The 71,356-nt window shown below is 33.8% G+C and overlaps 2 protein-coding genes across 2 annotated transcripts; both read right to left on the reverse strand.

The window, feature by feature from the left end:
- Nucleotides 1–36,538: 36,538 nt before the first annotated feature.
- LOC124357478 (lysoplasmalogenase-like protein TMEM86A) lies at nt 36,539–53,336 on the reverse strand. Its single transcript, XM_046809313.1, has 7 exons — nt 53,133–53,336; nt 42,563–42,732; nt 41,604–41,797; nt 40,034–40,149; nt 38,661–38,771; nt 37,220–37,391; nt 36,539–36,929 (listed from the first exon to the last, which is right to left on the reverse strand). The coding sequence occupies exons 1-6, from the start codon at nt 53,151–53,153 to the stop codon at nt 37,230–37,232; spliced, it is 774 nt and encodes a 257-aa protein (XP_046665269.1). The 5' UTR covers nt 53,154–53,336; the 3' UTR covers nt 36,539–36,929; nt 37,220–37,229.
- Nucleotides 53,337–63,310: 9,974 nt separating this feature from the next.
- LOC124358721 lies at nt 63,311–67,957 on the reverse strand. Its single transcript, XM_046811019.1, has 4 exons — nt 67,634–67,957; nt 66,664–66,827; nt 64,659–64,757; nt 63,311–63,438 (listed from the first exon to the last, which is right to left on the reverse strand). The coding sequence occupies exons 1-4, from the start codon at nt 67,645–67,647 to the stop codon at nt 63,353–63,355; spliced, it is 363 nt and encodes a 120-aa protein (XP_046666975.1). The 5' UTR covers nt 67,648–67,957; the 3' UTR covers nt 63,311–63,352.
- Between the last annotated feature and the right edge of the window lie 3,399 nt (nt 67,958–71,356).

Genomic DNA, 71,356 nt, shown 5'->3' on the forward strand with positions numbered 1-71,356 from the left:
ACGGTCAGTTTTAAGTGCACCAGGCTAGGAAAAATATATTCAGAGAGAAAAAAAGTATTGTTTCATAATTGGAACTCTCGATGCCCTCATTACATAGGCTACTTTCTTCAGCACCTCGCCCAATGGCGAGCTTCACTTTGTTGGCTCTGTGACAGGGTTAATTACCCCTTACATAACCTCAAAAACGAAATCTATTAGTCAGGAGCTGAGAACCAATTAGAATTGTGTAAGCACATAACCGGATTTTTTTGAAATCTAAATTCTTGGTTTCCTCTGCTCTACAAGAGAGCCGCGCTAGTTTTGGAGCAGGATAAAACGGGAGGGTATCAAAAGGGTTAAAAATAGGAAATAATAATTAATTCTCAGATTGTATATTTCTTAGTCCAAACACCTAAACTAGACCGTCAACAATTAAATAAATGTCAAATGTCAGTTAATCATATACAGACATGTAATAAAGCGACGACTTTGTCTGCTTGTATAGTTTCAAACTGTCCCTAATTATGTGCCTGACGGGTAGGTTATAAATAAGTGTATCAAACTAAATAAAGTATAATTATAGAGAAACACTTTCTTTCCATATTTTACCAGTTTTTATACCCTCCCACATTTCAACCTTCACCAATACTAACGAGGCTGACAATCGATTTCTTTTTGGCAACAATTGCTCTATGGGTTAGAAAAGCGTGTTGTGTGCTTACACAGTGAGTTTGCTCTGGGCTCCTGGACTATGACCTTTAGACTGGGTGTAAGAATGTGCAGCTGAGTACTCATAAGATTGTGTTTGCTCCTAAAAATAGATTTACAAAACTGGAATATGTAAAGATTGACTTGCACAAACCGAAGAAATCGCATTATTCGTGGAGCCTCTCTCCGTATATAGCACAGCGACAAGTATAAGTTGCCTCAGCTCGAGTTCAGCTGTCGGAATAGTTACCGGTTATAGACATCCCTCACGGATTCAGAGGTTTCTGACAACATCAAGTTGTTGATTTCAATCAAAGAAACTGATGTAAGGTTAGGTTAAAAGGTTTTCAGTTTGCGTGTCTATTCGAGAAATGGTAAATTATACATACGATAGTTATATAATTTCTTGTTTGTAGTAGGTCACCAACTAGTTTGTAACGTCCAACAATAACAAAAAACTAAGTTGTAATTTATGTTATTCCCTTATTACCAAACTAGTCAATTGCCCGTCTCGTTACTTAACAACCACATTTTTCAAATAATGTTGCTTTACACTCGCAATGTACATAATTGACTTCTCTTTCTCAGGGATACGATTAATTAAAATTTAATTTTCAAATGCAATTGGTTAGTATAGTTATTTTCTTTTAAAAATTGCTTTATATTGGAATAAAAGAGGAATATTCGGTTTAAACAAAATCCTAGTCACTGTTCAAACGTGCTTGAAAGAAAAATAAAAATATTAGCTGTTACGTATATATTTTGTTGTATCTACCTTAAAGCTGTAGAACTCCCTAGTCCTTTTATCGTTATATAGAATACCTAAAACATGCAGAAATGTCAACTATTGACAATTCTAAATCTTTTGAATCGTGTTATATCAGTATGTCGAATATTTTCAAATCAACCACAAATTTAAAGTTGTAAATACCTGCCTAAGTTATAACTCAAGTTTAGTCGAACTAACTATATAGTTGTGATTAAAAATAAATTTCTTATGAGCTGTATGATAAAGGGTGCTATTAGGCTTATCTCAGATTGTTCAGACAAATAAATGCGCATTTTTCTGCCTATGTTGTAGTTAAAAAATCTTTGCACTTGCCCAATTTCCAACGGCAAGTTAGTTATGAACTAGACCATCTCGCAAGAGAGAGAGAGAGAGTTTTTAAAGATCACCAATACATTTCACTAGCTCCATTATTCCCTAAAATCTGTTAAAGAAGTTTCTTTCTTAGCTGGTAGTTTTCACTAAGTAAATCAATATAATCACCTATTCTGCGTAATTTTACGAAAGTTAAATCCATTCATTCATACGTTTCTTTCCTTTGTAATTCATTCCATAAATTTAGTACTTCCGGATTTCGAATTGTTCTTTGATTTAATTTAAACTTTCGACATAATTAAGGACATTCTTTTATGTAAGTTATATAGTTACAGTACTTAAGATTCAATGCTGTGGTGGTCATGGTCATCGCCATTATCGACTTTGATGGGAGTATCTCAGGGATCAGTTCTGAATCAAATTATGTTTTTGCAATTTATTACTGAAAGTGTAATAAGGGAAATATTTGTATTCCACAGATTTGTGTACTGTTTTTTTCGTATATGTTGCCAATAAATCTGACCTCTATGTAGTATAATAATAATTGCGTTATATCAAAATCTTTTGGCTAGAGATAATACAGTTTCTTATGGTTAAAAATAATGAACTGTAATTTGCACGATGATGTTACATATTTAATTGGAAACAAAGAAACCATTCCTTCGAAGTAATTATTTGCAGAATGGGTTTTACCAGCCATATAAACTAATATTTGACTTGAATGTTAGAGAAAGCAGTGGAACTCTTAACATTCTGGCTGCACTTGAAAGTTTATATGTCCTTAATATGGAATAAAATTCAATAAACAACCAATTTTAACTTATGCAGATAGTGTTTAGGATCACGAATGTGTAATTTCATATTTATGGAAGATTACAATTCGTCCAATGTTACAGAGTAGTGTAGGCCTCTTTTTCAACAGCTTGATATCTTAATCTTTTCATTAATCGATATACATCATTTACTCATATTTTTAAATGTATTCCTCCAGTGGCCTAAAGTTACAGCGTCAAAGAAATAATATCATTGTTACAATTCATAAATCTAATACCTATTTTGAGAATATTCTGCTATTTAACAGAGTCAGAGTGTACACGCACTGTCGTTTACTAAGCGAGAAACAGATATAAATTATTTGGGGAATTAAGTAGAAAAGCACCTTTAGATGCGGCGCGTTGCCATTACAGCGTCGGGGAATTTCTGTCACGAATTACACATTCTTGGTAGTTCCTCGGCATATTGAAAATCATTTAAGACGCCCTTGTTATGTTATCGATTTGTGTGATCATATGTGTGATTGTATTTACAGAAAGCTTTGTTCGTGTATTTAACAGTATTGTGGAGCAGTTGTGTTGTAAAGTATTATTCGTATTATAGTCCTCATTAACATTTTCAACCTTCACGTTATATATCTCAGTTGTCAAAACTGAGAGTGTCACAGATGCACTGTTCGTAGCACTCCTAAACCTGTCATAATATCACAATGAGCCAAGCAGTGTAAATTGTAAGGTTATTATACCAGTATACTGATAGCGTGGTCTGAACTACGATTTATTCGCATATCAACCGAATTTCAGGTGGTAAATAGAAGTGATTATGTTTATTTGTCAGGTGGTTGGTTACGCCTTGTGTTGAGCCTCGATATTGCGAGTGTAAGATGGCGTCCAGAGGTCAGAAGATAAGCGTTATCACATGAACTGTGACGAGGCGAGGCCGAGCTGCAGTAAGACCGTGTTTGTCGCGCTCACGCCTCACCAAACACAATTTCTTCTTCACAACAAATAACACAATTAGACGGATTTAATCGACCCCAGGTTGTACCTTGTCGTTAAAGATGACATTATTTTCTGTATTTGTGTACGTCTACAGAATATGATCAGCTGATGATGAATATTTTGACTTTTGACGTCACTCAGGCATGTAGTCGTAGTCGAGAGAAAGTGAGGCACCGTCTTTCTGTATTGTCTGAACCGTATTTACATGCCGTGCTCCGCTCCGCACCAGCTTGCTCCCAGCAATTAGGCGTACCTTACGTAACTGTTACGTGGGGCGCGGGTGGCGGGAACAGATTCTGGTCTAGTTTTTGATGTTTTCCCCATCAGCTGTTTCTGACCCGAGTTCCCACCGAAGTACTCGGTATGCATTATGCGACCTGGCATCGTTTTGTAACCGTGCCCCGCGCTGCGTTTGGTTCAAACTTGAGCAATGCGTGTGGCTTTTGGTCGCATGTTTGTCTGAAGCATTTTGTGTTTCTCACCTGATTTAGTTGTGATTACGTACGCTGTGGCATTGCGAAAATAATTGTGAACACAATAATTGCCGTGATTACTAGCCAATTGTTATAAACTAAACCTGTTATTGAGATAGTACTCACACAGTTTGGAAGAGTTCATTAGCCAGTTTCAACCAATAAAAAGGTCAAAGGTGGTGGCGGTTCGAATTTTTGCAAAAGTTTTGTCTTGACTATTTTCAAACCTAAACCAAAACACGTGTTTTCGCAACAACTAGGAATTTCAAAAAACTGTTAGGACTTCATGTCGAAATTTGTCAAGGTTTTAAGATTGTGGTTGTTTATATCTGAGTTATTAGCCATCGTAGAATAAAACGTGAAAGGGTTTTAGAATACACACGTCTTTTATAACAGTGTTTGTATTTTATGATTTTATAAGCTTTCGAGTAAAGGTTGTACAAAGCTTTTAATAGTGTACTACAACATGAAATCATGAAATGAATATGTTTACAAACATATTTATGTCTAAATGATTGCAACTAATATTTGAGTTGACTTAGTAGCCAACGTTTTTAATAAATAAATTTATTTGTATATTGCGATATTTAAGTTATTCGTATGACTCCAAGATGGATTTATTTTTTAATTAACATACCAACATTTAGAGTTGTCATACCATGAGTGTTGTACAAAGTAACCCCCTACACTAATAAAGCATCTCCAGTTTGATATTTCGAGATGACAGCAACACTGAACTCTACCCTTTGTCCTTACTTGAAGAGATATTTTTATTCGCAATACATGTGCTTTCGTTTCCATGTTTCCTATATCAGTACCAGCTGTGTAGGTCGTCAAATGTTGTACGCCTTCATTTTCTTTCATAAAAATCAAATATAAGAACATTTGCTTAATTTTCTTATCTTATTTTTTATCACAATTTATAACGCTAGGTAATTAAATTCATTAAGTACGATATGTAGCTTATATTTTGTAAAGCCCTTTTTAATGTGTAAGTTATAACCACAGCTTTGTGTACTAGTGTAGAAACCTACATGCGAGTTGTTTTTCTGGCCATACCAATGAAATGTTTTCCATAAATGTGTTTGGTTTATCTTTATCTTATCGACTTGCAGATAATCGTCTGTTATCGCCTAGGAGAGAGCGCTGTGGCCGCGTCAGTCTCCGATCTGCAGACTAAAATATTTACAAGACTTATTATCAGACATTGAATATATATTAGTCATGTGTTCTCAACTTTCTAAATTGAACACACTTAATTAAGAACATCAATTGAGCTGTGGTGGTGGAACAATAATTTAGAGCAACTACTGTATTTTCTTTTTACTTGAATTAGGCGTGCATATTTGAATGTAATTGTGTGTTGACCATAAGGATATATTCGTATGTATTTCATAAATAACTTTTTTATAAATTATAAATCATCTATTCTCGTGACAACTACTCCACTGTATACGAAGTTACGTTGTACGGCACTCAAGTCCTTTCCGTACAATTTCAGACGAGTTAGTTCTTATAGGTAACTAAACGTAACATTACCAGATGCTTCGCAGTGTTTTATTCATTGAGTATGGATTCTTCACTATTTTATATTGTGAGTATTTACTGTCAAAACTTAACCTGCTGCTGGTCCGACATCTTAGCAGTTCGGCTGCTAACGAGCTCTGGACTACTCTGTGACGATATTCAGATGGTGAAAGGCAGTCAGACAAAACCGCAGGCATTTCCGTCGCTTTCGGCTTTGCTGCTGGCTGGCTGATTTAGCCTTGAAGTTGAACTCCGTCTCAATCGTTGGGGAGATAATGAAGCTGTTTTGTAAAGGTCAGCTCTATTATTTGCTTGGATTGAGTTAAATTTCTGTATCTTACTTCATGACAATTGTCTACCTAAATTCAGCAGCCAGTCTGATCTCTTTATGTTCACTCCAACATTGAGTTAAAGTTTCCGTACTTTATTTCATGACAATTATCTACCTAAATTCAGCAGCCAGTCTGATCTCTTTATGTTCACTCCAACATTGAGTTAAAGTTTCCGTACTTTATTTCATGACAATTATCTACCTAAATTCAGCAACCAGTCTGATCTCTTTATGTTCACTCCAACATTGAGTTAAAGTTTCCGTACTTTATTTCATGACAATTATCTACCTAAATTCAGCAGCCAGTCTGATCTCTTTATGTTCATTCCAACATTGAGTTAAAATATCCGTATTTTACTTCATGACAATTATCTACCTTAATTCAGCAGCCAGTCTGATCTCTTTATGTTCACTCCAACATTGAGTTAAAATATCCGTATTTTACTTCATGACAATTATCTACCTAAATTCAGCAGCCAGTCTGATCTCTTTATGTTCACTCCAACATTGAGTTGGACCACTCCATACGATACCGAGCGTAATGTTTATTCCATCCTGAACGTTCTCCAAGGCGCGCATCAATTATAAAAGGTGTTCAAACTAAAAATTCAAGATATTTTACACCATCCTTTCATTCTTGCTCAACCCATTAAAGGATCAGGCGACCTTTTTGACATACAGTGCATAGAATCTCAATCACTCCAAAAGTATACCCACAACTTATAATTTAATAGTTATACCATATATTGATTGGCCATTTTTTATTTTAAGTTACCTTATACTGGAATGCATACTTCTACTACATTAATTAAGGAAGTGTAATCGGGTTTACATGTTTGTTGTGATTTTGAAAGCCGAGCTCCCCCCGACGGCACCATGTCGAAACAGGAAATGTTGATGAGAAATCCCATCTAAAAATCTTGAAACTCAAAATAAAATAATTGTTGTGTGCATAAATGTTTAGTATAAATCTTTGTTCCAATTACAATAAAAAACATTTTGGTAAAAATATGTATGGTTATTTTGAATTCAGTGCCCAAAAACAATGAATTTCACAATGGACAACACACAAATTAAAAAACTACTTTTTTATATACTCTTATGGTGTCGAATTAGCTTATAAAAATAAGTCAATAATTATATAAATAAGTAAAAAATGTTGTTTGATTTTTTGTATTCATACATAATTTAGTGAAGTAGTAAAACCAATGTTTAGCAGCGTTTTTCGAATACGAATTTTGTATTCATATTTTGGGAACATCCATAAGCCTAACTTAAAGTTTTCGTTTACGAATGTTACAGCTATTTAACGTTCAACCTCATGAAATAATAAGACATGTATACATGGTGTCTATAAATTAGACTTCACCATTTACTTCACATTTTTGATCACAATTAAGGTCTATATCAACGATTAAATATAGAATCTATTAGTTTACCCAACTTTACTATTGTATTATTCCTTAATGTAAAATATATTGTTTGCCAAATAAAATCATCAATAATGATCTAGTATTTTCAGCGATTAAGTATCTGAACTATAAGTAATACAAATTTAGCTTAATTGTGGTTTTTGGTAAATCAACTCTCATTTTAAGTAAAATTTTTTTATTTTGTAAATAAATTGGTTAAAAAGTGCAATAATTAGTTTTTATTAATTAGTAGTTAAAACACTAATAACTCAATGTATTTTTGTCGTAGCGAAATGAATTTGCTATGAACATTTCCATCTGAAGGTAACCCTTCAACAACACATAACAACACTTCATAAGTAATTTCTTACGTATTTTAATCTCAAAAATCAATCTGTGAAGGTTGATCGAGTATTTTATGGAGACCTGTATATACTCGTAGATTTATTGATATATAAGTAAACTTTAGAATGTTGTGAAAACAAAAATACCAAGTTTTTACTTAATGGGATGAATGTAATGAGTATTTATTACGAATGTCTAAAATAACCACTTTAAAAGTGCCCTTCCACTATAGAAACTTCTAATAATTGTCAGATCTTGGTTAACCGTTGAAAACATCAAAATGTTATAAGCAAATAATTATCGGCTGATAGCCACAGTCTGATGTATAGAACAGTGAACACACAATAAAAGTAGCATCTTTCGCAGCGTGCACTGTAGTTATCATAAACATCATCGTAATGATAACTGACGTAATTTAAATAATGTCTCCAAGCAGTCACTCGGTATCAGAGTAGTTTTTTGGGTTGTACTAAAGAATTTCCCGTAGTTCCACAACCCAAAGGTAACCTCTGATAATAATTTAACCTTCAGGTGTATATCATGAGTTGACGTACAAAATTAGAAAGATCTCTAAACTGAAACAATAAGTTGCCTACATGTAATTTTTGGGTTGATTATACTTGCCAATAATAAATAACTTTATCATTTGAAAGCGATCGCTTTAAATGTTACATGTTCCAATTTTATGAACATGCTCGTCAAGGGCACAAATCAACGATCTAATTTTTTTGTCTAAATTTCTATAAAATGTGTTATCTTAGGCTACAAACTAAGCCAATAACTATGTTATTGACTTAGATAATATTGACGATATTAGGTCCAATTGATTGTGTAAAGAGAAGGGTTTTAATAATATAAATCAGTTCCCCCCCCCCCCCCCCCCCCCCCCCACCCCCCCACCCCCCCCCCCCACCCCCCCCCCCCCCCACCCCCCCCCCCCCCCCCCCCCCCCCCCCCCCCCCCCCCCCATGCTGGGTTTTAGCTTCATTAACTACCAGGTTATTAATTTGGCAGTACTGTACCGCCATGTTCATTGCAGTGAATGACTATCTCCAGGTTTTCTGGGGTTCTATCGGCTAAAAGTAGAACGGTATCATCTGCATACATCAGAGTTGTAGCAAATTCATCTAAGTACTTAGGTAAATTGTTCGTAAATAGAGTAAAGAGTACAGGACCCAGGACTGACCCTTGGGGGACGCCCCTTAAAACTGGAAGTGGACTGGATCTGATGTGTGCAATTTTATTGTTTTGAGTATGCCGGATTTCAACTACCTGTTCTCTATTGGTTAGGTAACTCCTGAACCACTCAGCTTCAGTGCCCCGTACTCCCATGGTATTTAGTTTGGTCAGCAGTTGTTCATGGTCAAGGGTGTCAAAGGCTTTGCTTAAATCTAAGAATATTGCTGTTGTTGTATTTTTAGCTTCTATTTGATCTATTACGTATTCAATAAAACTAATTAAAGCTGTCGATGTAGATTTATTTTTAGTGAAACCGTGCTGTTGATCAGTAAGCAGATTATTGTATGTCATGTAGTTTAGGAGACGATTAAGCACAATCTTTTCAATAACTTTAGAGAATGTTGAAATTTGCGAGATTGGGCGATAGTTTGATGCTTCAGACTGATCACCTTGTTTAAAAATGGGGATTACTTTAGATAGTTTTAGTTGATGTGGAAATCTACCAGATTGGAAGGACATGTTTATTAGAGTGGTTAAAGGGTAAGCTATTTCATGTTTACAAGCCTTTCAACAACTTTGGTGAGATTTCGTCAATTCCTGCAGAGACTTTAGCTGGGAGTGAGTTGATCGTTTTGATGACTTCTTCAATTGTTGTGTCATAGAGATAAAAAGAGCGAGTGTCAAGCTGCTGAATAGGACTTGGAGTTCTGTTCTTTAGAGGGTTGTTGTTTAAAATAGTAGAGTCAGCCATGGTCGTAAAAACAGTGTTGAAATGTTCCACAATTTGCTGAGGATCGTTGATAGTTTTATTGTCAATTTTAAGTTCTTTCAGTCCTACAGACGATTTTCTTGGTTCTTCTTTCATTATTTATAATATTCCAAAGGGCTTTAGTTTTATTTTCTGAACGTGCTATTCGGTCGACCGTTGACTGACGTCTGAGTTCTTTTATCTTCAAGTCATAATTCTTTTTCTTAGTAGCAACTTCCTGCTTGTGTTCTAATGAGCCCACAAGAAGATAACGCTCATTGGCGCCTAAGAATTCTTGCCTCAAAGTGTGCAGTTCAGGGTCCCATAGTTTTTCTTTGCCTTTGCATTGCTTATATTTTTTATAAGGACATGTTTGGTTCAGTGCTGATGTAATGATGTTAGAGAAATTTTTATAAGCAATTTCAGTGTCATTACAGTTGATGACTCTTTCCCAGGTTTCATTAGACAATGCCAGTTTTAAATTGTGGATATTGTCATCATTAAAATTTCTCTTTTGTCCTTTAACATTACCAGTATCTTCTGTAAAAACATTGAGCGTGCAAATTTGGGCTGTGTGGTCAGAAATCCCTGAATTTAAGATCTCAATTGACACGTCATCCCCTTTTTGATTAGTACATACACAGTCAATTGATGTTTGTGACTGTGGTGTTATTCTAGTTGGAGGAAGAGGGATTCTTGTCATGTTGTAGCTAAAAAGTGTCTCATCAAATAGCACTTGGTCATGTTCGAGTTTAAGGCAGTCGATGTTAATGTCACCTATTAAAACAATTGGGCTCTTCCAGGTTGGCACCGTGTCTAACACTGAAGCAATCACACCCATGCTCTCAGTTAGTGAGCTCTGAGGAGGACGGTAGATGCCCATTATATAGACATATTGGTTTAAAGTTTTCACTCGCACCATGGCTATCTCGCACACAAGTTCAATACTGAAATTCTGCACTTGTACCATTTCCACCTGATCGCTTAGAGATGCTTTACAATAAATTGCAACACCTCCCTTCAAATGATTTTGTCGACTATATTCTGCTATCAAACAGAAATCTTCAAGTCGAGTGTTACTGATGTGATCTTGAGTCAGTCCATGTTCTTTTAGTACAATTAAGTGTGGCTTCACTATTTGGAGAAAATGGTTTAAACGGTCAATTTTATTACTAATTCTATCTACATTCTGATGAAGGACTGTTAAATTATGTATACGGTCTTTTTGAGAAGGGATTTCAATCAAAGGACTGGTTATGATTTTAATTTGCTGTTTGTCATGTTGCTGTGGCATAAAAAATTGTGTGGTTGGTGGACTTCAGCCTGCACAGAAGATCGAGGATGAAAGATAGGCAGTGAGTTATTTTTCTCGTCTGTCAAGCAGTTGTAATGCTTGATCATGTGGTCCTTGAAAAAACACGATGTTTTTGGCAAAAAACTCCTTACATGTCTCATCCTTGGCTCGTGGCTTTGAGTTAAGAGGCGGGCTTTTAGTCAGTTTGAAGACAGTATCCGAGCAAACCACTGACATATTTTCTATTTGCTCTGTTAGCTTGGAATTAGATATCTGTGTTGCAGGAGCTACAACTTGATTTTGATTACTTGACCTATTTTTAGCCATTTGTAGGGATACACTAAAATGGGTCTTTGTTTTTCCTTTATTTCTGTTAGAGTGTAAGCGTGCCTGTGGCCAGTCTTGAATTTTATTGGCATAACTCTGAAACTGGTTCTGTAGTGCTTTCACTGAGTTTTCCATTTGATCTTGATGGCTTTTGAGGCTTATCATATCCTGAATAAGAGTACAGTTGTTTGATTTTCCAGAATTTTGTACCAGTAACTGTGATTGTATGTTTTCGGTTTGAGTTTCCGAAGTTTTATAAATTTTGATTTCCTTATCTGAGTCAAAATTCTCTTGATGAGACCGTTTCAGATTTTTTAAGGTTTTATGTAATTGTTTTATTTCTTTCTCATAGTTTTTTTTTTTTTTTTTTTTTTTTTTTTTTTTTGCTTTGGGATATTGGAGTGGATTCATAGATCCTCACACGTCAACCTGAAGCTTATTGTGTGCCCCTTTGATGTTAGAGGGGTAAGCCTATCTTTGTGCCTTAATTAGGCTAAGAAGCTTTTCCCCGATACTAGCATCTGGTTCGTCGCCTGGTTGTTTATCACCGAAAAGAGCCCTTCTCCTCGCTCCCAGTCTCTCACAGTCCAGTTATTATGTGTTTTGCAGTCTCTTTAGACTTATTGCAGAGTCTACACTCCGAGTCCTCATTTCGTAAACCTAGAGTGTTTAGGTGTTTCCTGAAGTGGCCGTGTGTCCAGTGATCAAGGCAATCACTTGCTTAAACCCGATCCCTGCCCAGCCCCATCAGCCATCTGGTGAAGCCGGAGCTTAGATCGGCAAGCAGTCTTTTGCCGAGTGCTTGTCCTTGGTGACTCTGCCACCGCAAGCGGGTGTGTCTTCCTGGGACCATTTGTTTATACTTTTGGTAAGCGGCTGACTTGCTTATACCACAACTCGGTTCTGGACCGGTGTATGGCATGCTTGCTCCGCTTTTGGCAAGCTGTCGGCGCATTCGTTGCCACCTATGCCTGTGTGGCCCGGTACCCAACCAAGACGCACACAGTTGCGTGATCCAAGCTTGCAGAGAGTGGTTAAAGCACTCCCACACAAGCCTGGATCCAATGCTGTTGGAGTCAAGAGCTTTAAGAGCTGCCTGACTGTCTGACATTATACAGATGTTCATTCCCTGGTACCCTCTGGTGAGGCCTAGGTTGGCACAGGCTAGGATACCATAGATTTCGGCTTGAAATATGGAGCAGTTCCGACCCAAACTGCCGCAAAAAGGGCAGTTCTAGGGGATTGACTAAACACTCCATATCCAGTTCTACCCTTAACAAGCGAGCCATCCGTGTACCAGACAAAGCTCTTTCTTATTGTTGGGATGTTATCTTGCGATTTCCACTCATCTCTGGAGTAGAAAGTCAACAGAGAATGGCTTATTGAATACGAACTCCGTTCTCATTATGTCGGAGACCATTTCGAGAATAGCGCTTGGGTTTTACAGCTTCAGTGATGGCGCCATGGCTCGTGTTAGACGCGCCATTCCTCCACAAGCCAGCTACCATCAGCCGATAAGCTGACTTACGCGCTTCAGCTTTTATATGGACATCAAGAGGTTAGAAGTCCTAAAGCCACCTCGAGGGTCGCTGAGGGACTGCTCCTGAATGCTCCGGGTTACAAAGATTGTGCCAAGCCTTTGTAAGCTTTCAAGCTTGGCTTTGGCAGTTACCTGATTCACCTTTGTCCACCAGACTAATGAACCATAAGTGATTTGAGGCCTTACAACTGCTTTGTAAAGCCATAGTGCTATATGGGGTTTTACGCCCCATGAGATTCCTGCAAAGTCTCCTGGACGTCATGAGCGCCCACTTTGCTTTGTGCAGGATATTATTAAGATGATCATTCCACGTAAGCTTATGGTCTTAGAGTCAGTCCTAAATATTTGACTGTCTTTGACCACTCAAGCTGAGTGGATGCGAGTTTCAGCCTAGAAAGAGGACTCTAGGTTCTTTTTCCTAGTGAATGGTACAACTACTGTCTTAGAGGGATTTACTTTCAGTCCCTCTCCCTGACACCAGTTGTGTACATGTTGAAGGATGGTATTCATGATATCAACAACAACATTTGTATATTTTCCCTGTACCATAAGGACTATGTCGTCTGCATATCCTTGGGACATAGATTCCATTGTTAGTAAGGTCCTCAAGTAGACCATCTACTACTAGATTCCACAGTAGAGGTGACAGGATGCCTCCTTGAGGACATCCCCTTGTGGGTGCGATCACAAGCGATTCTTCATTGAGATCGGCCCTGATCCGTCTGGAGCACAGCATGGCCCTAAGCCACCGGCACAGGGCTGGCTCGAGGCCACGTCGCTGTGCTCCACTTACCATTGCAGTGAATTATTTGGCATTGTCAAAAGCTCCTTCAATGGTCTATGAAGGTGCACAATGCCAATTCCTTGGCGGACAGGCTATCCTCAATCCTACTGACTAGTTGGTGCAGTGCTGATTCACAGGATTTGCCTTGCTGGTATGCATGTTGGTTGCGATGAAGGGGAGTGTCTGAGAGAACTCCCTTTCTCAGGTGCCTTCTCCACCAGTCTTTCTAATGTTTTCAGTAGAAACGAAGATAAACTGATGGGACGAAAAAGATTTAGGGACAGAGTAGTCCGCTCCTCCCTTTTTTAGGGATGAAGACCACCCTGTTGAGACGCCAGACTTGTGGTATGTACCCATAAGCTAGGCTCGCCCTGAATAGTTCACATAGAAGGGTAAGGCCTTGTTGAAGCAGGGCCGGAAAGATTCCATCCCCTCCTGCAGATTTGAAAGGGGCAAATTTAGAAATTGCCCATTTGGCTTTAGAGAGAGTGACAATCCTTCTGGCAATGGCCCAGCTACCACGATAAGCTCTTGGCCGTGAGCCTTGCCTCATGGTTACCAGACGTTCCAGTGACGTCATTCTCAAAGATACAATCAAGGGAAGTGAGTCTCAAGGAGAAGTTTGAGGCTATCACTAGACCCGGAAGTGTGTTGACCTCCCTGGGACCTTAAAGATCCCAAGTGACCGGTTGTTGGACTTGAGGCTAGTAAACGTTGCAGTCTAGCTGCCGCGCTTAACTCATTTACCTTCTGTGTAAACTGCCTCCAGGAACTTTGTTTTGCTTTTTTAATTGCTAGGCTGTATTCTGTTAGAGCTCTATGATAGGACTCCCAGATACGGCTTCTATTGCATTGATTGTACAGCTTCCTGACATTAGCCCTTTTGCGAGCGAGGTCCGCAGTCCACCACTTAGTATTAGTTCGACTCTTCCCCCGTCGCAATGGGCAATTGTCATGGAAGCTAATGATTATAGCATTCTGCAGGTCAGAAGCTATCTGATCTATGTCTGTGAAGGCATCGCACCCTTCCGCCTACCGATCCCAACTGTGACTGAAGGTCAGACTTATATCCCAACCAGTCAGTCCTCCTGGGATTGCGATAGAGGACCTCTGCAGCCTCATCTTGCAAGTTAAAGCGGATATACCTGTGATCCGATAATGGGGCCTCTTCGCTTACGTGCCACTTATCAACCATTCCAAAGTATACCTTGTGTGCAGATTGTTTATGTCAATAACTTCTTGTCTAATTCGTGTTGCGAACGTAGGGCGGTTACCTTTATTACATATAAATAGGGTCCCTACTTAGAAGAAATTGTAAAAGTTGCCTCACCTCTGGGGTTAGTGTTGGTGCTGCCCCATCCAGCAGAGTGATGGGCGTTGGCGTCACAACCTAGAAGAAGTTGTTGACGTCTGGCTTGTGCTTCTTCCACCAGGAGCTCTAGGTCTCTTGATGGAGGGAGTTCCCTGGCATCATATGGCAAGTATACGGAGCCTACAATTGTGCTCTGCACTGTGCCTCCATTCTTCCAGGTCAGTGTGCCCACAGTGAGATCTCTGGAGCAGAATTCGTTGAGGGTTAGAAAATCCAAGCCTCTCTTCAACAGGATGCAGGTTCTGACATTCCTTAGAGAGGTACAGTAAAATTAACTTGCCTTTGGTTTCATTTAGGCCCGCCACTCTCCCTTGGTGAAGCCATGGTTCTTGAATCAATGCCAGATCAAATCCCTCCTGGAGGAAGAACTGGCAGAAGGCTGCCGAGGCAGCCCTACTGTGCTGGAGGTTGATTTGTAGAAACTCGTGGCATTGTCCTTGACTGTCGAGGAGACAATTGAGACCTGCCAGAGTCCTAAGTTGGCTCTACAGTTGGAAGCCTTCACAGCCTTGTAGCAGACCTCGTCCAGGAAGCAGACGAATCCGTAACCTTTCGGATCTGGCTTGGATGGAAGGATTTTCCACTCGTTTACATTTAGGTTGGGGTTCTGCTTATTGAACATTTCAAGTACCTTTTCAGGTGTCTTCTTCAGAAGCTTCGGGTGAGCTCTGAAAAACACCCTAGTGGACCTCAAGATGTCCTACGCAGACCCACTCTCAGAGAGATGTTCATCTCCCAGAGGTTTTATTCTTTGAATAACTTCTTCCAGCCAACGTTTGGTGTGCTCGTTGATGCAGGAAGCAATTAAAACACCTTTCTCTAGGTAGGTGCCCGCAAACGATGGAACGGAACCATCCTCCAGGGGTTGGATTTCTTCCATAATTGCGTCCTCGATGGCTTCTCCTTGCTCTGCACTAAGCTTCTCGCTTCCGGGTAGCCTTCGAGGGCTATGGCCATTTTGATCGCAGCGACCTCTCTGTAGGTAGCCTTGGGTGTGCTACCAGAGGCCTCGGGATCGTGGGCTTCGGGCTTTTGGGTTTCCCTCATAGCCTTCTTTGCGGGTCCCCTCAGCGGAGGGCGGGGTGACCAAGGTGCCTCTGGGGCGTTTGGCCGACCCCTCCCCCGCCTTGGTACCCGCAGTTGGGCCCGGAGTTGAGACCTCCTGCCGTTCTGGGTTCTTTTTTCTTCTTCTTTTTCCCCCCTCCTCCACTTGGAAGGGTCAAAAGCTTCACCCTTTTCGAGAAGTTTAGCCTTTAGTGCTTCTCTTCTTTGAGCAGTGGTGAGATTGGGCCTCTTCATTCTGAGGTTGCCGAGTTGCTCTGTGGCATCATCCAGCGTACCTGTAGACATGGGAGTGCTTGGGCTGTTGAGGAGCTGATCTTCTATATCTTGAAAGGGATTTTGCTTCCTCAGCGCTTGTACTGCCTTCCTCAGATAAAGCCCTGCCATGTATGGGAGCTTCAGTGTGCAATGGAAACCTCCTGTGTTCCTAAGGCACTTTGTTGAGGAGAAGGTAGGGATGTTGGCATAACAACCTCTTGAGTTGTGTTGCCAGGTGGTGGTAATGTGCGAGGTAGCTTCAGGAGCTACCTCAGCAGGAAGAGGTAGGTTAGAAACAGCTTCAGGAACTGTTTCAAGGGGTTGGTTGGTTTTGGTTTTTGTTTCTGTTTCTTTTCATGTTGTTCCCACGAGAAGCTAGGGAATGGAAGGTCGACCCAGACAGAGCCCCGCATGCCTGGGTAAGCTGCTTTTAAACTGGAGGGGTCGCCGGTGTCCAGAGTCCGCATAGTAAAGACTGGTTTGCCACCAGCCATTCAGCCCTGGCCTACGCTGTTCCACCGTGGCTTGGCCCCTAGTGGGAGAAATGAAAGGGAAACTAAATCGAAGAGTTGAGGAAACTTTACCTCAGATAGAAGAGAGTGAAGAAGAGAGAATAGGCTGACACATAGAAAAGTGTGCCAGCCATAGGCCTCCAGAACAAGAAGAGAAGGGATCTGGAGCATTAGCTAGGGTACCTCGGGGTCGCCACTACCCGTACGGCCTCGAAAATAAGACCGCCCCTGAGGGTTTCTCATAGTTTAAAATTGCCAATTCTTTTTCCCTATCCTGTTCTTCGAAAGCTTGTATAAGATTGGTGTGTGATTCTTTTTCTCTACAAAATTGAAGTTCAGCTTCCTGTAAAGATTCAGCTAACCTGGAATTTCTGTTTTCTAGGGTTTGAATCTGACTTTCAAGTTCTTCAATGTTGGCCTCATATTTTATTTTCTCAAGCTCAAAAGTGACCCTCGTGTGCTGAGTTAGTTGAGAATTCTTCTGTGTCATATCATACAATTCTCTTTTAAGATTTCTATTTTCAGCTAACAAAGCATTTCCAGCTTCAGCAGCTAGGGTGAGGGATGTTTCCAAGTCGTCAGGATCTTGAAGATTTTTAATCTTATCATGAACTTCCTCTATCTCATTATGAAGTTCAATTTGACTAGTCAGTGGCAGAGATTCGACTTTGGAGGTGTTTGTTGAAGAGTCTTTTTTACAGGTGACGCATTTCCAGTGATTTATTTCAGTACAAGTTATTTTTTTTCGCTGATACTTTGGCAGCCAGCATGGTACCATAGCTGACAAGGACCATTGCATTAAACCCAGAGTATCTCACACCAACTGAACATGTGCCACAGGGATATTTTGTGGGCATTCTGAAATGTCAAAAAGAAAAATGAATAGGTTAAGGTGTCAAACTAAATCAATTTTTTAAAGTGTGGCTACTTCTTTATGTCAAAAATCTTAAAATTCAGATGTGGATAAATCAGTTTTTGTTGTAAATTTAATGAAAAATCCAATAATTTTATACTTGTTTAAATTGGTTGAAAAATAATTGAGTTATTGAGCTAATTGAGTGAAATTATCCAATTTTAGTTCTTGGGTTTATATAAAAATATTAATTTTCTTGATGATATAAATGTTTTATTTTAATTAAAAACACCTGAATCATACTAAAAACAATAATTTTAATAAAATCAGCAGTTGGAGCTAAGAGTTTGGCTGGTATTCGTTGTTGACAACTAGTTGACTGGCAAACTTTAGCTCTGTCAACCAGTTGTACAGCAGCACAGTTCGAAATCATCTCAGATAGAACAAGAACAACTGAAAATGATTTCTTAAGTACTCTATCCTACTGAGGATGCGCGTATTGACATTGTGGTACAACAGTGTTACCACTGGTTGTATGTGGCTAATAATAGGCTAGCTGCATATACTGCAATGCTCTCGACCCAGCTGAGACACAAAAAGTTGACGGAGCTGTTTCAGGGTCCGGACACCGTTGTCAACGAGTTGTACAACTATTGTTTGATTGAGCAGCCAATCTTTCACGACTAATAGCCCCAATTTAATTGAATTGTGTCAACCGGTGGTACAATGGGTAGTATCAATAGCTGTCCACAACTTTACTAATATGTGGCCTACATATATAATCCGTAAAACAACCAACCACTACTACAATAATTGTAAACAAACTACGATAAAGAACACAACTGCGCAAAAGGTTAGATGGATACATAAATAACAAATGGGGTTTATCAAGCGCTGTCTGATTGCAGCTGCTGTGCACATAAAAAAAATAAACCACATGAAAGATCATTTTCCTAATTAGAACTGTTTCTTCATCTTCTAACTAGAAACACCGGAAATTTGATCTGCAGTTAACCACCTGTGGAGTGCAGTAGTGTATGGTATGTATTCATAAAATATATGATTCATTAATTAAATGCTGTTTCATGACATTTGCATTAAGAGGTAACCTTCAATTAATTTAAAATCTTTATTTTTCCCAAGCGACGCAGACTAGGAAGTAGTTCATGTATGTCAATAACATAATACTATTTTAACATTCTGAAAGGTTAAACAAAATGTCTTACAGCTGTAGTACAGTAGAATCCAGTTATCTGGTTTAATTGGGACTAAACTCCATCCAGATACTTAAAACACATTGAAAAACTAAATTTCAGAGAATAACAATTGCATTTAATAGCATAAAAATAAAAACAATGTTACTGGCAGCTTGTTATGTAATAATACTATGATACAGTAAATAACCTACAAGTAAAGTATAACTGTATTTTTAAAGCGCGTTTTACACCAAATGCTGTCAGCAAATGTTGGCCAGCTTTTGTTGGCAAGCATTGCTATCAACAAATGCTGGCAGCAAATGTTGGCGAATTCCGAAACTGATCAACATGTGTTGACAACATTTTTGCGCTTTGGTGCGTTTAGTTTGCATTCTGCATTCCGAGATGTCAAACACTCGAGCAACTTGCGGCGGTAGCAGCAGCGTGCGTCATCATAGGTAAAAAGAAAAGACCAAAGAGATATTGGGTAAGGCCTTCCCTTAGGGCCAGATCTGTGTATAGTGGAAGTGACTTACTTTCAGATTTAAATCAGGACGATATTAATCCATTGTCAAGAGAGTTGAGGTGTGACGGCAGCGTTAAAAACTTCTTGAGGATGACAAGTAACGTCTTTGAAAACCTTCTCACAGCTATTGGACCTAAAATTGCGAGACAAGACACCAATTACAGGCTAGCAATACCTGCACGAGAAAGACTTGCAGTGACCTTGAGATACTTGGCCAGTGGAGACTCTTACTCTAGTCTCAGTTACCTGTTTAAAGTGTCAAAATCTACAATTTCTGGAATAATACCTGAAGTTTGTGCAGCTTTGATTGATGAGTTGAAGGATAATATAAAGGTAAGTGAATACTTGTATATAACCAAGTGTCCCATGATTGCCTCCTTCCATATCCAAAAATCAAATACATATGTGATTGGTTATATTATGCTGTTAGTAATAATAGTTGTTTTGGAAATGGGTTGGTTTAAAGAAACTTAGTGAATATTTCACTCAAAGTTTAATTACATACATAAATAATACAAATAAAATCAAAAAGCTTTATTTTCCATAGAAATTTAGTTACTTTTTGATGATAAACCTATAGATTGAATAATTTTATCACAATAAGCATCATTGTACTCGTCATGTTGAGGAGCCCACCAGCAGAAATGGGACTTGCAGCGTTGATGGATGATTGGATTTCATTAGATGTTAATGGATCGTATGACTGAATGTAGGAAGATGCACTGGTTGATCTTGATGGCTCTGGACCCATCGGTAACTGTTTTAAGTTCCATTTCGAACAAAATGGTATTAATCCTGTGTTTTGCAAGTGCTTGGTCCCGAGAGTTTTTAAGTTTTCGTAATTGACACGCAACGTTTTTTCCAAAGATATCAAACTCGTCTTCAATTCCTGGCTGATTTAACTGGCTAGACACTTTTTTCATTACTTGATAAGCTTCATCCACAATTGAAGCTTTCCTCTTCTTCGTCAATTTTCGAGGAGGATCCGTTCCTGTTTTAGGTGTGTTGTCGGCAGTTGTGATTGATGTGTCATTTGCCCTCCTCTGCAATGTCCTCCTAAAAATAAAACCACATTACTTTACAGTTGACATTACCTTGAGTTGACAGAGTAGGTAAAAAATCACTAGTTTTTAAATCTTTTGCTGAAATAAACGTTTATTTTTTATAAGATTATGGTATACTAGGGGGCCTGTGCGCAATTGCGCATTAAATTTTTTTTCTGTTTATGAGAAACTCACCTACAATTCGAAGAGATTATATGATTTTAAACTCACAGTTACAAAGTTTTATGAAAAATTTTATAAACGATATATTTCTGTTTACAATCTGACTTTAGTTACAAATTCATCTGAAGGTAATCAGCTGTTAAAATTACAATCACATTTAAAAACGTTATCACATAAAAAAAGGGACGTAACAGAGAAAACCCTTATTGTATTAAGTATATTAATTGGCACTTATATCTTGACTGTATGGATCACTGACCTCTTTAAAATACATTTCATTTTGCAGTTGCCGAATACTAAAGAAGAATGGCTACATCATGCCAAAGAGTACAACTCGCAATGGAATTTTCCCGCACTGCATTGGAAGCATGGATGGGAACCATGTGATGCTACAGGCACCCATCAACACATCAAGTGAATATTTCAATTACAAAGGTTATTTCAGCATTGTTCTCCTGGCTGTTGTTGATGCAAATTATTGCTTTACTTACGTCTCTGTTGGTTGCCAAGGACGGTTATCTGATGGTGGAGTGTTTGGCAATAGTATCTTAAAACAACACCTTCAAAATAAGACTTTGAATCTTCCCGACCCAAGTTTCCTTCCAGGAAGGGAGTACTTACCGGTACCCTACTTTTTCTGGCTGACGATGCCTTTCCTTTAAAAATTAACACCATGAAGGCGTTTCCTGTGATTGCATGATAAGGCAAAGTGTAAAACGTGTCTTCAACTATCGCCACTGCAGGGGCCGTAGAGTAGTGGAAAATGTATTCGGAATATTGAGTGTTATTTTCCGTGTGTTGAGGAAACCAATGTTATTGGAACCAGAGCGGGCAGACACAGTTGTTTTAGCCTGCTGTCACCTGCATAACTTTTTGCGAAGAAGTATGTCATCAGCTTCAACGTATACACCCTCCCGGAGCTTTTGATGTCGAGGACCTAGCTACAGGATCATTAGTGCCAGGACAATGGAGAGTTGATGGAATGCCTAGAGACACTCTACTTCGTTTAAACAGAAGATTCCAAAAAAAACCTTCCCAGCTGGCCAAACAAATACGTGATGAAATCAGTGTTTACTTTCAAAGTGACGAGGGTTCAGTGCCATGGCAAAACAACTACTAGGCCTAAAATACAAATGTACATAAGGACGTTTGCACATATTATAACGTATAGTTGAATTTACAACAATAACAAAGTAACAATTAAAGTAGTGTTAATTACATTATATAATTTTGTAACAAATTTTAGACCGTTGTGTTTATGTTTAACACTTTTTTAACCTATAAAAGTGACATTAAAATATGTGACAATTTGATAAAATAATCTTGTTAACTACTTGCCTTGCACTGTTTCATCGGCAGCCTCTTTGTCGTCAGTGGCAATCCCAGCTTCTTTAATCTTCCGTGCAGTAGTTTTATCCTTTAAAAACAGCATCGCTTTAAAATAACACCACTTGCTTTTATACTCGTCTGCCCCCGAACCACTCTTCTTCTTCTTAAGTTCTCTTTTGAAACTGTGCCAACAATGTTTTCACTTTTGCCTGTACTTCCGTATTACTGGCTTTTTATTTCCCCGCGAAATGTCATTCCATGCATAGTTCTTTAGGTTTTTATTTTTTAAATCAGGGTCCATCGGATTCCAAAGAACTGGTTGCTCTCGATATAGGTCAATCAATTGCATGACTGTTTCACGGGACCAATCAATTTCACTCTCAATGCTGTCGCTGTTCATATTGAGTTGAGAAACACGGACACCAAACAACACAGACGTACTACCATCAACAGTCGCAACTAGAGTAGTACTGACGCTGTCGGAACGACATGGCGGCCAACCACGTGCGCTAAGGGAAGTGTTTTGCCAACATTGTTGACGGTCGCTTTTAGTCCCGTCAACATTGCTGCCAGCATATGTTTGACAACATTCTTTGATCTTTACCGACTAACTGGTGGGTAAATGCTGCCAACACTTTTCGGTGCTGACAGCATTGTTGGCAGCAAATGTTGACGGAATTAAAAGTACGATTTTTGTAAATGTTGTCAGCTTTTGCTGGCAGCAATGTTGTCAGCTCCGGTGTAAACGCGGCTTAATAGGGCGGATAAAGAATTCACAATGGAACATGTCTTTGTTTATGTCCGAAATTGTCGACATTCCCACCCTATACATCTTGGCTAATGGTTTACCTGCCACACTTAAGTCCAATTATTTAATGATTTTAATTTTATCTGCCAGACAAGTGATAAAACTACATGTTTCCATTTAGAGCTCATCGTGGTAAAGTACCTACATATTACTCTGTCATTCACACAAATTGGGACATGAAAAACAAACACAGTTGCAGGGTGAAGACGCACTGACTGACTAGCAACGTCACATCATATGGTGGCTAAGTCAACTCTAACATAACCCCTACTCGTTTTTCACTGTTAGATGGGCTGATTGCTGCATATGACTACAGAATTGTCATTATTTGTAAAACATTATTAAGTAACTATTTGTTTACAATTTTCAAGAAGATCTAGTGAAGAACTGTTTTGAAAGTGAAGTCCCCACTCAACAAATGCACTAAGGCAAACCGTACAAGCAGATAGGATGACTGGAGGTTTGTACTAAGTAATATACTGTTGCAGTGTTTACCGTTCCAGCTAGAACGTTCGTAGGAACTTTAATTTAGGGTTATAGCCCTATGGAAATTAAACCTTGTAGAATCAGAATAGATCTTAAAACAGTGTTCTGCCCTAACTGAGGAAAAATTAACTTGAAGAGATGTTTTTAATTAAGAGATGTTCAACCCCATTCACTACAACTCATGACCCATGAACCTGTGAATGAACATCGATGACATTCAAGTTATGTTGCCAAATTATGTACAAAGGCATTGACAGTGTCTTATTGCGAGAAAATGTATATGGAGTGATTGACGATATGTTCCAAGCTGTCTCTGACACTGGTCCAAGATGGAAGAATGTAATTTATGTCTGTTTGTCTGCACAGTATCTCAAAAGCTTCATCTCGTAGTATATACATCAAACTAATTTTGATGATGGTGCATGTCACTCCATGGAGTTTAGCTGAATATTAGCAAATATATTTATATGGTCTTATGTATTACCATAATGGTAAAGAGAAAATAGCAGAATAAATGAATTTGCTAACAAGCTGAGTACTATGACATGAGATTTTGAAATGTGACATTAACTAGTGTGAAAGTATTAGAGTGAAGGTCAATGTTAAAAAGTTGGTGACAAGATTTCATTTTAGCACATTCTTGAATTGCAGTAGCCTCCTCCCTTCCTCACTGTAAATTTTACTTAAACACTGCTATGTACCTAAATCAATGAACAAAACGTGAATTATCATTTGGTAAGATATCTCGAGAAAGATCTGCAGACTTAAATTTTAGCATGAAACCATTTCTACATGGAGTATGAGTTGTGCAGTGGTTCATGTTCAAACATGGAATTGTGTCATTGAAGCCTACCACTTTGTTTTCTGTGTGATATCTGCCTTGTCTACATGAGTGCAGGATATCTCAAGAATGAAATGAACACAAAATGGCCTAAGAGTGCATGCAACCTTAGCAAAGCCTTTTTTTGACACATAGTGTAGCGTACTCCTACCTTGTGTACTTCGTAGCTACAGGGAGCTAAGTTTACTTCGTAGTTAGTGAACTTATAGTTAAACACTAGTTTTTTTCTAGCACAACATTAAAATTTAATCAATCTTTAACTAGAACTTTACAAAAATGTTATTTTTATTACACTTTATTTTGTAATCTAGGTGTCTCTGATGTCGAAACGATGTAAATTGTTCGTTTTGAGGTTACTCGTCGTCGAACATGGCTCCAGATTCCGAAGTCTGTAACAGCATCAGATTCCAGATGCTGCATTAAGAGGAAGGTGGAGCTAACCAATCATGCTAATTTTATTTTTTGAATTTGTAGTTTAGCTAATTAAGCAGTTTTTTAATAGATAGAGTGAGTAAATTCTAAGGCAGAGTGAAGTGAAGGAAGGAAAATGAACAGATCAGCTAACTTGTGTATAGAATCACAATTTATTTCTGTTGAGGTATCAGTTTCTATCAAAGTTCCTATGTAATTATCATTGTGTGGAACTGGAGTCGAATGTGTTGCCCTCCAGAGGCCTTACCTGCATTTGACTTCCCACTGCAATTTGTAACTAAACTCTAAACTACTTTAAATTTACAACTGGTAATTAATTAAGTGAAATTCACTCAATAACCTCATTCTGAATAATGCCAACTTTAAGAGTACCATATAAGTCTTTAAACTTGGTATATAATGTCAGAAAGGGGCGAGCAAAAACTCTCATGCCATATGTTGATTCACTTTGCCAGAGAATTTGCTATATTTCACAAAAAATGTATTGTATACCAATTTATTATTATTGCATGGTTAACTAATTACGAAATTGTACATTAATTCACTACAAAAAGTTTACATTCTGAAACTGATAAATGTTTTCACATGTCTAAGTCTTATTAGTAAATTAGTCATATATACAGAGTGTTAAAAAAAGGATATCACAAACTTCTGTGGGTGATAGTACTCATCATTACAACAACAAAAAATCACATAACATAGGCTGAGAAATGTCTAGTTGCTAGCCTCCATTTTGTATACAAAATTATTGTCTTTAAAACTAGTTGAGCTATAGAAGCCAAATTTGGCACATATGTTTAATAGATAAAAGAAATATTCAAAAATTAACTGTTTTATTTTATTTAATATTAACAAAGTGGCGTCTGTTGGAAAATGTTTAAAGACAAACAAAACAAAACCAGTATGGTTATAAAAATGTCCTAGGTAAAAAAATTAATTATTTTAACATTTTTATCAAAATTCCAACAGTACTTGTTTCATCGAAATACGTCAGTGCATAAGTGAGCGCGACCATTTTCAAGATAAGCTTCCACATTTTGTCTTTATATCAGGCATCAGCTGTTTTATATCGGTTATACAAAATTTACAAATTAATGCATGTGTGTGGATAAAGGATTGCATAAAATAAGACAAGCTATCTGATTATACTTTTATTAGAGTTTAATTTCTTTCTCTTCATTTTACTACTGCAGAATCTATTTTATTCTACATAAATAATATACATATTTTATTGTATGTATAGATTAAATGAATGAAAATAAAATTAAAGTACTTTAAATTTTCTATTATGATTTATAGCTTATAAATCAGCTTGATCATCTCTAAAATATACAACTTAAACGTGAAAAAAAACATACTTTGTAATATTAACAAGCCATAAAACTGGTAAACGTTAAACTTTTACAAGGGACTAATACATTCATGAGTATAGCAAATAATAAGTAAACAATAAATATGTAAACGATATATTTACAAACACAGACGAGGATGAGATCACAGTTCTCAGTTACACACTAGTGAGCTACATCAGTCTAATCTAGGGACATAACATTGTAAAACACTCAACTTTACAGTAAAGTGGATTGGTACACAATGAAGTGATTAATCTAAACACATCAAAATAGAACATGATATAATAAAGTGATCCTATTGCTACAAAATATATGGATCAAATTGCTAAATAAAATACGTAAGACAATAACAGGCACCTATGTTTCTCTTTAACGACAATATTAGTACGTGTGACTAGGAAGAGATGTTGGATTTGACCAACTGAACAAGCTATTACAAGCACTTTTAAGGATGTTCAAGGAGTATTAAACAAAAAAAATATTTGTTTTGGAATTTTAAAATAATATCAAATACACTGGTTGTTTATCAGTGGTGGAACCAGGAAACCATGGTCCTCTGCAAGATTTTGAAAAATGCATTATGAACATAAGAATTTTACATACAAAGAATATTACTATTAAAGGCATACAAGAATTTAATTTTCATACATTCTATATCTAATTTTTTATGCATTAAAATATGTACAAGTTATGGTTTAAAGGTAACAAAATAAAAGTTACAAATTGGTACAGAACAAAATATTAAAACAACAATTTTGTCTGGACACATTTAACTTTTATTAATGAAATATTATTTCATCTTAACATTGTTAAATACTGTATTAATGATTATAGAAAATTTTATAATTACTATGAATAGAAATTGGTAACGTAATTCCAATACTTTTAAAAATTGAATTGAATTTAATATAAGAAAATGTATTTTATTCTACTCTAAACTTAATTTTTAACACAGAATGAAAACGAGAATAGTCAAGTAATTGTGTGTCAAAATGCATGACAATATACAAACAGCATGGTTTTGTATAAAGCCATATACCTATCCCTATAACTAATTAATTACCCTACATAATCCTTTGAATCCCAGGTAACGATTTTATTACTGTTGCTATTTCGATAGTTTTTATTGCTATAAAAAACCAGTATTCATTACATAAAAAAAGGTTGCACAATAAAAACTGCACCATCAGTCCTGGAATAGATTTAACATCTTTCAACTTGTCTTTTACCTTGATATAATTACATTTTAGCAATTCCAATTATGCAAATTCATTTGAGATGTTCTAACTATGTAATAAAATGTATTATTACAAAATATAACAATATAAGTAATGGTTTTGTCATGATAAATCATACAAAACACTTGTTATTATTAATACATTAAATTAAATTTTTAATTATATCCGTAAAAGACTAGACATTACAAGTAAACACAGTTCTGATGGTATTCTTTGTTTAAAGTTTGTTATTGACCATGGACGACTTGAAAGGATAACAGAATTCTGGACATTTGCCATCATTATATGAATTTCTGTAACGTTTAATACTGGCAAATGTTTGAAATCCTGTTACCCTTTCTGATGGTATGTTTATATTATCAGTATTCCATTAATTTCATATCATCATATTCATTTTCCCAAAAATATCGCTCTTAACATGTCACTTTTATTTTAATAATACTAATTTTTTAGATTCAACTTAACAGTTGGACCTAACAGAGGCTCGAGGGCCCAAATGAATCCTTGAATTTGATTTTGGGCCACATAATAATACTCTAAATTTAAAACAGCAATAATATATTATTTAAAGTTATTAATAAAACGGAAATTAGTATACAAATAATTGTATACTAACTTTATTGATCCAAGTGTTTGTTTTACACAATAACAAAAAATATTTTTGCCATCAATATTTATATATCAACGAGAGTCAAAATTTATATTATTTATCACTGTGAACATTGTGTGCGATCAGCTGCATCCACCAAAGAATAAATATCCTCTCTAGTTGTGTTGTAGCCAACCTCACAGAAAGCTTGCTTCCATTTTGGTTTTTATAAGCAATGGATTAGAATACACTTTCACATAAATTGCTACTTCCAAACATTGATGACACTTTTAGTCCAAAATCTCAATTTTGGAAATATCTCTTTGGGAAGTAATTTGAAAAAATCATGAGCTCTTTCTTGCCTTGTCAATAGAAACTTGTCAGCTTGTACACCACATAATTCAAGTTGTATTTCATGTGGTTGGTCTTCAACTGTAGCTTGAAGAGAATTGTTGTTATAAAGCAGTAGACTACTTTAGAAATTTTCAATTTCATTGAATCTTGTATTGAACTCATCAATTACTTCTTGGATATGAGAACTGTAGCTTGAAAAATTGTTATCTTTGAATTCTTCAGCTAACTGAAGACAGCTAGGAAAGTGTATCAAGTTCTTGGTTTCCAATGTTAGTTTGAACACTCAGCATTCCACTACCATTGATGATGCTTAGCATATCTGACATTTATTTAATTTTTTTCTTGAAAACTTAAGTCTAATATATATACAACCGCATGTGTAACTGACTGACTCACTCACGTATACTAATTCTAACCTACTTCCAGATGAGTTAGAGACTTGAAATTTGGTACACAGATAGCTTTCCACGTGTAACCACCAGGAAAATCCCGAAAAGTGAGAATTTTTTCATTTTCAACCCCTCAAAAAAATTCCCAAAAAATCGCGCATTCTTCACCCCTGCAGGCATTTTTTGTAAGCCCGATAGCGGGCGAACCGTTGGAGCTAGCTCGGATCTGACGGAAAATTCATGGTCAGGAATGAAGTGAACTACAAAAAAGGTCTAATGACTTTTTGCTCTATCTTCCATGGTTAAGCGACAAAACGCTCGAACATTTGAAATTCCAGAGATTTTTTCGATAAAAATAATGTTTCAAGCCCGATAGCGGCCGAACCGTTGGTCGTAGCTCAAATCTGATTGACCCATCAAATTAGCAAATTGCGCGATCTACAGAAAAGGTCCAGTAATCTTTTGCCCTATCTCGATTGGTTTGGCCGAAAAACGTGATTATGTACAATTTTGTTGTAACTTTTACGCGAAACTTTTGTTTTTGGGGTCGATAGCGGCGAAACCATTGGTCGGAGGTCAAAATAAGACTAACGTTTTATTTAGGAAATAAGATGACCTACAAAAAAGGTCCAGTGACTTTTTTACTATATTTCCCTTAGTTTGACCGCAAAACGCGATTAAGTGAAAATATTGGACATTTTCGCCTAAAAATTTACATTCCGGGCTTGATAGCGGCTAAACGGTTGGTCGTAACTCAAAACAAATTTTAAACGGGATTTAGGAAATCACGTGATCTACAGAAAAGGTTCAGTGACTTCGGGAGTTGGCTGAGCGTTAGCTAAGCGTCAATAGTAGATAGGGACAGAGGAATATTTATTATGTTCACAGACACAATACCCTCTAAAAAAAGGCCCAAGTGTGTCATTAACCCCCGGTAATATTAACCCCCCCCGGGGATTTCCTGGTATGACCTGATAACCTCCTGTACATTCAACCCCCTGATGTGTTAACCCCCCTGGTAACATTAAACCCCCCCAGGGAATTTCCTGCCATGACCTCATGTCCGAATTTTACCAGTCACCAAATCTCTTAACCCCCCCCCCCCTGGGAAGATCCTGGTATGACCAGATAACCCCCTGGAGACTTATCCCCCGGTAACGTTAACCCCCCCTGGGAATTTGTTCATATGACCAGACAATATCCTGACGAAATTAAAACCCCCTCTTGTCTTAACCTCCTTAACATTAATCACCCACCCAGGGAATTTCTCGCCTTGACTAGATAGTCTCCTGGTGATATTAAACCCCCTGTTCGACTTAAAATACTGCCTTGAGGTCGGTTTTTTATTATGTTTATACTAAACAATTCAAGATAGCTGACCCGTGCAGACTTTTCTCCCGAGCTCATTTCTGGCTAAACCATAGGTCGTAGATCAGATCTGAGGGCACAATCGAAAGACAAAATTAAATTTCCAACAAGAAAGGTCCAGTCACTTTTTGTCGTATCTCTAAACGGTTTAACCGCAAAATGCCCTCAAAGTCAAAAGTTTTTTACGAATCCGGAAAAAAATCTATGAAAAAGGTCAATTTTTAAATCCCTTGTCATTTACTTAATGTCCGGACTTAACCAGTCACCGAATTCCGCTTATCCCCGAATTTGCAAGCGTTTACTTTGGGGGCCTGGGGGCGTAGCCCCCAGCGAGCCGAAGGCGAGTTCAAAATATAAAGATGATTGGTCAAGTCTGTTCGAAAAACTAATTGAACAAAAAATTGTGGATTTTCAAACTTCTTTTCAAGTTCAGTGGTGCCAGATGGCACATATTTATTACGGAATGCAGCGGTGTCTTTTCTTATAGCAAAAAATCGTTCCATGCACATTCTTGCACTCAATCACCTTACACGGTTGTATAATAGCAAGTCTCCATACTCAGCCTCTGTCTTGTAAAAACTGCTTAATTTGTTTCTGCAAAAGTATTTGGATTCCACCTCTGATCAATCTTATAATTTTAATCACAAGTTTAAAACTTGATCCTGCTTGATGGATTTTCCACATACAGCTTCCTGGTGAATAATACAATGGATTGTTGGACAAGTTACTCCATTCTCTCTAATCAACCTTACTAATCCAGACTTTTTACTTGCCATTGATGGTGCCCCAACTGTAACCAAATCCTCCATAATGTCAACTGCTTCCTATAAAGCTCATGAGTGTCTTCTCCTCTTGTTGTTCCATAAAGAGAACACAAATCAAATAATTCCTCCTTACTAAAGAAGTCTTCAAAGTTAGTACGTACAAAACAGCTGACTGACATCTCTTTCATCAGTACTTTCATCCAAACAAGGGACAAATGTGAGCTTTTTTGACCTGGTCAAGCAAAGATGTTTCAACTTTCTCACCCACTTCTACAATAATTCTTGGTATGATTTTATATTAAAGTGCCACTGGTTCAATATTTCTCAGCTATTTTGGAATCCTAAAAAGTGTTTGCCATTTCAATAGAAAATCTTTTAATTAAACTGCCATCAGTAAAAGGTTTCTTTTCCCAGCTCCAGAGACACAGCATAAGATTCAAACAAAGAATGGGTTTAGGAATGCAATATTTTACTAAACATACCAATTTGTTGCTTAAACTTCTTCTTCAAATCTGCATCAAAGGTACTCTGACTTTCATCTGTATATGTAGCATACTTACTTATTTTCATGCATTGTTAATGTCTTTTCACATTATATTCCTTAGGTACTGAAACAACTTACATGCACACCAAACACTGCAGTTTTCCATTATTATTAATAATCAAGTAATCATTTTTTAAATTTTCCTTATAACTTCTGTTTCCGCTATCAATTTTACTAATTTACAACTCATGTTTGTACGTGCATTTATTGTTCAACTAATTTCCAATGTAATTTCTATTAAATTATCAAACAAAATGTTCACAGATCACAAGCTATCACTGCTACAGACATTATTCTTTTAGCTTTCCTTTTTTTTGACAATATGACACGTAATATAAAAAAAAATACTTCAGACGTTAAAATTGTATTTTGTTTTCTTCATAATAAATCTCACAAAAAAATTTGAACAATTCATTTTTATTTTTTACGTTTTACACTTATGAATGCACAGTGAAATTTCAGTTATTGCAGATAATAGGAGCTAAACAAGTTACAAGACTATTTTAATGCAAAGAACTTCCGTGAAACAAGCATAGGTACACTCAAATTATAACATTACTGTAGTATTTTATAATGTGTACAGAACAAGAAATATATGTCACAGAAAAATCAGTGGCAAGACTAAACTACAAGTGATAAGCAATGATGGGGAAACAGTATTTGTTGCTGCCATGGTATGGTAAAACGGTATGGATTGGTGAGGGTGACACTGACATTCCATGGTAAGATGTGGAAGGGACAATGGCTGATGTGGTGTGAAAAGACATGTACATCTTCATTGATATACAAGTGGCCTAGGCACTTCTTGTTGAGTTATTGTGGCAAACTTTGCTTTTGAGAACTTAGTGAATGATGCGCACAACTCTCAGATAACTTGTCACAATTAAGGAAAACACGATCGAATTGGTTGAAATTTAAAATGGATCTTGTAGCATATTGTGTGTTGCTTATAGATTCTGCACTTTATTAAAATTGGAGAATTGAGAACTGCATTATATTGAGCTTCTACATTCTGCATACAAGATGGCCGGCGGTAAAAATCAAACGAAGTGTCGTTCGTGCTCTAAAAACGTTACAAAAAGTAATAAATCTATATTTTGTTATGGAGTTTGTAAATCGTGGTACCATATAGCTTGTGTTGATATATCCGACGAAGAATTTACACTCTTCTTGAAGTTATTAGGCAAAGCAGTGTTCGTATGCCAAAAGTGCCGAGAGGTTATGGAGTCAGCAACTTGTACAATCAATAGTGAAGCTGCTTTGGAGGTTAATCACCATAGTACTAATGACGAAAGTTTGACTTGTTCAAGTCAAATTCGAATATTAACCGATGAAATTTTAAGTATTACAAACAATCAGAAGGCTATAACTTCTGAGCTTGGTAGATTGACTAATGAAAATGAGATGCTTAAAGCAGCTATTAAAAACCAATCGGAAGCCATCACGGATATTGTATTAAATTTGGACAATAAGGACTCTTATGCAAATAAATTAAAGAATAATTTAACTAGTGGCAATTTGGTAAGTAAAGACTTATCTGAACTATGCCTAGTTCCTGGAAAACATAGTCAGCCTGTATCCATAGCTAAACCTAGGACTGATGCAGTTGGAGATGTAGGGCATAGTTTGAATTGTAATTATAATAAAAGAATACAATTTACTGATGGGCTAGTTGATTTAACTAGTACACCTAAGTTAAGCTCTGCGTTAGCTTATAAGGAGGAAGATGGTGAGTGGCTAGAAGTTAACAGTAGGTCAAATAGGAGGTCTAGGCCTAGTACAAATGTTACTGGGTCTATTCAGGTTAAACCTAATTCAGGCAGCAGAGGCCAAACTATATCAGATAAAACTAGAAATGGGTCTAATGGTAAAAAAAATTTATCACTGGCACAGCGGCCGATGATAATTTATCCGTAGCAGAGAAGAAACTTTTTCTATTTGTATCTAGGCTACGTCCACATATTGAATCTAAAGACTTAGAGAAATATATTAAAGATAAGAAGGAAGCTGACTATATTGTGGAAAAATTAACTTCAAAGTTTCCTCAAGAATATAGTTCATTTAAAGTTGGAGTACCAAGTAGCCTCTATAATGAAATCTATCATTCAAGTTTTTGGCCTAAAAATATTTATGTTACTAAGTTTCTAACCAAGAGGCGGACACAGGCTGAATCTTTAAACGAGCAGCTAATGATACCATTAGAAAGGACATAGGCCTAAGCCCGGACATGGTCAACATGACTGATTTGGAATGTTTGAACTTGCCTAACTTAAAAATGTTTTATATTAATATTCAAGGTTTGCATAAAAAAGTTGAACAGCTTGAAGAGATTTTAAAATCTGATAATTTTAATATTGTGTGCCTCAGTGAACATTGGTTACGGGATAATGAAGTGACTTATAATGTACCCGATGACTATTTGGTTGGTAGTGCATACTGCCGTGTGACACATATAAGAGGAGGAGTAAGTATACTTTTATCTAATAAATTTGTCACTGAGAAATTGAACGTAAATAAATTTTGTGAAGAATTACATTTTGAGGTGTGTGCTATCAGGCTGATTGAATTAAATGTCATTATTATTTCTCTGTACCGTTCCCCTGAAGGTAAAGTAAATGTCTTTCTGGACAAGTTAGATCAACTTCTGAGATTTTTTAATCAGACTTAGGCCTAAATGTAAAGTAATAATTTGTGGAGATATTAATGCTGACTTTGATATCCGAAACACCTCAAAACCTAGTGTAAATGACTTTTTGAACTGTCTCCGGCAATATAATTTGTTTTGTGTAAATAATTTGCCTACTCGTGGAGAAGCCTGTTTGGACAATGTTATTACTGACCTCTGCCCTAAAAAATTACGAGCTGCATATTTTTGAACCTTTGTTGTCAGATCATAAGGCTATTCAAATTATGGTTTGGTTGGCGGAGAATAGGCCTATCAATAAGAAGACTAATGGCCCCGGTAAAATAAAATTCAAGTAGGCCTTCGATTCAATTTGCAAGAAGGTATACAACTGTGAACCTGGAGGGGTTTAAATACTGTTTAAGTAAGGTAGACTGGAATTTTATTGCTCCTCAGAATTGTAACTTAACAGCAGAAGAAACTTTTGATTTGTTTTATAATACATTTTTAGAAAATTTTTAATCAATGCCATCCAATGCAAGAGATAAAGATTAATAAACCTAATAATAGAACTAAAAAGCAAAATTTAAATTGGTATACCCCAGAGCTAGAGAACATGAAAAAGCAAATTTTGTGTTGTCATGACATTTATAATAGAACGAATAATGATAATTTACTCAACTTGCTGAGAACTCTTAGAAGGCGCTATAGACTGGCTATTAAAGAAGCAAAGAGACAGAGTAATGAAGATTACATAGAAAATTCAGTCAATAAATGTAGAGCAGCATGGACAATCATTAACAAGGCATCGGGGAAGGAAACCCTACGCAGTCGGTCCAGTAATATTCTGCCTGATGAATTCAACTCACACTGTGTGACAGCTATTGAAGAGATCAGTGCCAAAGTGAAAAGTTCTGTGAATAGTGCAAATCAATGTCTTAATAAGTTATTGCCTCCATTTGAGGAGTGTGTTTTTTGTCCTGTCACTGTAGATGATGTTCGTAAAATTGTTTTATCTCTAAAAAATTCCCATTCTAAAGATGTGTATGGATTAAGTAGTATTTTAATTAAAGCTGTTATTGATTATATAATTGAGCCTTTGACATATTCTATTAATTGTTGTGTATTGGAAGGGATTTTTCCAACATGTTTAAAATTTTCAAAAGTTGTACCTGTGTATAAAAATGGCTCACTTGATTGTCCGAATAATTATAGGCCTATCTCATGTGTACCAGTCTTGTCTAAGGTAATTGAGAAATTACTTAAACATCAAATATGTATTCATTTTGAAAATCTCAAATTATTTAGTTCTAGTCAATTTGGTTACCGCACTGATTGTTTAACGGTTTAAAGCTGTAAATACTCTTGTAAATAATGTTCTCTTAGCTTTGGAAAATAATTGTTGGGCTCAGATCACACTTTGTGATCTGAGCAAAGCATTTGATTGTGTTAGACCTGATATACTGGTGAACAAATTGGAATTCTATGGGTTTCGTGCAAAGAATTTGAACATGTTAAGGTCCTATCTTGCAAATCGCAAACAGGTTGTTATGGTTAATGGAGCTTATTCCCAAGTGGCTGATATAAATATAGGTGTGCCACAGGGATCTGTGTTGGGTCCTGTTTTGTTTATTATATTTATTAATGATTTAAATGTTAATGTCTCTAGTTTTACTACTATATATGCTGATGATACCACTTTGTTAAATAGTCACACAAATTTGCTTTACTTAAACAACTTGGTAGAGACTACAATGAATGAAACTGTTAACTGGTTTAATGTAAATGGTCTCTATTTAAACGCAGAAAAAACAAAACAAATGTTAATAACTCTTAAGAATATTAATAGGCCTATATTTGAATCTGAAGTTTTTGTTAAGTTATTGGGGATAATAGTGGACAACAGGCTATCTTGGAAACAACACATTGATTATGTATGCAAGAGATTATCTAGGGTTATTTACTTATTGTGTAATTTTAAAAAAATAGTATCACAAAGGTATATAAAAATGGCCTACTTTGCATTTTTTGAAAGTATTATTAGATATGGTTTAATAATTTGGGGTAATGGTACAGGCATTGATCAGGTGCTAGTAATCCAAAAGAAGGCTGTGAGAATTTTAGCGGATGCACCTGTGTTAGATCATTGTAAACCTTTGTTTGTAAATATTGGTGTTTTAACTGTTATAAATCTGTATATTTATGAGGTATTAGTAGATGTAAGAAAAAAGTCACACATGGTTTTGAAAAGAAATGATGTTTCATCACTATAATACAAGAAATAAAGATAAGTTAAATGTAGATAGAGCTAGATTAGGTAAAACCATGAATTACCATACAACCTTAGGCATTAAAATGTTCAATTTGTTACCTTATGCTGTTCAAACTTTACCATGTCAAGTTTTTAATAATAAATTGTATTTTTGGCTAAAAAATAGACCTTTCTATAATATTAATGAATATTTTAGCTGTGAGATCGTTCATAAGGATTTTTAACTTTAGATTAGGCTAGTAATTTAAGCCTTAATATTTGACGAAGCCTATTGTAATTTTATTGAAAATTATTAATGGCCAATAAATTGTCTATTGTCTATTGTCTATTGTCTATTGTACGATGATAAATCTGAGACATGGATATATCTCGCAGGTGGCTGGTGAAAGCTCAGATGGTGGTAAGTTGTTATCCTCCACTGATAGCTCCCACAATACATATTTTGAGTGCGGTTACTATAGTATTGGGATTACCTCATGCCGAAATTACTTGATCTTACTGTAGCTTCTTGATTCCAGACTACTGGAACAGTTTTTAATATTTTTCAAGTCTTTTCCGATAATCGAAATTCTGATAATCAGAGTTTTACTGTAACTAAATAGTTAACATTTGAAAAAAAATTATGTTGCAGAGCATTTATTGTACAACATTTTGACACAATAGCCATAAATTTATACCTCATAAGGCAGCTGTAAGCTTTTAAACAAAACCTTGCAAAAGTTAACTTGACTAAAAGCTCTGGGGTTTCTCGCTTATCTAGGCTGTATCTTCCTTCATACAATACTAGTTAAACAATATCTTTGTGTCTGGGGTTCAAAGGGATAAATATTTGTTAAATAAAGTAACAAAACTAAGACTAAAACAAAGATAAATTAAATTTAAATGCAGTAACAGTTAAAACTAAAAGTTAATGATAATTATGAATACTCTCAACGGTTCTCGACCAACTGCAAGTGAAAGACATAACACTTTGGAACTCTTACTGTTTGAGCTGAGCAATGACTCTGTAATCTGCAACATGTGATTCAATATTATTAACATGGAATTTCCACAAAAAAATACAAACATATAGTTACTAAAAATTACACAACGCTTACAAAAGAATATATTTTGAAAATAATTACTCTTCAAATGGACTAAATAATATAATAAATTTATTGAAAAGTATTGGATTTTAATTTTTAGAGATGATAAGTTAATAACTACATAAATTAATTATGAAAATATTTGTTAATTTGTATTGGAGAGAGATGCCAAATACAGATCCTACATTACAAGAATAGATACAAATATATACAGACCTCTTCTACTCTAACCACTACTACTGGACAAGTCCAGTTGAGACTTGGACGAGCAACCTATCCGAGAGGCACGACTCTCAGCCTCTAGACGAGCATGGTAGTTGGCCCTAGAGTCTACCACACTCAGAGAGATGCCCAGCTGGGCTGCGTAGTACGTCACCATGATGAGAGCCTGAAACCAACATAAAGGTGTAGGATTCATTAATTTTGTTTTGGTTTCATTATTTGTATGTTTATCATCACCAATAAAACTGGGTTAACCGCATGCCAGATATTGGGTCAGTGTGGGAGGCTTCACATTCATCCCCCAGTGTAAAACACCCTGACCTGGAGAGTGACTCCCAATGGTTCAATATTTACCATTTTCAATTTCGATACAGGGGTATTGGTAAAGACCGATATTTTATTTAGAGAAGACTTTTAAGTAAATCAGAATTACTGCAAAAAAACAGCTTGAAAAGATTCAACTGGCAAGGGAGGGCTTGCGGGCAAAGTAGCGGTTGGAAAAGGAAGCAGATTAATTGTGCTGCAGGTTGGTTCAGTAAAAACCAGATTGTTACTTGAATGTTAATTAATATTTCGCTCAGAAAAGTCTAAACTAAACTAAGACTGCCGCTCAGTAATAAACAGTGCTTTTATTTAAGGAGTGGTGCAAAACTTTTCTGTGACTACTTGAAGAGGGGTACCGTCATTATCATGGACAATCATTCAGCTCTTGCTCAGAAAACTGCAAGGCAAAACTGGAAGAAAGCTGATATACAAGACTGGGTGGAATAGCATAAAATTCCATTTAGGAACAATGAAGTAAAGGCTGAATTTATTAACAAGGATGCAATTAGAAATGCCCCAAAAGAATATGAAATACACAAAATAGCATGTGCAATGTGTCAGGAAACATTATGTTTACCCCCTTACCATGCCCAATATAACCCCATAGAGTTCATCTGAGCTTAGGTTAAAGGGTACTTCTACGATCAATTTCTCTAGGTCTACCATCTTAAAGGTGTTGAGGGTGGCCACATTCCCGTTAACTTGAGCCCAGATAAAAATATGGAATTTCACTTTTGTCTCTTTTAAATTATAATGTCCTTGTATAATGAACTGCCAAATTTTATTATTTGTTTTCCTATACATATTTATTTGTAAAAATATAAAAATCAACACAACAATTTTATTTATTTTAATATTTCCTATAATATCTTCATGAATCTTAATTCAAACAGAACTTTAAGCAAATTAACGTCAAAGTTTTTAAGCTAATCGCACGCTAGGGAGAAATAAGAAAATTTATATCCAACACTCCAAGAACTAAAGGTTTAAACGAACTCGGTAATTTTTAAATTTGCAAAGAATATAAAAACCAATTTATTTGAATAACAATACAATTAACTGTAAACAGTAATATTCTACATCTTACAGCTAAGTATACATTTATATTAACCTGAGAATATGGAATTGGATGGTGGAAATGGTGGAAACCAATCAGAGCATCAGACACTGCCCACATGATACCTCCAGCACAGGAGCAAAGTTTGGTCCAGGTCCACAGTTCCTATATTTGAGCATAACAAAAACAATCTTATTTTTCAAAAGTTTACATCAGTAAAACAAGTATTCACAAATACACATTGTGGATTAGGTTTTGTAATGATTAAAAAATATCATCATAATAGAGGATAATTAATTTGATATTCATAACCAGGATTTGATTCTGGAGGGAAAGATCACATAACATGAATACCAGTTTGAACTTTTTTATTGCTACACTTTACCATATTTGATTGTAAGACTAATTTTTGCCCAAACAATAACACAATATTTAGATGTAATAACTAAATGAGCAAATAATATGTTTTTGTAGTAACTAAAGCATGTTAATATTACACTACAACAACGGTTTTATCCATATACTTCTCTTCAATAGTTATTGGAGTGAAAAAACAATAAATTTTGGTGGGATTTCCTTTATACTGTAAATGTTTACCATCCGTTTATTGGCTTATTTAAAAAGTTCAGATAAATTTATAATGTTGGAAAAAGTCTGGTCCACATTAATTAGAATTATTGTGACTAGGTACTCTATGACTTTAATTTGTGTTTGATGATGTTATTTTAATAAAAAATGTTAATATAAACTTTTAATAAAACTTTTGGGAGACCTGGTGGACCAAGTGCTCTAAGATGTCACATTTTGGTTCTGAGTTCGAGATAGTGCAGATTTAAATACTGTTTTATTAGTAATGTCAACTATCCTTGTCCTGTTTCGTAAGATAAGCCAGTGACCCATGAGAATAGGCCGAATGAGGCTAAAAATGGGATTGAACATCTCATAAAAAAATGATAAACACTGACAAAATATTTATTGATATTTTTCAACACTATATTATATTAATAGTTATTATTTTGAATATTAATCCTTTAATATACAAATCCAAGTTTTCATATGGTGCTGTCACCCAGTACTGTCAGGTTTATTTGCAGCACAAAGAGCAGCTCCACAGTAAGCGTACATGTAGCGTGTTTCTCGTAAACCAAGATCAACTTCAGTAACATCTTCATTTACCAACTTGCCACTAGAATCTCCTGATTCATTACCACAGTCGTGATTAATACATTAAGTCCACATCCCGATCGCCATCATTCTCAGAAAAGGTATACACTGCTAAAAGCCTAACTCACAATAACACATCTGCACAAATCTAAAATTAATAAAACGTCCTTATTGTAGAGATAATTACTGCCATACCGACTAAATGTCTAGTAAATCATACTGTCAATACTGTCTGTACATTGGAAGATTGATTTTTTGTTTACCTCAAAGAACTGGACTCTAGCAATAGCTCGCCACACAGTAGTTACCAGCAACATAGAGTACAGAGGAACTCCGACCGCCAACACTCCACTTAGTCCCGGCAACAGCAGGAACAGAGCTGCAATCAGAAAGAAACTAAATTTCTGTTTATTTCCAAGAATTGGAGGTAATTCTAAGCAATATATGGGTCAACCTCGATTTTTCTCATATTACAATATAATGTTCCAATAGTCAATTAGAAAAGGAAATGACTAGAATTTCTTGCCGGAAAGCAGTTATAGGGAGCAGGCAACCGCCAGACGGTCATATATTGCTTAGAGTTACCTATTAGTGATCAGGGGCACTGACGTGATCTGGACTTCAAATTTGGAACTACTCGAGTTAATTTTTTTTCTAAAAGAGCAAGCAGCGCGAAGCGCTGCGCAGCGGGCAGGCATCTTGCGTGATCCTTTTTTTATTAAAAATTTCTGATAAATTGTTATTACATATTACAATATAATGTAGCATGTAAAACAATTTTAAACACATAATTACATGCTGGAAAGCAAAGTAAACCAATATAATCCGCCCAGTACAAAATCTCCGTAAAAATCTGGTAAAGGAATCTGTGTCATTCCTTTGGCCTGAATCAATTCAGTATATACAAAGACCACGCATGATGCTTGCCCGCTGCGCAGCGCTTCGCGCTGCTTGCTCTTTTAGAAAAAAAATTGACTCGAGTAATTCCAAACTTGAAGCCCAGATCACGTCAGTGCCCCTGATCACTAATAGGTAATTCTCGCAGTTGCCTGCTCCCTATAACTGCTTTCCAGCAAGAAATTCTAGTCATTTCCTTTTCTAATTGACTATTGCAACATTATATTGTAATATGAGTTGCCTGTTCCCTATAACTGCTTTCCGGCAAGAAATTCTAATCATTTCCTTTTCTAATTGACTATTGGAACATTATATTGTAATATGAGAAAAATCGAGGTTGACCCATATATTGCTTTAGAATTACCGAATTGGATACTTGTGACACCAAATTGTTACCTCAACACTTTACATAACTCTATCTGTAGGAGAAACACGGCTTCAATTAACATAAAAGCATGATTTCTCTACTCTAAGTAGCTAGGTATTTCTTATTAACTATTCTATTAATTATTAGTATTCTATTATTTTAACTAACAAATTATTTAGAAAATAAAACAACAAAATGGCACAGAAAATGGGTTTTAGAATAGTAATGTAGTATCGTGACTTTTATGTGTTTTGACAATATCAGTAAAAGTGTATGATATTGGACATGACATAATTTTGTACATTTAGAAACCAGTTACAATTTATCTATTTTGCTCATATGCATTACTCTGTGATAAAAATATTTTAAACAATTTAGTATTAATTTTCTATGATAATCTGGAATATTTTATTTGAATATTGTAAGTTAGTAAAATGCATGTTTATCAGACACTTAAGTACACAGATAATTATTTGTGAAAATGAGTGATACACCATGTAGTAGATGACAAACGGGCAACAGTTAAGTAATACATATGGCAATAATTTTAAGTAGCATGTTCTACTCACATATTCCACAAAGAGAATAGAGAAATGATCCAAGTGCTGGATTCAATGGCTTGAACCCGAATGCAGATGTGTAAATAGCCTGAGCTATTCCAAATGCAATCATCCCGTGCAGAAAGTACTCATCCCAGACTAGCAGGGCATCACCAATACATGAGAACACCAAGCCAAACAGAATACGGCGAGAGAACGCGTATCTGGAAAAGTATAAGTATTGAATCAATTCTTTTCAACAATTGATAACAGATTCAATTAAATGTTTCAATATAAATATATTTTTTAATATTTAAAATTTATATTTCCTATCACTGTAGAGATTAAATATTGCAAAAGTATGTTCTGAGATAACAAGTAACCATTTACACAATAAAATGTATTACATAATAGTAGTATAACAAGCCCGATTTCTTGAATACATATCAACGTTAGATAAATAAGTTTGAATAATACACTTTCTTAAAATATTATTCTGTCTAAATGGAACAAAATACAAATATGATTTGTATTGACAGTGCATAATTATAATTATTAATTCATTTAATAGTTACACAAACTCTTTCCAGAAATATTATCAACTGGTGAAACAATTTAAAGTCAGCATTTAGCGTGATAACTATTTTGGTGCAATTATAATGATGAAAAGTGCAGTGCCCAGTCCAGAAGAGTTGTGACGTAGTATCAATCAAGAGTCACATAGCCAGTTAACTACCAGATAAAGAGTAACTGCTGACAGTGATGTACTATCAGGTCACAGAAACTGCAGTTTCAAGCCATGATCCAAAGATTTGAAACTACCAGAAGTATTGGAAACCCAACCAAGTTAAATTAAACTAGTTAAAAAAACACTTTATTCCAATAATAAAATAACACCTTTTATGTTGAATATAAAATAAAAAGTTAGTAATTACTGAATTGTTGTCAATATTATTTTGTAACGTACAAGTCGAGGGGGAATGACTTACTCATCTGCCAGACTCATGCCATGTAGAAGAACAAAGACGATGAGACTCAGGATGGGAAGACACTTGATGACCATCGCAAACCATGATGGCCGCTCCACAGGAATAAACAGCACAAAATAGATGGCTACAGTTTTCAGGAAAGGTACCAGCTTTGGGCCCACACTCTTTAACTGCAACAAAAGATCAATTAATTAAGTTTTAGCTACCATTCATTATGTACCTATGTGGGATACCTGCAAACTAAATTTTTATATTTTTAATGTATTCTAAATTGATAAAACATATAACAGTGAAACATAAGAGATAACATTTTTAAATACATTTTTTGAAACACTAAAAATGATTGAAAGCGTTTTAAAAAGCTATATTTTATTATATTTTGATTATTATCGTTATTTGAATAGAAAATAAAATTTGAAATCAATAACATTATCTATTACTATATAATTAGTGTATATAAATACTGAAATATTATGTGCTTGATTACTTTTTTTACAAAAATAATGGTCATCCAGAAATTATATGGATGATCTTTGCACATTAATTTCTTCTGCCACTCATAAATAGGTAAATAGGTAACTCAATTTAGAAAAAAGTATACAGGTACTCAACAGGGTTAAAATATCATACTTTATTATTGTGTTTATTCCTAAATCAATGCAGAATATTGGAGATTTTTATTTTATTATAACTAAAGGATTTAGGTTAAAGAAAAAACTGCATGAGTCTTTAAAGTTGTCCAGTGATAACAATGGACTAGTAGGTAGCTACTGTCTCATATGAAAAATAAAAACATGCAACAGAGAATCAAAGGACCTGTCAGAACATCACGAAACAGCTATTGCACATACAGACTGTCCTTCACCTTTTTACTACAAGATCAACAGTTTCTCCATGGACACAGAAGATCTAATGTTTTCTTTCATTTTTTTTATTTTCCTTAAAATTTATGTATCTTTTAAAATAAATTTTTGTGAATCTGGTAACCAGATACAACATTTGCTGGTAACTAACATATCAATACTGACCACAATCAATTTGTTTATGTGAAACAGACTTTTAAAACGTCCTTAGAGTTTAAAATTAATAGTATTTTAAAAATTATTACCTATATTTTTGTACCTTTTTACAATTATTGTAATTTATATTGTTCTGAGTAATCATTAAACATTTATTAGCTATAACACTGACTAGAGAAAACCTTGTCAAACAAAAATCAGGCTATCCATAAGGTGTTTTAGCTGTGACCATGTGCAGGAAGATAACACATATACAGATGAATATTTCAATCCAGGGTACACCAAAATGAATATTTCTGCTGCAAGACCTCAAAAAACTTACCTTCTTCTCCACAACAATACTTTATTCTGTACTAAGTACATAGGAAAATACCTGAAGAAAAACTGGACTTCTAAAAGGCCTCTGTCTGAGAATTCATTTGTCAATCCATAAACCATGTTGTTCCAGGCGACCAATACAATACAATGTCACCGCTGAATTATGTATAAGTTTCCAGTCAATACTTTCTGTTGTCTATACTGTAGTTTAAGCAATCATCTTATGCAGGTCTAACTACAGAACGCTTTTATTAATGGCAGGTTAACTCATTCACATCTTAATCCAACCAAATATTAATTGCCACAAGCATATTTATTTTTAACTGTAATGCAATCTCACTACTCAAATTAGTCCAAGAGATAAGTTTGACGAAGTGCAAGAGGTCGCCAGCGTCAACGCCAGCTCATATACACTTGGCACTGGCACTGAATTAGTAAACACCATTTTTACTTCTCATCAGTCCTCCATCTGCTCTCCGAAATAGTTTATAAACCACAGTTGTATTTATACAGTCTGAATTGTTATAGCCTACAGAGATAAATTTACAAATTAGAAATTGCTTTGTTGAAAAAAAAAATAGAGACAAATAATGGTAAATTCTTTTGTATATATATATATACAATATATATATATATATATATATATTTTATAATATCAATTTTATTATTCTAACCAATACAAAAGTTCAAAAGCTCACTTTTTAGTAAACCAAAATTAATACTTTAAAAAAAGGGAGGGAGGGTGATAAAAACAAGCCGATATTTGGAGTTTGAGTAAAAGAAGCAAGGAGAAGCTATTTTAATAAGTATTGCTATAAATACCCAAGATAATTTAACGAGTAAAAATATTTACCTCATGTTATGTTACCAAATGTTTAATTTTATTGGAAACTGAATTCAGTTAATTTTCTTCAGGAAGTACAAATCCTTTGTCAAGTTTCCACTTGTCTAGCCACATTCCCAGGCCGTCTAGAGCAGTGAATCAACCTGCCACAAGGCCATGCACAGGCCAGCTCACACGAGACATTCTCTCAAGTCTTACTACTAAGCGAGTATTGCTCATATACTACAATGCATCCAGTGGCAATTTCAATAATCAAGATGCTGCAATCAATGTTCCTGAGTACATTTAAAACAAATTTAATTAAACATTTTTGTTATAGGCCTTTAATTTACCTTTTCTAGACACAAAAAATAGAATAACTGGTTTTCTTATTCTATAACGAATTGTAATAATTTTTAATTATTGATTCATTCATTTTAACAATTATGAATTTAGTTTTCTTACTTAAAAAATGTAATTTCCTTAAAGTCACACATCGTTAAAAAAATCATATTATTCTTTGAAATCATAACTTAAAAACATATACATACTATAAAACCATAGTATATTCCTTACTTTTTCAGCTCTTCATAATGGGTTAGATTTATTGTTTTCTACACTGACCTGCAAGATCTTGACTCTAAAAGGAAATAATAGGTTCAAGAGCTTTGAGCTAACTTTTTGTAAAGGATCTGGTTGCTCATTCCTATTTTTGAATATGTGATGCACTAATCAGATACACTGCCATTACCAATTCTATAATAAAATACATTTTTATTATAGCTATATTACAAATTTTTAGGAGGAATTAGTGAAATTGGTGTAAGGTACTCAAGTGTTGCATGCTTGGACCTCTTTGAGTTTTACTGGTTGGAGGGATTTACCAGTGAAAGGATCAGTAGGCTTAAGGGAGCCTCACTGTACACACTATGGAGAGCTGTGTGTGGCCAAAAAAACTAATGGTTACATCTTGTGTTTAAAAAATTATTTTTTTTCGATTCTGTTTAAGTAGACATATGCTTCACTTACCTAAAAGTCTGTGAAAAAATGTGAAAAGAAGTTGTGCAGGTTTTTTTTCAGAGCTACATTTAACAGTAAAATGCCACTTTTTGTTGTTGACAACATTCGACACAGCTTTTCTTTGATTTTCATACATAAACGTAAAATTTCTTTATCAGATGTGGTTGTACAAGTTATAAAACTTGAGAAAAAAGACTTATCAGGCACTAACTTACTGAAACTGTGTTTGGATAGAAAAACCCAGAATAGTGGATGTGTGGATCAATTGAGTTTAAACACAGTCAGGACGATGTATTGAAATGGGTACATATTATATAAAGGTTTAAGAAATTTACAATAAGGAAATTGTATATTTCATCTATTGTTTTTATAAATTTCTTCAATATAATCTTCAAAATTATTGGAAACATGGTGTAACGAAATGATTTGTACGAGTTATTGACTACAATAAGAGATAAACTCCTACATTTTATGACATACTTATAAAATTAATGTTTATGTCATGTCCATAAAGATTCTAAGTGCTCTAAACCTTAAATGGACATTAAGGAAGAATACTATTACTCAAAGTCCTTTTTAAATTTGCATTATATTTAAATAAAATTAAAGCAATTTATTTTGTACACTTTAATATAACACTTTTTAGTAGTCATTTGAGTTTCTATAAGCCGTTACTAATGGTTTTAGAAGATATTTTCAGATAAAGATAAGGACAAAATATTAAATACAAAAATTCATTTAATTATTTGTATATTGAATTCAACAGGATCAAGTATAATACTTTACCAATCCAATACATATGTTATTAATTAGTTAGCAGAATATAATGATATTGTTTTGACTTACCATAAACTGTTTAAACACTTAAAACTTTCATAACATGAAATACTATAAACTGGAAAATGTATTCTCCTCAAATAAAATATTAAGTACTACTAATAAACAAGGAAAAATAAAGCACTAATACCATCAATTTTATATTTAACTAGATGAAAATGCTGATACTATAAACAATTCTGAGAAATGAAAGACAGAGAATTATTTAAATAAATAAGAAACAAGGCAAAGTTTAGTGCCAGGTAGTAGTTGGTTATTAGTGGATGGTTGACACTAAGTGATGCATGAGGCAGTTGTGACTGTTCACACACTTTTGAGTAGCTCGCTTTTCAGATACTATCGCTGACACAAATTACTTATGTTTTTTCCCCAGAATAGTTGTCTATTTCAAATTAATCAAGCTATCAATTTTATCTCAAAAACGTTCTGCTTTGAGTTTAGTATTAGTGGTTTATTTGATAGGGGAAAAATATTTAGAAAATAATTTTAAAACTTAAGACTTGATTACACATTGTTTGATTTGAATCTATCCTGTATGATTTCGATGCAAGCCTGAGTTACTTTAATGTCGATTAAATAAATATAAATTAACTAAAATAGTGGAAAATATACCATCTTAAATCATCTCACAGAGAGGTAGTCTAGGCTATTATCACATATAATAGTAAAGTAGGTTTAACTCGATTCTATTATTACTGCTTTGTGTCCATACCGGTACCTACATAAACTATTATATTACCTGTTTAATTACCTAATATTTTTTAACAAAACATGACTTCAGTAATTAACTGAGGTTGATGAATAAAAGTAGTGCATTACAAATTTATTTAAGCAGTCTTGTTAAAGCAAATCCATTTATGACGAAAGTAAAAAAGCACATGTGTTGAGTCTTACGTTTGGTGTGAAGAAATCTTCAAAATTCTTCATTAGACTATTTTTTAATATTTTAAACTAGCAGTTGTATTTTGTTATAGAAACAACTACATTGCTTACAGTTCCAGAGTCTCATTTCAGGAAGGGAGCATATCAGATATAATAGTGTTTACAGAATGTATGTGTGATTTTTAGTTATAACTCTATTCACTATTCTTCAATCCAATTAAAAATCCATACTTCAAGAAAACATTTGATCATCCCTCCGGGTACGCTTCTGCCACTCAACTAATGCTGTAAAAATAATATGGTTACATCTGCTCTTGTCAGAGCTGGGTAAATAAAGTACAAAATTGAGTAGAAACATTCCAAATGTACATGGAGCTGATAAGAACCAGCTAAATTCAGTAAAACCCATTTATTACAAATTTTTGCACAAGTAGCCTAGGGGTATGGCTATGATTTTGTAGAGTTCCAATTATAAATGTGTATTATTGATTACAATGTGATTGGTGTAACCCAATCACTAACGAATGTGCCATCGGTTTTTACCAATAGTATATTGTTTGGAAATTCATGGTCCCTATCAATATCTGTTTTAAGCATTATCATTCGAATGATGTATAAATAATTGTACACTTATAATTTTTACTACTAGTGAATTTCTATTATTAAACCCTAGTTCTTAAGCATACACAGTCAGTGTTGTAACTAATATCAATTATACAAGCAATGTTTTGATACAAAATTTTAATGTGAGTTAACTCTAGTAATGTTTCATATAAATAGTCACAACACTACAATACAGAGTTCATGTATTACAAAGAATGAGGAAGATGAGGCCCCTTTTTAGTCAATCATGCCTTAATGTTAGTGCAATATAATTGTTACTATACATCACAATGGTAATTCTTTAAATTCTGATAGAGATGTTTTTATTTTAATGCACAGATACAAACGAGGATCCAGAGTCTGAATTATACCCTGTATTGCATGTTGGCTACACAAGCCAGGATGAGATGATGGCTACGATGAATATTTATGTGACAACAGCACAGCCCCTCTAACAAGGTGTAATTTCATCACCAGACAGCTAATAGTAGTTCCTGTTGTCTCTCTTTAGAGGATGGTACTCGTTTTATGTTGTTACGCTTTTGAAAAACATTTAAACAGTTTGTAAACTTAATCCCCAATAATTTTTTTCTAACAATGAAATTAATAAATTAGATCTCAATTTCAGTTTTTACAGATTATTTTAGAGTAACATTCAAGAACATAAAATATATTTCCAAACTATTAAGTTCAAATTATAAAAGTATTTAAGCTTCAGCAGAAATCGAAGAACATTGTAGCCATCATTTCATCACTTATTCAAAGAGTCTCTGAACACATTAGCCGCCAGCAATAACATTTATGAGTCTATTGATCAGCTGATTGCCATGGTTTTATTATTTACAAAGATGTAGCCTATTATGTTATGAGTTCTTTTTAAATGTATTATTCTTAAAATTAGATTACAAACTATTAAAAAACCAAACCAGTATGAACAAAGAAAAAATATTAATTGACTTATAAACACTGTAATATTGAGTTTTAAACTTTTCAACAAATTCCAATCAAAATTATTGTTATTATTTTAACTGAAGAGTATAAAGTAGTTACATACAAGTTTGTTGAAATATGACAAAACATCTCTTAACCTATTATAGTTCATTCAAATAAAACTGGTGGGACAAGGTCAGCTTTGAAACAGTTCAGCTTACTATTTGTCATAGTAAAATATGTTTTATTACAGTTTGACCTTGCCCACAAGTTTTATTTAAAAACAGTATTTAAAATCACAAATGTACATATTAAGATAGTTAATTTTATAATGGTGAACATTCAAGTTTATATATAGATAATACATAGTTTCCCATATAAAACAAGCAAAATATTTTATCAAAATGTCACATTTACCTCGCTTAGAAAGTAATCGCTTAAAACTACACATATTAAATATAAATAACATTATTTTCAAAATTCTTTAATAGAGAGTAAATACTTATTAAAGACATAGTCATGATTTATTAGTACAATTTCACAAACAACCACAAATTATTAACCACTTATTAAATTATAATTATGGTAACTAATTAATTTATAACAGGAAAGGTTTCATTCTATTGAAATGAATTGGTGTCCGTTAGTATCTAGTTTTTATTTCATTTTGTAGCAATAATTGATTTTTTTTATTTTTACATATTTTAAATTTATATATACATATATGGTAATATCTTTTAGATCATAAAGCTGCTTGTATGTTCACACAATAAGTACAATTGAAATGGTAAACAAATTATATGAGGAATACATAAAGATTTAATTTATTAAGAACAAATAAGTTTATTTTCCTTGTTCTTAATTTTATTTACTCTGTTTACTAGTAAAATATAGTTTCTTTAATTAGTACAATCCATAAATACTATTTTTTCTTACACATAAATAACTTACATAAATACTTATTTTAGTGAATTATATTTTATTCTATAAAAAGAAGAGTATTATTAAACTCTAAAGTTAAAATTAAATTTAAATAATGTATGTTGAATTGTTTTAAAAGGGCTATTTTTATTTCATAGCTGTTTACATTTTTTAATTTCTTGGTCTCAGAACAATACAGTACAGATGCAGAAAAGTTGCAGTACAATACATTAGATTCTTAAACTTAAAAGCCAAGCACTTAAGAGAAGTAAACCTATTTTTTATGGATTTTAAAGTGGAAGTCTGAATAAAATATGAATATTTATCTCTTCTAAATGAGGAAAATTCAATTATTAAATGACTTTTTTATATTCCCATACATATGCACAATTAAGAGATATATAGTAAAACATTTATTAACTTTGAAATAATTTCCAAATTTCATTTAAGGATTTATAACAATAAAGTAAACTATCATGAATGCATAATTTTATATAAATACCCTCAAGAACATTATTTAAAAATCAAAATTAAAAAATCTGTTTAATGACTAATATTTACATATAAGCTAGCAATATTTTAAAATTATGTTCAATGTTATTCTTACAGAGCTAGTAGTATTTTATTGATTACGACTAATATAAATAATCTATTAAGTAACAGAACTTTACTAACAAGTGAAGCCCAACAATGAGAGACCTTGAGTCGTCAAGTTGCATGCAAACAGTCATTGAGCTCACAGAGTTTAAACACGTTCTACCACTGTTTACACTGGATTTGACCTTCAAGTGCCAATAACCGACTGGCAGGCTACACTATTATCTGAGTTCCTCTACATTTATAGTTCCCAACAGAAGCAACACCTTAGACATTTTTTAAGTAATACTCATAGGCTACAGTAATTTTTTAATTGAAATAAAATAATTGTAATAGTATCCATTGCAGTAATAATGAGTCTCACACATAACTAAACCAAAAGTTCAAAACATATTTTAATTAGTTTACTTTGTCTATTTAAACAGTTTTATTCAAATAGGGGTAAATTATGAGAAGCAAATGCCTTTATATAGGGAGTATTTTCCCAGTGACTGAGACTGAAAACCAACAGTTATCTACCCAACATTGACCCAATCCATCAGACTAACTGGATTGGACCAATGGAAGGTTTTGTCCTCATATTGAACATTTTGAAATCAATTAAAATATCATTCACGTAAGGGGAAGAATAAAAGTTGAGATATACATTTTTGAATGTTTATACCTTTATTGAATTGTACTGTATAACAAATAAATACACAATATTATACTGTCTAAACAATATTTATAGAAATGAATTATTAGTATTGGTAAGTATTAGAAGCTTCATTAATAATTTCAAGTCTGAAAATCATTTCATTATGCAGACAGAGACTAATAAAAATGTAATTTTTCAGCCTCTCAAGTGATAGGCTTTGATAAAGCTCAGACAATAAATACTGTATTTAATTTAAAACACTTAAAGTAATATACAAAGTTATTTTAAAATGAGTATACTCTGAATCAATAAATCTGGGTCTATCGACTATAACACACTATATGCCTGATTTTAATTTTATATGTATATATTTGCTAAAATTATATTTTCTGTTAACTATTCGACAAAGGATATTACATGAATTAAGAACACTAATTGTTATATGTTTTAAAATTTAAAGCAGCTTGTATGCTTACATATGAAATGGTTAGCAAACTACACATGGAATATCAGTAATTATCTAAAATAGCAGGCATATACACTAAATAGGAAGTGTGACTTCAGTGGAGTAAATTACCTTAATACATACTACATCTGATTGCATATTTTTTTTAAGTACATAAAAGTAAAATTTGCACTCATGAATGAAAATATCTTTGCTCCTTATTTATACAAAATCAGAACTTTAGCGTTTGCAGAACTTTTGCTACTTATGCATTAGAACCTATCACACTTACTGTTTATATATTTTGATTAAACAAAAAAACAACCCTTAACCACATCTGTAGCTGTAGCGCACATCTACCAACCTCCTTATATTTTAACCTAGCCCACCCATATCTAAATTGGCATACCCATATCTTAAACTATTTTACCCAGAAAAAAAAAATACATTACACCAAATAGCAACTTCAATGATTTGGTTTTAAATGAATAAACATTCCAACAACTAATTTTTGTACTATTCAATATTATTACCATGGCCTCCCAGAAGTAACTATAATAGAATATAAGGAAAATACTTAGGACTAACTTTGTACCAAAACTTATCTTGAAAACCTCATTTCAATCAACTTTGTCATAAACTCAACAGCAGTAAAAAGGGTACTTTGGTATTATCTTGAGGCCACTGATTTTGAAACAGTTTTTTATACTGGGGACCTAAAAGAACTACAATATTATAGAGCAGGCTTTATTTTACTTACACCTCCCTACACTTCTGGGGCAAAAAGAAAAACATCCCTTGAGTTAGTACCAAAATTCAAGATCAGATCAAGAAAGTGACCTTCTTACCGACATCGCTTCCATTCAGGAGGCAGCAAAAACACTGATTGCCACAATGACATGTAATTTTCACAGTGAATCAAATAAAGTCTGTTCTTTCTAATAATGTAGTTTGTGTAGGTCCCCCAGTAACAAACACTGTTAAAAATATAGTGGCCTCCTGATAATACTACAGTACTGTAAAAAGAGTGACACAAATCAGCAGCACTGAAGTATCTATGACAGCATTCTACTGCTGTGCACTATGCTAGTTTTATGTTGGGCCAGCAAAACAACAGAATACACTACCAAAATACTACATCAATCAACAACAATTAAAAAACAAAACTGCAGCATATATATATTATATATATATATATATAATAATGTATCTGGTATTTTTAGTATTTACATAAGTACTGTGAGAGAAATACAAGAGTTTTAAATCTTTAACAGAGGTAAGAACCGATAGGGCCTGGGAATACTTTGTTAAATTTAATTAATCCACATGAACTTTCTATTTTTAAAAGATCAATTTTGATTTTTATACAACAAGTTTCTGTTAATAAGCATTACGCATACATTTAATGCGAAGTAAATTCAATATCAAATTGAATAGGGCCATCGTTTTCAACACAACAAAGGAAACAAATCAATGACCTGAAGTAAACAAAGTTTTACCTGTGGTTTTTAGTTAGTCTTTCATATTTAAATACTTACGACCTGAGTCACAGAAGTCATAATAGTTTCTTCGTCGGAACCTTGAATGTTGACTGTAACAAATTTACTACGATATAACGGCCACTTGACAGTTTGTTTATTAGATCAACTACGTTCTTTATAATGTTAGCAGTTTCATCAACCGATTGAGTTAAGTCTGAACTAAACCGACTGAAAGAAGCCAAACAACTAACAGGCAATGTCAATGTCAGCTGTGGCAGTGATTATTTTCTTTGTTCGCTGCTGCTCCCTAGCAGAAATTAACACAACCACAACTATAAACCATGCAGGATTTTTTTGTAGGAGTTAGTAAATACGTTATCATTCATAAAGCCACGATTTTTTTATCATATCACAAGGATAATTTAATATTATAAAGGTCAAAACCGCAAGGAAATATTCCATATTTAATTTGTCATCAAAATAAATGTCTTACAAAATATGTCGAAAAACCGATTACCTAATTTCCTTCTTTTTTACTTCCAATGTCTGTGAAACTGTGATATTACGATGACTATGAGATGTCAAAACTCCTTCAAACTGCCTTAATTGTTTATGCTTAGCATGAAGGTTTTGAATGGAAGGTTATGTTTGTGTTAGTTCATGATTGTTCACTTAATTCAATTCAATTAATTTAATATTTTACATATCAATACGTAAATTTTAATTTGTCATCATGACACTGCCACATTTAAAAGAGATTTTTAGACGATATGTAGAGTGGGTTAGTACGAATCCACAAACAACATCAGAAATTGAGTGTATGGTTAAATGGATATCTTATTTTGTTGCAGGTAATGTTTCCATGCTAAAATGTAAGGTGATATAAAGATCAAAGATGTAAGATGCTAGAATCAAAATTGTTTTTAGTTCAATTAAGAAATGTAAAACCAAACCCAATACTAAATATAAAATAATTTACTAGGCCTAGGCCTAGTTTGTCTTTTAAATTGGGTAGGGTACGATAAGTGGACCCGATTTTTTATATCGAAGAATATAATCATCGATACCTAATATTCACATCTCGAATCCTAGACTATAAATTGCTACAAAAGTATCTATAGCCCTAAATAATAATAGGTTGGGTACGATAAGCGGACCCGGTTTTTTATATCGAAATTGGCAAACGATATTACTTAATCATAACCATCGATATAATCAATCGATACTGATGAATTATTTTTAACAACTTAAATAATCTATATGAACAGCTGTAAACACTTTCAAATAATACAATTAAGGTAATATTTTAAATTTCACGTAACATTGTGTATTAAAAATGGCCGTCAATCTTAGGAAGCTTCACGAAATTGCTTTAAAAGACGATAAAAATATGTTTTTTATGGCTTCAGGATGTTGGGTTTAGTACCTAAGAATCCATTATGTGATATTTGTGGAAAGGTAACAAATGTAACTGTCAGAGGAGCTAACATGGTCGTCTTCAGATGCAAAAAAAGAAGGTAATGGTGGACACAACTTTAGTAAAAAACGTTTTCGTTCTGTTTCATTTAGTTAAAGTTATGAGTTTCCCTGATTTTGGTTATGTTCATTTATTATTTGTTATCATTAAATTCACATTTTAATTTAAACATATGATTGTTATTACTTTTTATATCGATTGATAGTCTATGATTCGATATGCGAATATTAGGTATCGATGATTATATTCTTCGATATAAAAAACCGGGTCCGCTTATTGGACCGTTACGCCTATAAATTGCTACAAAAGTATCTATAGCCCTAAATAATAATAGGTTGGGTACGATAAGCGGACCCGGTTTTTTATATCGAAATTGCAAACGATATTACTTAATCATAACAATCGATATAATCAATCGATACTGATTAATTATTTTTAACGATTAATTAAATAATTAGATATCAATAGCTGTAAACACCCAAATAATAATATTTGATTACACTCTCTTAACCCTTTGAGTGCCGCAGCGTCTACATAGTAGATGTTGTGAAAATGTGCATAAATTGCCGGCATCTACCCAGTAGACGATTTGTATTTAATTAATATCAAATATAATTCATTTTTGTTTTGACAAATAACTTATTTCACGGCAATCTACAAGTTTCGAACAATCGATTGTGATTGATTTTTATTGTTCACCGCCTCCTTGTAGTTATTTGCCATCAGAAACAAACAGATGACGCAATAGTTGGTCAGCTGCTACTTGTTGCCATTAACTACACAGTTTGGTTCGTTGGTGTTTACATTGTGCTAGTTTCGTGTGTTTATGCTGAAAACTGTTGTTATTGCTATTCTGCAATTGTGTTCAGTAAAACTTACAATGCATTTATAAACTTCTTTTTTCGTGTTTATTTGTTTAGTGATGTATATTTTATTGTTGGATTGGTGATGAAGTAAAACGCAAGATCCAATCAAACTATTGATTTTAGGTGAAGTAAGGTTATATGTAGGCCTGTGTATATTTTTATATAATTAGTATTTTACAGTCTTCTTACTTCATTGAATATAGAATAGTTATAATATTGTTTCTAAACTTTTGACAAAACTAGAACAAAAAATTGCTTTTTGTTGTATTTTGTATATATTGCAGTATCTGGTTAAATATTACTGTAACACACCATATTATGCATGATTTTTGTTCAGTTTTTCATGCTCTTTCATATGGTATAGCTAAAAAAATTTAAAAAAATATTGTATATATAATTTTTTGGTTTCAAACTTGAAATGTATTTTTTTTCATTTTTTAGTTTTTTTGTTATAACTTATATTCTTTTTGTGTAAATAAAAATAAAATTATAATATTATATGGAAAAAATACCTTGTTTTATAACTCACAAACTATAAAAAAAATTATTCAAATCGGTTGAATAGTAGTTTTTTTAATATAGTTTTTTCCCCACACGATTGCAAAACAGAAGGAAATGCTCCGGCAATTTATGCATATGACTTGGGAAAAATGCTGTGGCACTCAAAGGGTTAATGTAATATTTCAATTTTATATAGGCCTAAGTAACATTTGATTATTAAAAATGATAGTCAATTTTAGAAAACTACGCGACATTGCTTTGGAAGATGATAAGACATGTTTTTCATAACTTCAACATGTTGGACTTGTGCGGAAAAAACCCATTATGTGAAATTTGTGGGAAAGAAACAACTGTACCTAACTGTGAGAGGAGCAAATATGGTCGTCTTCAGTTTTCCTAATTTTGGTTGTAGTAATTTATTTGATCACTGTGAATATTAGATTCATATTTTAATTTAAAACATATGATTGTTATTGAGAACTATAGATACTTTATATCGATTGATAGTCTAGGATTTGAGATGCGAATATTAGGTATCGATGATTACATTCTTCGATATAAAAAACCGGGTCCGCTTATCGCACCCTACCTTTTTAAATTAAAATATGAGTATATAGGAAAACTCATAAATAAATAAGAAATGGCATAAATAATAAACAAACCGGAACGAAATCGATCAAACTGGAAAACTCATAAATAATTGTGAGCCACAATTCATATGGTTTATGTCATAATTATTGAATTGTTTATAATTATACACAAGTAATTGTATATTATTAGGTGTATGTATAATAATAATTATTATTGTTTTATACATATACACGTAATCTTATATAACGATAATACTAAGATTATGTGTATGAAGTATTTGGAAGTGTTTACAGCACTGTTAATTTAGATTAAGTTAATTTTGTTCAAAATAATTAATCAGTATCGATTGGTTATATCGATAAGTCGCTAAAAAATGTTTCTCCAATGTTGGACAACTAGTCACTAGTGGATTTTGCTGTCATCTATTTAATCAAACTTTGCTATTAAATATAAAACTTAAGTAGGACAAATATTATACCAAATTAGTCGGGATTTTTCACAGATTAATTTTATATATAATTTATTGAATAATAATGCCTAATAAGTATGCACCGAAATTATAAAGTTGCAATACAAATGTTGGTTTGCCATGTCTGGGCGCACACTTCGAGAGAACACAAAAAACAGGACTTTTCCCTTTACTTTTGCTGTGGGAAACTTAGTTTAAGAATGAGTTTGGCCATATCAATGCATTCAAAATTTCTCTCTCTACAAGATTATCTGCTTCAAATATCTGTTTGTTGATATATGTTGTGAAGAAATAATTTCAATGCAACTATTGTTCGTGACATTTCTGTAATGTTTGACGACTATTTTCACTAGTCGCTAGTATATTGTTGTTTCTCGTAATATTACAGTTTTGTTAGTATCAAACGACATCACACTTTTCATTGTGAAATTGCTGTCAAGTAGTTATATCTTCAAGAAATAAGTAAATTAAGTAAGTAAGTAGTAAGTGTTTATTTTGTGATCAAACTTGAGAGATTTTATATTTATGATTTTGAGAGTATTATAGCCGCCATATTGATGCACCGGCATTACTCATTGTGTATTCTAATTATTTGTAAATTCTAAGCTTGTATGTATAAACTATACCGTAAACAATGGTTTTAATTTGTGATTCATTTATTGTACAAAAATTTAGTGACATTCACAGGTCTTTAGGCTAAAATTGTGGTATAAAAATCTTTATACCTAGGCCTACACCTAGATTACAAATACAGTTTAGTGAGTTTTTATTATAATAAATTTACTTCATTTTAAGCATTTTCCGATGATATATTGCGTATTTGTTACAACTTTTATTTCTTTATAAGAATACTACTTAGCATTTCCAACAAACATTTTTACGTATAAAAAAACCAAAAAACAATATATATTTTTATTTTCAGAACTTAGTATATGCTCTACAACATAGAAAACGCCTCAAAATATAATAAAAGCATACAGAAAATATATAAAAATGTTAGACTGTGAATATGTCATTTTTGTAATAGCACAACACTTTACTGTTTGCCAAAACATTTACAAATTTTGGAGAAAGTGGAATTTTTTGTTTTGCTTAAAAATTTGTTTTTTAAAACATTTTGTATATTTTAAAAGTGATTAAAAAATTCAATTACATTTTTTATAAAACTTTACTTTTTGATATTTTTGTTTTATTTTTAGTTTTTATTCATTGTATAATGGTAGTGCCTACCATTATAGGGGAATTTCAACTGCCAGTTCCAGGGTTAAAAGTGGAACTAATTTTCTTTTGTAGAGTAATATTTCATTGTTTTATAAGTGTCACATGGTCTTGTTATGATCGTAAGTCAACCTCCTATTGGTTGCTGCTGCTGATGTCACCCGTTACGCCATCTTCCAGTATTGGAATGTCGCTGTTTTTACGGCATAAGGCAGTAAATCCTTTTTCCACACCTACGATTGCAGAAGCTCCATCCGTAGCTATGCCCACCAACTTCTTCACAGGGATATTTTCAGATTCAATAAGCTTTTTAAATGCTAAAATATATCATTTCCAGTAGTGTGTCTAGTAAGCGATACTACTTTACCAACTCTTCTTTAGTTTAAAAATCTTCGAATACCATTCTTACAAAGATGGCCAACTGGGCTGTGTCAACTATATCAGTTGATTCATCAAATTGTAAGAAAATATAACATCGATCAAAGTCAGTTTTATTAAGCTGTGAAATTACGTCAGAGATCATAGCTTCAAACTCTTCTCATCACTGTATTAGCGAAGCTGAACATATTTAACAGCAGACATACTCTCAGATTTGCTTTTGAAGTTATCAAATGTATCTGCAGGTTCTAAATTTTATGTAGTTTTAATCAAACATCATCGCATAAAAAAGTAATCGGTTTCCCACTCTACATGAAAATAATAGGTTTTTGGTGTTTTGCTTGAACTACCCGTACTAAAAACAAACAAGGAAACAGTTTAAACGTGAAGGCATAACACATACAGCACAGACATAACTTCAATCTGTAACATGAGTAACAATAGCTGACTGCATACTATACTACTACTAGAGACACATTTGCCACCGCAAGCAGTGTTGCCAATCTGAACATGGCCATGAGCTTTACAAAACTACCCTGTAAGCCACTGGTGGATTGCGATTGACTTATTGACAACCACTGTGATAAACATATTTAGTAAAAATACAAGATCATACAATTACCTTCCTCTTGGGTAAGATATTATATCTGAGTTCTTCTGATGATGCACGTTCGCATTAACTAAAAATGATAATCATTATGGATTTATAATAATATCAAAACAATAAAACTATAATACCTTCTTATATTATAAGCACAAAAATCTTGTGCTACGTACTGATGACGCACGTTCGCATTAACTAAAAATGATAATCATTATGGATTTATAATAATATCAAAACAATAAAACTATAATACCTTCTTATATTATAAGCACAAAAATCTTGTGCTACGTACTGATGACGCACGTTCGCATTAACTAAAAATGATAATCATTATGGATTTATAATAATATCAAAACAATAAAACTATAATACCTTCTTATATTATTAGCACAAAAATCTTGTGCTACGTACTGATGACGCACATTCGCATTAACTAAACATGATAATCATTATGGATTTATAATAATATCAAACAATAAAACTCTAATACTTTCATATTAGCACAAAAATCTTGTGCTATATACTGATAACATACATTTACATTGACTAAAAATCCCTCATTTTTAAAAGTTATCTTAAAATCTTAAACCGATTTTGTCTATTCTTCGTACGTTATTTGTTTAATTAAAAATTGATTTTCTTAAAGTTTACGTATAATTTTTATTGGCTTATTTTACACCATTATCTTAAGAAATTAATTCTTTACAAGTTTTGTTACAGAATTTTACGTGTTTGTTACACATTTAACAAAGTTAATCTACTTGAAACCTAAATGAAACTTGTTTTTGGACACCGAATTTTGCGTATTTCTTCAGATATCTTAAAAATTACTGCAGCTAGAGGTCTCGTACCAATTTTATTCAATTTTTCAGTTCAATTTGCATAATATACATTAAATTTTACGTCCTGGGTAACGCCCAAAATAATTTAATAGGGCTCCCTTTTAACGGTGGCACTGAAATCTGGGTGAAATCTTTCACCCTGTATAGCTCGCTAACTAAGCGTTTCTGGACCTATGTGTATATGAACTTTTTTCATTATTTTCACCGTAAGAACAAGTCCTGACAGTTTCTCCGTTTCTTCATGGGACACCCTTTATAAAATAATGAGAATGGAATAATTATTTTACTTTATAGACTAGCAACACTCTAGTTGGGAGGGAAAAAAATAAACAGATGAACTTAATGGAATTAACAAAAAGTTAACTTATAAAATTAACAAATAATATGTTAGCTTTATATTAATTTTGAAGAACTACTAAAGTATTTAAAATAATGAAACAAAAAAATCATTTTTCTAAAATCTTTTTTATATTTTTAAACTAATATAACATTAATGTATCATTTTAAAGATATATGACTATTTGGTGCTTAAAAACATTATAATAAATAAGAATCTTAAGTAAACAAAAAATGAATTTTTTGTAATTTACAATGTGTAACATAATTTCTTCTTTGAAGTTTGTTTTTGATGATTGAAGGATTGTGAAAGAAACAGAATTTATTCCAGACATTTGTCATCGCTCAGTGATACAAAAAAATCAGTAACACCATATTTCTATATATCGATCTGCAATCTGATCTTTTCCTCAAGAATAACTAATCTAACACATAACTACAATCTGGCACATACCAGAGCATTATGACACAGATTTAAGTCAGAACTACATAAATTAACAAAATAATTTTGTGTAAAACTAGTTTTATAGTATAGTTTTAAAAAAAATCAAAAATAAAAATGTGTTTAATATATTTAAACTTCCAAGTTTCATTTAGTACATGGTTTGTCAAAATCCATAGTTCTAGGATTAAAAAAACCATTTATAACCCGTGCCATTTTTTAATTTTATGTAAAAAATTAATCACTTGATGCCAAATCAGAATGTTCAAAACACACTTACTGGTAACCATTCAGAAATTGCAGTTTATATGCGAGCATGTGTCGCCTAGTATTTATAAAGCAGAAAAGTGTACAGGAAAATTACATATACAATTTTATTGTGGTGCCCCATACATACAATCAATAGGGAGTACACATTTACCATCACAAAAAAAAATAAACAGTTGACAGTTTGGAAACAGAAAATATTTTTTGTACATACTTGAAGGCTCTCTACATTGACAGTAAGTTGTGTGGTTGTTACAGTGTGCATAAATCTGAACTCAGTTTATTTAACCTCTTCATGCATGACGATGTCATTTGACACCACTAAATAAATAAATATATATAAAATGTAAGATGTACTCCAAACTGTCTCTATCTCATATAGTTCACTCAAGGGTTCATAGGTACTAGCAAAAGCCACTCTACAGCACATTGAAAGCAATAGTTCATTTTCCATCCATTTTTTATTCAGTACAGCATTGTTGCTATTAGTGAGAGGTTATTTTGGCAGTTTTCATAATTTTTTTCCTGATTATTGAGGAATTTTTATCAGTTAAAGAAAATTATGTTCTTGTTTTTAGGTATTATATACTAACATATTTAATAAATATATTTTTGAAATTGCTAATATAATAAAAATTAGCCACAAATTATTGATGAGTGGCAAATGACGCCAACATGCAATAAGTGAAACTATGCCGATGCCCATTACTGATTGGTATAGTTTCACTTATTTTTATTTTTTCTTCTTCGTAGGTGTAAGAAAACATGGATACTTACTGTCTTGGATGATAGTGATATTGCCGAATACTTGGAATTACATAGTGAGAATATTATTCCCATCTGGGTCAGAGGATGAGGAGTGTAGTTTCTCAGGTGATGAACTATTTGAAGTTGATGTTGCCCAACAGAATATTTCAGAAGGTATTGAAATACCAGAAGATCTTCCTGAAATTTGCACAGATTTTCAAAATTTTTCAAGTCAATACAGGAAAATCCAAGAAGTTATAACTGATCACTCGGCCTCATGCTATATCTGAGTACACACTTCATGGGAGGAGTTGACATGGCGAACAGAATGATAGCACATTACCCTCATGGCATCAAGTCTAAGAAGTGGTACCTTAGAGTATTTGCTCACCTCTTAAATGTGTCCCTAGTGAATGCCTGGTTGTGCTACACGAAAATCGGTTGATGGAAAAATGGACTTGTTGTCTTTCAAATCATCTGTAGCCCCTTACCCTCATTGCGAAAGGGTTATGTGACACGAAGAAGAGAGGAAGGCCCTCATCAATGTCTCCTAACAACACTCCAACTCTTAAAAAAAAGTAACCAGTAAGCATAATTCCGGAACTGAGATACGACAAAGTTGACCACTGGCCATCGAAAGTCAAAAACGCCAGGGTAGCAGCGATGCCGTTTTGAACACTGCAAGAAAAAAAACCAGATTCCAGTGTAAAACATTTGTGGTTTACATGTATGTCCACACTTTTATGGAAGCTTTCCATAGTAAATAGGATGTTCTTATATGGATATTTCAATAAATAAATTGATTTTTAGTTTTGAAATTTAATTTTTTTTTAAATAAACATTTTTTTATTTTACAAACCCCCCCCCCCCCACCCCCCCCCCCCCCCACCCCCCCCCCCCCCCACCCCCCCCCCCCCCCACCCCCCCCCCCCCCCACCCCCCCCCCCCCCCACCCCCCAATAGAAATGAATTATCTTGGGGAACAGATATACAACCAGTACAACACTCGAACAGCACACCATTTATCGCTGTATGGGAGGAAGCCGTCATACATAGAACACAAACTTTACAACCTGCTGCTAACTGAGATAAAGACTCAGAAGGGGAAGAACTTGACAGGTGGAACTGTACAAATGGCTACTGACCAGACTGTTCTACACGCTGGAAGAATATCTACATGACCATTTTAGACATCAGGACAGCTCTATTTAACTTAAAATCTTGTAACATTTGTAACTTAACATTGTATTTTCGATGCAAATACATTTCTCTACACAAAAATTGTAAATAAGGAGTTTTTGACTTTGAAGTACATGCAACAATGTTTTTGTTTATGAGTTCATAGGTTTCAATAATTTAATTAACCTTGTTGATCTACTCATCCTATCTTGATAATATTCTGTCCATTTGTATAACAAAAGTACATAAGATGTTAATGAAGTACAAGAATTTACTGATCTCTCAGAATGTTATAGTATCAGAATAATATCTAACACCCTGATACCTGTCTGACTGACCTCAGAATATCCATGGTGAATGCTAACAGCCAGGGTTTCCAGCTTCTGTGGACCATAGCGATACAATGCAGCCAGATGAGCCCCAAAGGTTTTTGTTATGTAGATTACCTGGAAAGTCAAACAATTTTAATTTAATTTTAAATTAATACAAACACTCCATTCACATTTTGACAAGATCTAACAAAACAAAATGTTAATTTTATTGCCTAATTTAGTCATATATTTAATGTTTCATTGATTATAAATTTTGTTTGTTTATTAAGATTAAACGTACAAATTTTCAAAATTAAATGTACATTTTTATATTTTGTAAATTATTTACAATATAGCTTACGAAATCACAAGTGATTTTGCATTGTCCTAGTTACTATTCTGTATAGCTAATATTTCACTAGTTTGCTTGCAATAGTGCAAACTTAAAATTATTAAAAACTAGCGTTGAACTGGGAATTCCAATTTTATTATTGAAAGACAGAAGAGTTAGGTGGGACCGATCGGGAATTATTTCATGATTTATTACATTATGATCTCAGATAACAAAAATTATCATGTACCAGAGAATGTTAAAAGTCTCAACATCTGCTTTGGCTACCATTAACCGTAATTACTGGTATTGCTAAAACGATCACAAGTTCTTTTCACTATGAAGATGGTGCTATATTCTCCACAGACCATCAACTAATTAATACAAAATGAGATGTTTATTCAAAACAATTCATTACTGTTTGACTGTTCAAAGTTTCCCCCATCTTTAGCAATCACTATTTTCAGCATATTTTATAGCAGGATTATAGCTGGCCTGGATTATAGAGAGAGCTGTAGGAAAGTGTTCAGAGAGTGAAAGCTTTTAACTGCTTTAAACAATTAGATTATTAAATACATTCATAAAAGCTAAATCTCGTAATGTTCAACAACACTTAATCATTCCCACATCCAAGAAACTAAAACGATCAACCATTATGGACTTAATTTTTAATTATAGTTGTTTTGTTTTTTGTTAAATTGTTTACTGACACTGTAATAATCTTGAGGTATTGAGAGATCATGTAATTAAAAAAATGCTTTCTCTTTATCACAAGAACAATACAGATAACTAATTTTGGGCAGAATAGAATAATGAAAATGAATAAGTGGAACTGAGAAAGAAGGAATTATGGTTTATGAAATCACACGCTATTCCTCATCAATGTTGTTATGGCCCATCGAGTCACTTTGCATAGTCAATTTACCGAACTGATTCATCTTACCCAGAAATGTCAGTTAGAAAGGTCTGAATAAATGAATGTAAACACTGTTGCTGTTTAGAGTAACTAAACAACAAGACTTACCTCTCCTGCAAACTGTGAGGAATTTGAGAACTGCATCCAGTTTTCTTTCTCTGTTTTGTAGCACAGGAGGCTTCCATGTTCTGTACATGAGTGGGGTAGCTAGACAAAGAAAAAAAGCAATTGTTGTATAGAGTCTTTCATTCAAATTTGGACAAACTATTTTAACCTATTTGAGGAAAACAGTATAATCACAGAATGCCTTTTGTTGTATATAGGTGATAGAGACTAAATGCAGAGTTTTATTTATGTAAATGATTTGTATTGTGGTTATAATAATCTCTATCAATCTAATGATACGGACGTTTTTAATTCACCTACTTGATTGAATTTTTAAAACTCAATAATAAGAGTCTATCTACAATAGCAAGAAAATCACATGTATAGTTAGTATAGTAAAAATATCACTTGGGATCCAGAAAGTAATATGACAATACCTGATTAAATAAAATAAAATAGAATGTTAATGTTAACACTCAAATCTTCAAACAACAATCCAATTGTGAAAGGAGAAATATGTTTACTTTATTGTAAAAACATAACTAAATAAGACCAGGTTTAAATTTCAGTTGACGTTTCAGGAGCTTATACAATTTAATCAAATAGTAAATAAGTTTTCAGACAAGGGCCACAACATTAGTTTTTTGACAGTGAATGTAGGTCAGTGTATCCTTAGGTTTGTGGGTCTAATTACGGGACACGGCACCAGAGGGAAGCGTCTTCACAGAGTTGGCATTTCTGATGAGAATCCACTCTGTAGATATTGTTATGAAGCAGGAGGAAAACTACTGAACAGTAATCTTGGTCTTCATCGATAAATTCCACCAAATAATCATCAAAACCAATGGAACTGATCTGCTTTTACAATCCACAGCTGATTATATTCCTAGTATAGAGTTGTTATTGATTGCTATCACTTCAGTAATCTTCATCTCCATCAATACATTCCACTAAATAATTATCAAAACGTATTGTAGAATCTTCATAAGAACACCATTTCGATTATTTTCATCCATTGTTAATCTCAGAGCCAGTACTATGGAAATGATTCATAGAAATGTATTACCTAATCTTCTGCAATGCGACTCAATCAAAATATTATATTATATATGTTTTTTATTACGAAATTTCTTGCTACTGCATTATCTAAATGAATCTACAGAGTGAAATTTTGTTATACTATATTATCCGCATCAACTATGCAACAGACAGTTATTCTACATTGTACCTGTATCAACTGTTTCAACGACTTGCAGTAATATTTTATTCGTACCTTGTTTAGGGTAATGATGTGTTTTTTATCTGAAACTGAATATACAGTCAAACTTGAAATTATTCAAACCTTTTAAATTAAAAATTTTGCATAGCTGGACTTTTTCTTGGTTTCTTAACTCATATAATCATAACTTATATACAAGACAGGAGTACTCCACACAATGTTTTTATATAAGTATTTAAGTAATAAAAGTCTACACACAGCATCATAAAATGATGTGTGTTGGAATAGTAAGGCTACATGTGTTAATATGTCACATGTTAAAATCTCTTATGAGTGTGCTAAGTTTGTTTAGTTATTTCTTTATTCTGTTAATTTTTTTACTGCCATCATGGTTACCCATAAGATTAATTTTAAAATATTCGCTAACACTAATCCAAATCCCATGGAGTGACATGCACTACTAACTCCAGGAACTGCACTAGGAACTCAGTGTTCCTCATATAGAAAATGAAAGCTTCATACACAAAGTTTAAGTCTGCAAATGAGTTTGTTTTCGAGATATCGTGCAGACAGGACAGACAGACAGAAGGAACATTTTTTCCATCCCCTCGAGTGTGATAGGCTTTGTTAACGCTCAGCCAACAACAATAATAAAGTCTGAATTCCAATTTGAAGTCTTGGATACTTCAACATTTTTTATTTGTACCATGAGCTCTGAATTATCAACTTTATTTTCGTATGGTGTTACCAGAACCTCTAATAAGGAAGTGATTTGTTTTAATGTATTACCTGCATCTACTGTACGAATGACTCGCCCAGACTTCAGGGCAAATCCTTCAGGAGGGGCTTCATAAACTGGATTGTTTATTTCACTTCTTTTCAGAGGAACTACAGGAGGGTTCTGGACTATATTCTCTTTGTAGCGGGAGAGTAATGTTAGTCTTGCTATACATCTGAAACATGCAATGTCAAGGTTTAAAAACATTAATATTGTCAAAGAAACAAATACCATTGGGCAGCAGAAGTCCAAGACCACGACCCAACCATGTGAGGTATTTCCGCAAATGACGACCCAGATGATGACGTTCAGGGTGATGTACAAGTGGCCCAACAACCAATAGTCTGGCTTAAAGAAAGCTGTGCTATAACTATGACTATGTACTGCCTTGAAATTACTGTTTGTGTATAATAGCACAATAGATGTTCCAGTTCGCCATGTGGAGATTCGTAAACATATTAATTCTAAGTTAAAAAAAAATATTTCTTATTATTTATATGTCTAACATTTAGTATCTACGGTGTAATATGTCTGACATAGCAGGAGTTAAAAAATTTATATTAAAAAAATCATACATAATCAGGCATATGAAGTGGTGTCTATGTGTATAAGTTATAGAAAGAAAAATGGATTCTCTATACAATTTAGTTAGGTGCAGAAACATGTAGCGGCAACAGGAGTGTCAATCAGGAATATATATAAAACACATTAAAACAGAGCTGTCAACCGGAATATGTATTTTCTTCCAACACACCAAGAAAAATCAGGTCACATAAGCTATCAAAGTAAAATCGTAGGTTAATTTATGACTAAATTATTACTTAAAAATGTACAAGGCACCAACCACTCCACTACCAAAATAAATACTGATTCTGATTCTCTTGTATTTCCTTTACTTACAAACTTACACTTCTGATACAAAACTTGAGCAATTTCTTGCTAGTGTAAACTCAACTTCAAATTTATCACGAGATCATTCACCTTATCAGAATCATAGTAGCAGACCTTCCATGCCCACTAATAATTGGGTAAGTACAGATGTAAAACACGTAAACACAAATAATGAATCGGGCGTCGCGTATTAACGACGTATTATATTTGCAAAAATGTCGTTACATGTAACGGGAGCTGGAGTAAAATCTCACATATCTTTATTCCATAAAATGGTAAATATTACGTGCATCTAACATTAAATAAATAGTTAATTTTATTTCTATTCATGTTACATCTAGCAGAAAATGCCACATCATTTAAAATTAATGACTGTAAAATATGTTCTGTCTTCTAGAATATACTTTTGCACAATGCTGTATTTATTCAGTCCCCAATCCTCATTCAACACTACTGCCCGTGTCATTACATTTGTATTTGAGTTTGGTTTACATAACGTATTACCATTTGTAATTTGTAATGCAACTTTTTACTGTACAGTTGTGGATCTGCACGTTTTTATTTACAATAGCGGCTTTAATTCAAAATCGGCATAATTCAAACGAAACGACTCCAACCAGAACTGTGTTGTGTGTTGAGAACTCTTAGTTGTTGAAGTGAAGGACAGAAAAATAGAGTAAATAATTCGTCATAAACAAACCATAAACAACACATTTTTTTCCCTGATAGATCAAATTCAAACTAAACAATTTTATACCTAACAAATCTCGCATTTCGCAAAACTATGTAATATGGACGAAGTGGTTTAAATTAATCAATTTTGGCACCTTTAGATTACATAAGTTATTAGTAACAACTTTGGATGCTATTTTAGGTTATAGTATCTTACCGCATCGCACCCGATAAAGAGATTGTGATGTAAACTAAACCTAACCTATCACAGTGTGATTGCCTTTATCTTTACTTGTGCAATAGCGATATCATTTTTGAAAAATTAACCATTGATACAAATTTGTGTTAATAATAATGGCATTTAGGAAATTATTTGTATTCATATGGAAATTTACTCAAGCTCTATCCAGTTTACAATGCAAGCAACCCAAATCAGGTAGGCCTAAATTTAATTTTCACTCAAATAATATTTGCCCCAGTAATATGTAAACAGAAAATGCATTTTTATCATTTCACATAAAACTTAACAACCACATTTTTAACAGGGTCATATTAAAGTACTTACATTAAGAATTACTTCTAGAATTTTAGCTCACATCAAGCATGCTTGCATTAGACAACACTCCCTTGTGATATTAAAGCTATAATCTAGTTTATAACGGAAATCTGATAGTTAGGTTTGATGGAATTTTCATCTGGGTGTACTGTTGCCATATAGTAGAAAACCTGGTAGATATGACAAGTAAGCCTATGCTTAATTTAGAAAGGCTAATGTTATGACCAAAGTGTCATTCTTTATATTTAAATGCAGAATGCATGAGCTAATATAAGTTTAGAAGGGGAGACTTTAATAAAGCGGGCCCTACACTCATTCTTCGATTGCTATTATCGAACAATTCGATATATTATCCAATTTCGATGTATGTAACGTAAACATTAGAAGTTTATAATAAATTACTGTAACAAAAAGTAATCTTGTACATTACAATTTTAAATACATAAATTGGGTAGGGTACAATAAGCGGACTCGGTTTTTTATATATCGAAATTGGCAAACGATATTACTTAGGCCCTAATCATAACCACCGATATAATCAATCGAATACTGATTAATTATTTTGAAACAAATAACTTAAATAATCTATATCAAACAGCTGTAAACACTTTCCAAATAATACACGTAAGGTAATATTTCAATTTTACATATACAAGTAACATTTGATTATTAAAAAATGGCAGTCAATTTTAGAAAAAATACACGACATTGCTTTGAAAAATGATAAGACATGTTTTACGTGGCTTCAACATGTTTGGACTCGTACCGAAAAATAATCCATTATGTGAAATTTGTGGTAAAGAAACAACTGTAACTGTGAGAGGAGCAAATATGGTGTTTCATCACTTTATCTATTAAATCCGTATTTTAATTTAAAACATATGATGGTAATTCTAAGCAATATATGGGTCAACCTCGATTTTTCTCATATTACAATATAATGTTCCAATAGTCAATTAGAAAAGGAAATGAGTAGAATTTCTTGCCGGAAAGCAGTTATAGGGAGCAGGCAACCGCCAGACGGTCATCAATATTGCTTAGAGTTACCTATTAGTGATCAGGGGCACTGACGTGATCTGGGCTTCAAATTTGGAACTACTCGAGTTAATTTTTTTTCTAAAAGAGCAAGCAGCGCGAAGCGCTGCGCAGCGGGCAGGCATCGTGCGTGATCCCTTTTTTTTATTAAAAATTTCTGATAAATTGTTATTACATATTACAAAATAATGTATGTAATGTATTTGTATGTAAAACAGTTTTAAAACACATAATTACATGCTGGAATCGCAAAGTAAAACCAATATAATCCGCCCAATACAAAATCTCCGTAAAAATCTGGTAAAGGAATCTGTTGTCCATTCCTTTGGCCTGAATCCAATTCAGTATATACGAAGATCACGCACGATGCTTGCCCGCTGCGCAGCGCTTCGCGCTGCTTGCTCTTTTAGAAAAAAAATTAACTCGAGTAGTTTCCAAATTTGAAGCCCAGATCACGTCAGTGCCCCTGATCACTAATAGGTAATTCTCGCGGTTGTCTGCTCCCTATAACTGCTTTCCAGCAAGAAATTCTAGTCATTTCCTTTTCTAATTGACTATTGGAACATTATATTGTAATATGAGTTGCCTGCCTCCCTATAACTGCTTTCCCGGCAAGAAATTCTAGTCCATTTCCTTTTCTAATTGACTATTGGAAACATTATATTGTAATATGAGAAAAATCGAGGTTGACCCATATATTGCTTAGAATTACCCATATGATTGTTATTGAGGACTATAGATACTTTTATATCGATTGATAGTCTAGGATTTGAGATGTGGAATATTAGGTAACGATGATTACATTCTTTGATATAAAAAAACCGGGTCCGCTTATCGTACCCTACCCCATCAATAACATTACAAAAAAACAACAAAACCAACTAATGGCCTAATCAAAGAAACCTTACAATATTTATAACTTACCCAGCTTGATGTCAATAAGTAACCACTTTTTTGAAATGGAGGAAAGAATTCTCCCCATGTGTTACCAGGGGCCAAACCCACATGTTAAAGCTTAAACAAAACTCGTCACTTGTGAGAAATATTTTGCATATTTTTCTTATATTCATCACCATTTTCAAAGTCTCAAAATATTAACTACTTCTTGTTGTTTACTTAAATTAAAATTACTATAATTAAAAAGTTGAAATCATATGCTAAGTTAAATAAATTGTAATATTGAATTATCCTTCGGATAAAAACAATCCATACCATTCAATAATGGCAATCGAATGAGTGTAGGGTGCTTAGAATATCAATACTATGTCCACTTAACAAAAATATATTAATATAAAATTCCATTGAGATTAATTTATTTTTATAAATATGTGCCAAAACTTATATAAATTTATTAAATTTATGCTGCTTCTTAAATTGTCTAATCTGAAGGGGCATAAAGACACTTGCGTGTTCTGAGCTTGATTTGAACTACTATCCTGATTGATCTTTTTATTTTTCTGATTGTAGTGTGGAGTAGTGGCACCACCACCAAAGACTGTACTGATTTTTTGATTGGTACTTTGGTAATCACGGTGAATGATTTGGTATGA

The sequence above is a fragment of the Homalodisca vitripennis genome, chromosome 3 (assembly GCF_021130785.1).
Source record: "Homalodisca vitripennis isolate AUS2020 chromosome 3, UT_GWSS_2.1, whole genome shotgun sequence".
Taxonomy (NCBI): Eukaryota; Metazoa; Arthropoda; class Insecta; order Hemiptera; family Cicadellidae; genus Homalodisca; species Homalodisca vitripennis.

Bases quoted from the DNA above. Each gene is read 5' to 3' on its own strand.
- LOC124358721 (XM_046811019.1), bottom strand. The intron at 64,758-66,663 runs GTAATACATTAA...TTCTTTGTCTAG, and splicing joins CATTCGTACAGTAGATGCAG to CTACCCCACTCATGTACAGA. The intron at 63,439-64,658 runs GTAAGTCTTGTT...TTGACTTTCCAG, and splicing joins CCTCACAGTTTGCAGGAGAG to GTAATCTACATAACAAAAAC.
- LOC124357478 (XM_046809313.1), bottom strand. From the start codon at position 53,153: ATGACTTCTGTGACTCAGGTC. The intron at 42,733-53,132 runs GTAAGTATTTAA...CTTTTGTTGCAG, and splicing joins TGACTTCTGTGACTCAGGTC to TTAAAGAGTGTGGGCCCAAA. The intron at 40,150-41,603 runs GTGAGTAGAACA...TTCTGATTGCAG, and splicing joins CTATTCTCTTTGTGGAATAT to CTCTGTTCCTGCTGTTGCCG.